Below are 72,089 nucleotides of genomic sequence, written 5' to 3'. Positions count from 1 at the left end.
GCGTAGAAGCTGTCGTGCTGCTGTTGTGTTGCTGTGGTCATCTGGAGGACAGCCAATAAAGAGGACCTGTTGAATGCACATCGGTTTCTGCCTCCAGTCTGTTCACGGCGAAGAAAGGACCATCCCCCCAGTCGGCACACGTACCTATGCCTGCACTTTTTTATGTACTGTAAACATCCTCTCTTTTTGCCCTAAGGTAATTTAATATATTTCTAATAAAATTTGACATATTTTAGACATAGCTTCCTTCTTTTTTTGACGATTTTGATATTTTATACAGTGATTTTCATGCCAGGAGACACATTTTTAGTTAAGAAATGCAAATACTTAACATGTGCACCTACCCTTACTGGGCAACATTTTATTCATTTTCCAATACATTTGTGCTTGGGTTCCACATATCATATTACATAGTAGTGGCCAACTTTTTGTAAGCTTCTCCACATTTCTGCACTTGTTATGTGATAGATAAAAAATACCATTTCATCCTCTAAATGTTTATAAATCCTGTTTTCACTGAGGAAATGATCCAGGAATATTCTCTCTGCTGCTGCCAAAACGTTATCCATTGAAAGACAATTACCAACAAACTCAGGGCTCTGCAGCTTGTGACAGATGGAGTAAAAAAGATGTCATTTTTCTGAAGATCTTCAGGCCTCTACAATTCAGCTGTACAAGATGGATAGTGTAGTGACTTACCATATGGAAGTGCAGATCATCTAGCTGGAAAGGATGTGACATCTAATTTTTTACAACGCAACATTAGAGTTCGAAAAGAAGAAAATGGAGATTTGTTTGTACTCTGTGGTTTATGTACTATGCGGATATCATGCTGCATGAGATGATTTAGTTTTGGGACATTTGGGAATTAATGAGCAGTTGTTTAAAACATAGCATAAAATATTATTATTGGCAAATTTGGAAAGTAAATTAAGGTAATGTTCTTGTGAGGTTCTGTTTCTGTCATGTTTATGGTGCACTTTAATGTAGAAGCGAAGATAGTCACACTGTTATATACAACAACTATATAATGCGAAAAAATTGCTTTATAAAAAACAATAGAAGTCACTGAATGGTTCTCAACATAATAGTAGGTGTAGAAGATGTTGGTCAGCTCCTCTCTCTGATAGATGAAGATATATAATAACACAGGCCTGATTAGGGAACACTATGTCTTCCTTGGTTTTAAAATGTTCGTGAGAAAAACCCAGCCAGACTGAGATTTCCAATTTGAGAGAAAAAGGCCTTTTGAGTACATAGGAAAAGCCTAAGATCTTTGATTTAAGCTTAGGAAAAATGGAAGCAAAAACCAAGAGTGTTCAATTCATATTTTTGTTCAGTATACATTGTTCCTGATATGGACCAAAAGGGTTATCATCGTGGCATGTAGTTAGGTATTATCATCATGGCTGGTGTTGAGCGATACCTTCCGATATCAGGAAATATCGGATCGGGTTGGATCGGACCGATACCCCAAAAATATCGGATATCGCCGATTCCGATACCGGAAACCAATGCAAGTCAATGGGACACAAATATCGGAATGAAAATAAACCCTTACTTTCCTTGTAGGTTAATTCTACAGGAAGGAAAACAACTAAGAATAATGTAGAATGTATTGGGGGAGGTGGAGGAGACATTAAAGGCATAGAGGTTTAGCCCAATCAAATGGAATAGCAGGAATTATTTTTTTTTTAAGACGTTCGGAGTTACAAAGATATTGACTATGTTAAACGGGTTGTCCGGACTTTTCACATAATCTCAGAGCATATCTGGGCTGCAGAATGCTGACAATAAGTAATTTACCTTCTGTGGCTAGTCTGCACGGTTTCCAAGATATCATCTCTTGATTCTAAGATAAACGTCCGGGGGGGGGTGTTCTGGCATTGAAATGAGAACTGGTCGTTTCCTCCTCCCCTTGTTTCACTTTCCATAGATCACTGTTCAGCGTGTGTCTGGGGGAGGAGCAGCTGGGTGGTCTGCTTGCAGCCAATCACAGCCAAGCCATTAGTTAACATGCCTAACATGCATAACAGGATGTGCCCACACTTCTTAGGATTCCTCATTGGCTGAATAAAATCAAACTGGCTCATTGCATTATGGGAACTTACGATTCCGGTATTCGATATTCTAAAAGTATCGGAACTCAGTATCGGAACTCCGATACAGCGAATATCGGCCGATACCCGATATTGCAGTATCGGAATGCTCAACACTAATCATGGCATATAGTTAGAAACTATGTCTTGCTGTTCCTTTTTTCTCCATAATATTGAATATTATAGTCAACTACAGTTTGCAATGCAATAAGTGTCAGGGGGTGATGCATTAGACTGTAGGCTAATGAGGAATTTCACTCTTCCTAAGCTTCTTTACCACTAATCTGTTTTTGGCCCTTATTTGATGAAGAGCTCAAATACATTGAGCGGTGGAAGTGATCTGCCTGGTACCCTCATCCTAAAGACTTTAGCATACAGATATTTCCTTAGTCTCTCTTATTTGAATCCACTGTTCAGCACATCACTAGTGTTGAGCATTCCGAGGTCCTTGACCCATCATGGCGTGAGGAGCAGGAAGGTGGTGGGAGCAGCTCTGAGGAAGAGATTCCCCGAATGGCCAAAACAGGAGGGAGAGGGAGGAGGCAGACTTGGTTGCCTGTATCCTCCTCTTCGGCACCCGTTAGGAGCATTCCTCTTCCAAAACCCAAAACGGGTGCTCCCAGGACTTGCAGTGCATGGTCCTTTTTTGACACAGTTGCAGATGACATTTGCTTTGTCAAATGCAAGCTGCGTAATCATAAAGTCAAAAGAGGGAAAAGTGTCAGCAACCTGAATACCACAAATATGTGGAAACATGTGCGGACCAAGCACTTGGTGGAGTTACAAAGACACACTGAAGACGTAGGACAACCTACAGCACCACCTACCACCTCTTCAGCTCGTGTTGTAGCCTCTTCCTCCAGCTCACACACAGCTGGTTCGGCTACCTCACAGGATAGCCATGGAAGAAACTCTGGCACTGTTGCCCAGAGACGCAGTGACATTCCACCCACAGCACCACGTTCCCTGTCATCCTCACACTCCCAGGCCACTCAACAGCCATTGGTAGCACAGGCATGGGAGAAAAGGCAGCCATACTCGGTAAACCATCCCCGAGCACAGGCTCTGAATGCTGGCATTGCAAAACTACAGGCCCTTGAAATGCTCTCATTCAGGCTGGTGGAGACTGATACCTTCTGTAACTTCATGGCATTGGAAGTCCCACAATACACCGTGCCCAGCCGCTATTATTTCAGCAGGCAAGCCATCCCTGCCCTGCAAAAGCATGTGGAGGGAAAAATTAAACATGCGCTACTAAACACCATCAGTAGCAAGGTCCACCTGACCACCGATGCGTGGACCAGTAACCATGGACAGGGATGATACCTTTCCCTCACTGCCCATTGGGTCAATGTTGTGGAGCCGGTAACAGATCTTGAGAGTGGCACAGTACGTGTTCTGCTAACTCCAAGGATTGCAGGAATCCAGTCTGTACACATTGACACCTCCTCATACTCTAGTTCCTCTGAATCAGCGCTGCAGGAGCCTGTTACGACCGATATGAGCACAGCCATGGCCAAACGTCAACAGGCCGTACTGAAATGAATTTCTTTGGGGAATCAAAGACACACAGCGCAGGAGCTCTGGAATGCCATCAAGCAGGAGAGCTACGTGTGGTTTGTGCCAGCGAATCTCCAGCCAGGCTTGGTAGTGTGTGACAATGGCCGAAATCTGGTGGCAGCTCTGGGCCTAGGCAACCTCACTCACAACCCATGTCTGGCACATGTGCTCAACTTGGTCGTGCAGAGCTTTCTGAGGGACTATCCGGATCTTGATGCACTGCTGCACAAGGTCCGCATAGTGTGCGCTCACTTGCGGCATTCCAGCATGGCAAGATCGGGCATTGCAGCTCTGCAGCGCCGATTCTGCCTTCTGGAACATCGCATCATATGTGACCTACCCACCAGGTGAAATTCAAGATTACATATGTTGGAGCGGTTGTGTGAGCAGCAGGCAGCAGTAATGGAGTACCAGCTGCATCAGGCGCAAACAAGTCGCACTGTGCGCCGGTCACACTTCAGCACCACTGAGTGGGCCTCTATGAAGGACATCTGCCACGTTTTGGTGCCTTCGATGATTCCACGCGGATGGCGAGTGCAGATGATGCACTAGTCAGCATGACTGTCCCCCTTATCTGCCTTCTTCAAAAAACACTGCAAGCACTAAGGGAGGAGGTTTTGGAAGAGGTGGAGGATGAGGAGTCACAAATGCCATCTGCTTCTGGACAGTCTGCGCAACGTGGTTCCTCACAAAGGCCTAGGCAGGGGAGACTTTGTGAGGAGGATGAGGAGGAGTCAATGGAGGAGGAAGACATCTCTCCAGAGGAGGGAGATACACAATGCTCTAGTAGTCAGTATGTACAGGGAGGGTGGGGTGATGCAGAGCAGGCAGAGATGACGCCTCAAGCAGGGGACAGCGTTTCTTGGGCAGTTGGGAGTCTGCAGCACACGGTTGATTTCATGCTGCAGTGCCTGAGAAATGACCGCCGCATCGCCCACATTCTCAACATGGCTGATTATTGGGTGCACACCCTCCTAGATCCTCGCTACCAGGACAACTTACAAAGTCTCATAACACCATTGAACCGGGAGTGTAAAATGCGGGAGTACCAAGACACACTGGTGCATTCCATCATGTTCTCCATTCCATCCGAGAGCAGTGCTGCTAGTGCTTTACAAAGCAGCTCTGTGCGTCGAGGCAGTGGAGGAAGCTCTGCACAAAGAGGGAGCAAAGGCAGCGCCTCAGGACAAGGCAAGACCAGTATGGCTCAAATGTGGCAAAGTTTTGTGTGCCCGCCACAAATGTCTACACCATCTCAGACGGCTCCAGTCAGCAGGAGGCAACTTTTACGTCAGATGGTGACAGACTACATGTCTTGCCCTGTCAGTGTACTCCCAGACGGCTCTTCCTCCTTCAAGTTTTGGGTCTCTAAGCTGGATATATGGCCAGAGCTTAGCCAGTATGCATTGGAGGTGCTGGCTTGCCCTGCTGCTAGTGTATTATCGGAACTCGTCTTTAGCGCCGCAGTTGGTGTACTAACAGACCGTCGCACGTGACTATCCTCCAATAACGTTGACCGGCTTACTTTTCTGAAAATGAACAAGGCCTGGATCTCGCCGGAATTTACCAGTCCTCTTCCAGAATAAATAAATGGTTGGCAACAGTGTCCAGGTCTCCTGTTGTGTTCATGTTTCTACCACCTGAACTGTAATCCCTGGGCTCCAACACCGCCAGTTGTTGCTCAGAAGTGCCGTCTGCACAGAGAAAAACACATTCTCCAGTGTTAGTGGGGTTTAGTAACGCCAGCTGCTCCCCTGCTGTGTGTCCGGCAAAGTCTCCTGCTGCCTCCACATTCAAACTGCATCAGATTTTACACTTGCTCCAAGTAGGCCTCAGCCTAAACCCTGATTGAACCTGGGCTCCAACACCGCCAGTTGTTGCTCAGAAGTTCCGTCTGCACAAAGAAAAACACATTCTCCAGTGTTAGTGGGGTTCAGTAACGCCAGTTGCTCCCATGTTGTGTGTCCAGCAATATCTCCTGCTCCATCCACATTCAAACTACATCAGATTTTACACTTGCTCCAAGTAGGCCTCAGCCTCCTCCATGATTGACCCTGGGCTCCAACACTGCCATTTGCTGCCCAGAAGTGCCGTCTGCACAGAGAAAAACACATGCTACAGTGCTAGTGGGGTTCAGTAACGCCAGCTGCTCCCCTGCTGTGTGTCCGGCAAAGTCTCCTGCTGCATCCACATTCAAACTACATCAGATATAAAACTTGCTCCAATTAGGCCTCAGCCTAAACCCTGATTGAACCTGGGCTCCAACACTGCCAGTTGTTGCTCAGAAATGACGTCTGCAAAGAGAAAAACACTAGCTCCTGTGTTATTGGGGTTCAGTAATGCCAGCTGCTCCCCTGCTGTGTGTCCGGCAAAGTCTCCTGCTGCCTCCACATTCAAACTACATCAGATATAAAACTTTCTCCAAGTAGGCCTCAGCCTACTCCTTGATTGACCCTGGGCTCCAACACTGCCAGTTGCTGCTCAGAAGTGCCATCTGCACAGAGAAAACACATGCTCCTGTGTTAGTGGGGTTCAGTAACGCCAGCTGCTCCCCTACTGTGTGTCCAGCAAAGTCTCCTGCTGCCTCCACATTCACACTACTCCTGATTTCAAACTTGCTCCAATTAGGCCTCTGGCTACACTTTGTCTCTAGTATTTACCCTGGCCTCCAACACTGCCAGTTGCTGCTCAGAAGTGCCGTCTGCACAATCAACACTTCTTCCTAGTAGTGGGAATGTGGACAGAGCAGGAGACATTGCCGGACACACATCAGGGGATCAGCTGACATTATTGAACCACAGTAACACAGGAACAAGTGTTGATTGTGCAGACGGCACTTCTGAGCAGCATCTGGTGGTGTTGGAGGCCAGGGTAAATACAAGAGACAGAGTGGAGCCAGAGGCCTAATTGGAGCACGTTTAAAATTATTAGTAGTTAGCAACAGATATTAAACTTGATGAAATTAGGCCTCAGCCTACACCCTGATTGACCCTGGGATCCAACATCGCCAGTTGCTGCTCAGAAGTGCCATCTGCACAGTCAACATATGCTCCAGTGTTATTGGGGTTCAGAAATGTCATCTGATCCCCAGCTGTGTGTCCAGCAATTTCTCCTGCTCTGTCCACACTCACACAACTACAGATTTTAAACTTGCTCCAATTAGGCCTCTGTCTCCACTCTGTAGTGTTTTCCCTGGGTTCCAGCACCGCCAGCTGTTTCCCGGCATTGTCTTTGGCACAGGTACTCCCTCCTGCCCAGCCTGGTTCCAGCACGCCTGCTGTTTCCGGATAGTGTCAATGTCACTTTTGCCACCAATACATTGTCCTGTCGTGTTGCGGTCGGGTTAGCCGAGTCTATGGTGCCTGCAGTTTATGGGCTTCCTATGTGGGCTGCGGGATCTGGCAACAAAGGCTGGTTCCGTAGTGCAAATCGGACATGCACCCCCTGTAGGACTGTGGGTTTCGGTAACTGCGGCCGGCTCGCGGCCTTGCAACTTTGTTTTTCATGGTTACCTTCTGCTACTCATCCAGGTTCAAGCGCCGTCAGCTGGTCCTCGCTAGTTCCATTGGCTCTTGCAGCTTCTGCTACCCATCCGGGTTCCAGCACCGTCAGCTGGTTCTCGGCAGTGCCTTTGGCTTAGGTGCCTCCTTCTCAGTAACCGAGTTCCAGCAACGTCTGCTGGTCCTTGGTAGTGCTTTCTAGCACAGGTACCTCCTGCTTAGTAACCGGGTTCCAGCACCGTCAGCTGGTCCTCGGTAGTGTCATTGGCTCTTGTTCCTTCTGCTGCCCCTCTGGGTTCCAGCACTATCAGCTGGTTCTCGGCAGTGTTTTTGGTATGGGTACTCACTTCTGCCCAGCCTGGTTCCAGCACGCCTGCTGTTTCTGGGTAGTGTCAACATCATTTTGCCACCAATACGTTGTCCTGTCTTGTTGAGGTCGGGTTAGCCGATTCTATGGTGCCTGCAGTTTATGGGCTTCCTATGTGGGCTGCGGGCTCTGGCAACAAAGGCTGGTTCCGTAGTGCCAATAGGACAAGCACCCCCATTAGGACTGTGGGTTTCGGTAACTGCGGCCGGCTTGTGGCCTTGCAACTTTGTTTTTCATGGGTACCTTCTGCTACTCATCCGGGTTCCAGTGCCATCAGCTGGTTCTCGGCAGTGCCTTTGGCTTAGGTGCCTCCTTCTTGGTATCCGAGTTCCAGCAACGTCTGCTGGTCCTTGGTAGTGCTTTCTAGCACAGGTACCTCCTGCTTAGTAACCAGGTTCCAGCACTGTCAGCTGGTCCTCGGTAGTGCCATTGGCTCTTGTTCCTTCTGCTGCCCCTCCGGGTTCCAGCACCGTCAGCTGGTCCTCGCTAGTTCCATTGGCTCTTGCAGCTTCTGCTAACCATCAGGGTTCCAGCACTGTCAGCTGGTTCTCGGCAGTGCCTTTGGCATAGGTGCCTCCTTCTCAGTATCCGAGTTCCAGCAACATCTGCTGGTCCTTGGTAGTGCTTTCTAGCACAGGTATCTCCTGCTTAGTAACCAGGTTCCAGCACCGTCAGCTTGTTCCTTCTGCTACCCATCCGGGTTCCAGTACCGTCAGCTGGTTCTTGGCAGTTCCTCAGCCTTCTTGTACCCTCTGCTACATTTCCAAGTTCAAGCTTTTGGAAATGGTTTTTGGTTATCACTCTGGATCTCCCTGACGACGACCCTGAAGACGACGACTCTGACGACCATCCCGAAGAAGACGACGACCACGAAAACGATGACCCTGAAGACGACGACCCGGAAGACCACCCTGAAGAAGACCAAAAAGATGACCCTGAAGAAGATGACCAAGAAGACAAAGAACATGAAGACAACCACCAAGATACAGAGCAACAAGAAGCAGAAGACCAAGATGCAGAAGAACAAAAAGCAGAAGAACAAAAAGCAGGAGAACATTTAGCATAAGACTAAAAATCAGAGCAAAAGATATTATCTAAATTATAAGCAGAAGAAGACTAAGCAGTGTATGTGGGTGAGTCCGTTCCTCCTCGTGGTGCCCCTGGAAAATGCCTGCTGCTGCAGGCCAAAATGAACGTGAACAAATCCTGTTGTTAATCTTTTGTGACAGGCAGAACGGAAGGTGTAATCTTCAAAATGTTATAGATAACAACTACAGGAATGACTGTCACAAATAAGAATATGATGAAGAAGAAGAATAGGAAGAAGATGAAGAATTAGAATATGAAGAAGAATAATAGTTGAATAAGAAGAATATGAAGAATGTAAAAAAAAATGAATAATAGGAAGAAGATGAAGAAGAAGAAAACGATGAATAAGGTGAAGAAGAAGTTGATGAAAAAGATGCTGCTGCTGAGGATCATGAAGGAGAAAGTGTGTGTGAAAAGTATGGAAGTAGTGAAACATACATATCTGACAAAATATAAAAAAGGTTATCATAGTCAATATCTTCGCAACTCTGAACGTCTTTAAAAAAAAAAAAATTATTCCTGCTATTCCATTTGATTGGGCTAAACCTCTATGCCTTTAATGTCTCCTCCATCTCCCCCAATACATTCTACATTATTATTAGTTGTTTTTCTTCATGTAGAATTAACCTACAAGGAAAGAAAGGGTTTATTTTAATTCCGATGTTTCTGTCCCATTGACTTGCATTGGTTTCCGGTATCGGAATCGGCGATATCCGATACTTTTTGGGTATCGGTCCGATCCAATTTGATCCGATATTTCACGATATCGGATGGTATCGCTCAACACTACACATCACTGAATTAGTAGCTTTTCATTTCTTTTGTGTAATCTTTTATTTTATTTTAATTGTTCTATCACAGTGGTAAATATGGTAACACTGGGGAAAAATTGTTTTTATTTCTCTTCTTCATTAATGGAACTTTCAGTGACTTCACTTATTTTACATTGGTATGTTGAAAATCACAGAAAAGCATATTCGGCCTAGAGAAGGTACGCAGCCAGTTTCAAAAGAAGAAATTCTTGTAGTGACATATTTTAAAAATAGCCGTGACTAAGTATCAAACCTCATTCGGCATATTCTCTAGCAACAACGTCAACTTCAAATAAACATGTTTAACTTGTTCAAAATGTACAGTGCAGACAAGATTACATACCTCATGTACGGGCAGGCTTAACTTCTGGTCTTTACTAATGAGGAAAGAATGTGTAATGTGTAATGATGTTCAATGTTTATTATCCCTTGTGGGAAGCATGCTTGCTGAAGGAAAATTGTACACATGCTTTTACTGAGCAGGGTAGATTCCATAATTGGCAAATAAAACACCAAATCCAAGCGTTTAAGCCTTGCACCAAAAATACTCTGAAATGACCTCAGAAACCCACTCTTATTGTTGTCTAACTTTTAGGACTGTCTTGGCAAAATTGATAATCTTTCCAAGTATGGGCATATTTCTATTGCATATATGTATTAATTGTTTGGATCTTTTTTGCATTTTTATTTTTGTCACTTTTGTTAAAGTGTGAGAGGGATTAAAGAGGAAAGCTCCAGAGGGTCATACATGCTGTGAGAAGTGGACTTCATTTGGAATGAGCAAACAAGCCTTTTAGGTAGACATGAGCAAATAGATTGAGTTCAAGTTGAATTTCCTGAAATTTGTGGTGGCATGCAAATCTGACGTTTTTGAGATCCGATTCGTGGTTCGAAAAAAAAACAAAAAAAAAACTTTAATCGGCACTATTTCTACGCTGCTGAAGCATCAAAGACCAGGCAAAAGGTAATTTTGCATTGCTGTGCAGGCCTTCCCAAAATGCCTGCATGTATAACATCCAACAAATTATCACATCTTCTACAGTACCTGTGTTATCACAGGTCAGCAGTTCACAGAGAAGCACAGCTTGTACAGTAGAGTCATTTTCCAGCTCCCTGGGTAATTTCTCCTGTAAAGTGTAAGCTCAACAAGTCCTCTCTCTTGTCTGTAACTTGAAAGCACTTATGATTAGCAGGGTCCATTCTCTTTCCTGTAGAGTGTAAGCTCTTATGATCAGCAGGGTCCTCTCTATTTCCTGTAGAATGTAAGCTCTTATGGTCAGCAGGGTTCTCTCTATTTCCTGTAGAGTGTAAGCTCTTATGGTCAGCAGGGTCCTCTCTATTTCCTGTAGAGTGTAAGCTCTTATAGTCAGCAGTAATCTCTCTCCTGAAAATTTTAAGGTGTTAGGGCCCCGTCACACATAGCGATCTCGCTAGCGAGATCGCTGCTGAGTCACAAGTTTTGTGACGTAACAGCGATCTCACCAGCGAGATCGCTGTGTGTGACAGCGATCAGCGACCGGCCCCCCTGCCGGTATCGCTTATCGCTGTAGGAAAGCCCTGGACATATTTTTGGTCGCGGTCTCCCTCTGGCCAGCATGCATTGCTGAGTGTGACAGGCGGGAGACCAGCTGGTAACTAAGGTAAACGCAGGGCTTCTAAGCACAGCGCTGTGCTTAGAAACCCTCTGTGTACCTTAGTTACCAGCGCGCTGATGCAGGGAGCTGGTAACTAAGGTACACATTGGGTTTCTAAGTGACGCACGTCCCTTAGAAACTCGATGTGCACCTTAGTTACCAGCTCCCTGCATCAGCGCACTGGTAACTAAAGTACACAGCGACGCAACGCGCACGGCGTCGCTGGTCCTGATCGCTGGTGAAGCTGTCTGACAGCTCACCAGCAATCATGCAGCGACTCACCAGCGATCCTGACACATTGATATCGTTGTCGGGATCGCTGGTGAGTTGCTATGTGTAACGGGGCCCTTACAGTTAGTGATGTCCTCTCTTTCTCACCTGTAGAGTGTAAACTGTTATGGTCTGCAAGATTCTCTCTCCTCTCTCCATGTGTATTTTACAAGCATATACAAGCATCCCAAAATTGAAATTTGTGCTAATTAATTTTATGAGATTAACTCAGCAAAGTCAGTGAATTTGAATTTCAAAACTTAAGCTCAACTTTACTGTTATGCCTATGTGACACCCCTGAGCGCAGGTCACCCAGTACATCGGTCATGGGTCGGATCCTTTCTTGCTGTCATTAGGTCTGGTGGCTGTGATTGGCGCTCTGATGCACATTGTTAAAATGAGCACATGGCTATGTGTGTGCGGAGGTTAACAATGGTTCTTATACTGTTTCCCCTCTTTTTATGGTGGTAATAATGGCGTTCCCTATGGTGTTGGTGAGGAGGGAGTAAGGAGAATCAGTAAGCAGATGAACTTTACAAACAGATGAAACTTTTACTTATAACACCGCCAGAAAGGATAACAGCCATAGATGGTACAACATAACATGCGCAATTGACAAAGTTCCTCAGACGGGCATTTAGCGACAGATGTATGAAATGGCATATATGAGGTGTGACAAACAGTAAGTATAAACAGAGCCTGTCCTGTTCTGCAAGCTGACACGATAAAGTCTTCTTCTATTCCACTGGAGTAACATTACTCAGCAGACCCCCATATCCCTGCTTCCACAGACTTTCATTATGTTGAAGGATTCCCATTTTTCCATCTCCATTATGGAGAACCACCCTCCAGGCCCGACTCCTCCTACATCCACATTGTAGTATTTTGGTAGAGTAACGGTGCTGTGTAGACAGGTTTTGACTGGCCCACGGAGAACAGGGGAACCCACCTGTGGACCCCTGTGCAGGTGTGTGCCACCACCCTCTTATATGAGCAGTACTTGGAACAATATGCTTGAATCACTAAGTACAGACAAAGGCAGCACAAATTAGAGAAGCATCACATGATTTTTCGAACAGTGCCAATACTTTTGTCCAACCTCTTTTTTATGTTTGATGTGGAATTCTATCCAATTTGGCTTTAGTACAATTATTTCATTTAAGACAAATTAAATCAAGATAATAATACCAAAGAATTTGTGTTTGCAATCATTTTCAGGAAGAAACTGAGTATTATCTGACAAAATTGCAGGGGTGTCAATACTTTTGGCCACAACTGTACATATATATATATATTATGTGAAGCCAATCTTTGTGCAATTGTCTTGGTATTTGCCAAACTAGATACCCTCTCTTATCTATATGTGGATACTAAGTGTCGCTGACTCTCTTATACATTGTAACTCTTGTTTGATTTATTACTTGTATTTTATTATTCATTTTGGAAAATAATAAAATTATATTTGTATTCTATTGCTCCTTATTTCACCCTCTTATATGAGCAGTACTTGGAACAATATACTTGAATCACTATGTACAGACAAAGGAAGCATCTTATTCATTTAAAATCTACCCATTCATTGTTATACACATTTGTGATTGAGGAAAATGTCACATTTGCATGTAGGTGAAAAGTGGGGCCCCAGAGTTGGTTAGTGGTGGAACCCTTCGCACCCCAGTCCAATACCGTGCCCAGCGGAAGTTATCAGCTCCTGCTCCTGCCAATTGGAAAGCACCACACCCTACTGAAGCTTCCAGTATTGATGGAGAATAGGCATGCCATTAAGTAAATAAGGAAATGGAGATGCTTTATGGCATCTCCGTTAAAAATAACAGCTATTATTATGTACAGATTAGCTGCATGTTGCCTATTCATCAACATTGAGATTAACCTCAAACATTTATTTAACTTATATAAAAACTTAAAATAAGAGATGAAACTTTGCACATTGTGTACTTGTAGCATTGTTTGGAATGTTGGCCGTGAACGCTTACTAGCCAGCTTGTAAAATCCAGTAGTGAAGAGCAAATATCTATATATAGTTAGGCATCTAAGGTGTCAATCTGCGTTTCTTTGTAAAGACCTTTTTAATAGTGAAGTCCTTTGGTGACAACACAGTAACTTCTGGGCTTCAGTAAGAAAGGAGTCAAGGATGTCTAATGTGGTGGAGTATTCATGAGATGAGAAGCCTTTGTTTTCACACACACAAGATGGATCGGGAGAATCGCTTATGACCTTTCAGCAATGCTTTGCCATTCATTATGGCAGCTTTAGCAGATAATAGCATGAGAAGATTGATGGTTTATGATATACTAGCTCCTAGGTTGAGTTAATGTTGCAAAAAATCAAGATACAAAAATATATATTTGAATCATTGTTTTTGTGTATACAGCAATTCTCTTTTTACTTCCACTAGAAAAAGTGAGCTTTCAATCCTCAGTACAACACGTCATACATAGCAATACTGCAGGGGTGCAATGCTGTCAATGAACTGACAGAAGCCCCTTCATCTGTGACAGAGGACCATTCATTACATTTTTCATGTTGTGATGGACACACAATGTAATAGAAGCTGCAACGCCGAATTTAAGGGTATTTTTCTTTAAAATTTCGCCTTTTCATTGCGGAGATAATAGCAATCAAAGTATTTCACTCCTAGTTAACTTTTTTAATTCAAGTGGGTGTTATCAGAGATTTCACTGGGGGCATGTGATTCTGCCTGTATGAAGCTGACCTCCCATGGAGACTATTGAAGCATGCCAAAAGTAAAAAAAAAGTTTTTAAAAATATGAAAAAATTTAAAAAGTATAAAAGTTCAAATCATCCCCCTTTCGCCCCATTTAAAATAAAACAATAAACATAAAATTAAACATACACATATTTGGCTTTGCTGTGTTCAGTATCGCCCGATCTATCAGTAAAAAAAGGATTAACTTGATCGCTAAACGGTGTAGCAAGAAAAAAAATCAAAACACCAGAGTTACTTTTTTTGGTCGCCATGATATTGCATTAAAATGCAATAACGGGCGAGCAAAAGATCATATCTGCACCAAAGTGGTATCAGTAAAAATGTCAGCTCGGCATGCAAAAAATTAGCCCTCACCTAACCTGAGATCATGAAAAATGGAGACGCTATGGGTATCGGAAAATGGCGCATTTTTTTAACAAAGTTTGGAATTTTTTTTCACCACTTAGATAAAAAAAGAACCTAGACATGTTTGATGTCTATTACTTCGTAATGACCTAGAGAATCATAATGGCAGGTCAGTTTTAGCATTTAGTGTAACTAGCAAAAAAGCCAAACAAAAAACAAGTGTGAGATTGCACTTTTTTTGCAATTTCACCACAGTTGGAATTTTTTTCATTTACATGGAAGGGCTTCCTAGAAACTTGACAAGCTGGTGACCTCTCAGAACTCTGCTACTGCTTGCAAGCAATACTCTGCGTCATTTCTTTTGTGAGCGGAGCACTCTATATTTATTTATATTTACTGACATTGCTTTAAAATGAAAATGCCGTGACCAAGGTAATAGAGATCAATATATAGAAAGGTTGAGGTCACACTCATTTACAGTTGAGCTCAAAAGTTTACATACCCCAGCATAATTCTTGCTTTCTTGGCCTTTTTTCAGAGACTATGAATGATAACACCATGGTTAGTGGTTTGGTGAAGCCATTTATTGTCAAACTACTGTTTTCTCATTTTAAATCATAATTACAACCCGCAACATCCAAATTATCCTGATCAAAAGTTCACATACTCCATTTCTTAATACTGTGTATTGCCCCCTCTAACATCAATAACAGCTTTAAATCTTTTGTGGTAGTTTTGGATGAGGTTCTTTATTTTTTCAGATGATAAAACTGCCCACTCTTCTTGGCAAAAAGCCTCCAATTCCTGTAAATACCTTGGCTGTCTAGCATAAACTGGGCACTTGAGATTTTCCCAGAGTGGCTCTATGATATTGAAGTCAGGAGACTGAGATGTCACTCAAGAACCTTCACTTTGATCAGCTGTAGCCAAAGACAGGTCTGGCCTTGTGTTTTAGATCATTGTCATGTTGGAACGTACAAGTATGTCTGTATTGTAAGGGTTCCAATGGATTGTAATGAATAAGAAAATGCTCACACAAGAATTGAATTTACTAAATTGATTTACTATATAAAATATAAAACTATAAATACATATGCATTAATCAGAAACAGGCATTATTCATACATTACATTATTCAGATAGTCTCATCTCCATGTCCTCTCTGGTCTGTCACATCTCTTTCCTTGTGTCTCCCCCTCTCTGTTAATCAGTACCCTCCTTCTATATGTAAGAACTTCTCTAAAGCCTTTGATGTCCCAAAATAAGTGTGAGACTTAAACAGTGTCTATCCTTGGATGCCAGTGAGACGACCCCCTGAGGCCAAATAGATGAGATTTTACCAGTTGACAATCCATGGGGAAAGTTAACACACCCAATCTAATTATGGCAATGAAGGTCCTTTGTTAGTAGATAAGTGTAAGCCAGTTATTTGTTCTGCTTGGACAATTTGACCATCTGGTTGAAACACGTTTCAATGACCTTCTAGGAAGGTTCAAAGAGCTGAGTATAACTGATTGAAACTATATCAATAGTTGGTATTAATTAATTGAAGTGTTGAAACCATTAAAAATAAATCATAGTATACATTCCACCCCTTGGTTTCAATCACTTTAATTAATTAACCTGCCACTAAACTATACCATTTATCATTATTTGCATTGCTCATATATATATATATATATATATATATTTAATTATTTGCTACCAATAGAAAACCGCTTGGTAAAAAATAACATCCTGGGCTTAAAACGGAACAAAAACAACATTGGACCAACAGGTAATGAAATATCAAATGTCTGTAGAAATCTTCTTTCGTCGGATCTTCTTGACCGCAATTTTTAAATGGGTCTCTGTTGCAGGGAAGCACGGGGATTATTATGCCCTCATCACTTTGGGGTGACTTCACTACTTTCCCTGGTTAGCAAAAGAACAGACTCTAAAGAGCAATCTGTCCCTGCCCTTCATGACATTAACCCCTCGTTTCTCCAAAGCAATGGGTGAGGGAAGTGCAGGTGTCCATGGCTGAGCATAAGAGTACCTTTCATCTTCTATTGCTGCAGCTGTTCAGGGCCTCACTTTATATGCCATTTGAATCAGCTGGCAGTCATGAGGATTCACCCTGGTTGACGGTTCAGCATCATCTGGGCTCAGTCTCAGCGCTCAATTGGACATCTTCAGTCTACACACAAGACACAGCCTGAACTGAGGGAAAGTGAAGTTCACAATCATACTTGAAAGTTCCAAAGTCTTGGCAGAGCTAACTCAGTCCAAAGCAACAGTCCAAAATAACTCAGTCCATGATATATTCACAGTCCAAGATAGAATAACTTGTTCAATATAACTCAGTCCTGGTGGATTGTTATCCACCCCTTGATCAAATGAATCAAACAAAATTACCATAGGTTTGTTGGTCCAAATTAATTGTGCCCAGAATGACCTTTGAAATTTTCTACTGTAGCAAATATTTCTACTCTAGATAATAATACTACATAAAATATATATCATATTTGTATGGACTTATACACTGATCAAACACATCAAATTAATGTCAATCACATTTGCATAAGAACGATGATCATAATTACCAGTACAATCATGTTCATGGAGATCACAAAATAATGTTACTACTAATCAGAATCAGTAGAATTACATGTTAAGGAAAACCGAACCCAAAACAATTTGCTATTAACCCAATTCTAGCAAATTATTATTTTTACATAATATACACATTACATCAACACACACTCTGGCTAAACCTAATGCACTCATTCAGTAAGCAGGAGAGATTCTCATTTATATATAGACAAACACACTTTGGGTACCCACACATTTGCATTGCATGACTCAGGTGTAGGTGAACAAAGCTATATCAAGACATTAACAAACTAGCATTCATTGAAATCATTTAACATATATATTCTTCAAAACCCAATTTGCACGGGAGTTCCCAAAAAATAAAAAATGTTAAAACTCAAAAATAAGTCAGAAAATATAATGTTATATTGGGTAGATGGACTCCTTTTTCACTACTGCACGAATGAACTATTTACTGTGCACTGTATTTACATGTTAATTAAATGGCCAAGGTTTCTTCTTTCACTCCTACAAACAAACAAAAGGTTAATTACACGCCCCACCCCCCAATCCAACATGTAGTGGACTGAAAAGAGAAAAAAAAATTCCTTTAAAAACCAAGAATGCTAAACACAGTACAATTAAAATTCAGAAAATGAGCTCATAAAAATATACCAAATAAAAATAAAAATACCACGTGGATTTTTTTCTTTGGCTGTGAACCAATTTTAATTAAGTGATATCCATGACAAATACACAAAGCACATAAAGTAACAAAGACAAACACTTAGTACAAATAAGTCATCTATTTATCTTGTCAACACCCCAGTATATTATCAGTCATCTAACTTTAGGTCAGTGTTAAATTTACTGTCTGTACTGTCACTCCCTCTTTGCCTTGTATGTTTCTCTCACAATGGCTCCCACATACAGAATCATAGAATCATAGAATCATAGAATCGTAGAGTTGGAAGGGACCTCCTGGGCCATCTGGTCCAACCCCCTGCTCAAAGCAGGATTCGCTAAATCATCCCAGTCAGATGTCTGTCCAGCCTCTGTTTGAAGACTTCCATTGAAGGAGAACTCACCACTTCTCGTGGCAGCCTGTTCCACTCATTGATCACTCTAACTGTCAAAAAGTTTTTTCTAATATCTAATCTGTGTCTCCTCCCATTCAGTTTCATCCCATTGCTTCTAGTCTTTCCTTGTGCAAATGAGAATAAAGTTGATCCTTCTACAATGTGACAGCCTATCATCTTATATCTGCTGTGGTCTTTTGCCTTTTAAAACATCAAGGTCTATTACAAACCCTCAGGTGAGGAATGCACATTTATGCATCACCAAGACCAAACCCAATTCATCATACATCAGCCAGCGCATACGTCACAGTATGCTCACAGGAGTATTTCTCTAAGAAACTCTAGAATGAAAACAAACATCATTAGACATCAAAAAATGGCAAAACTGTTCAAACAACAATTTTCAGGGATATTCAAGAACTTTTATCTAAAATCTGCATTTAAAATTAGTCCATGAGGGAATCTTGGCAGGGGGTGTAGTATGCCATGGTATTGGAAGAGTGCAAGGGGTGGTTACAGTGGGGGCTTTGCATGCCTCCATCAGGTGTCCCACCTCTATCTTTCCAACCCCCTATCTCATTTGTCGCCACCCTCTTGGGTCTGGCGAGTTGCAATTTACCTTTTCTCCTCAGATCTTGCCATCTTCTCAACAGGTCACTTGTAGAGATCCCATCTATATCCTGGAATGGAACTCCACTAGCTATCAGGTCACAAAACAACTCCGTCCTGCTCTTTCTAATTTGGGTATCATCCTCTTTTCTCCTTTCTTGATCTACTCTCTTTACTGTACTATTTTTTGATACTTTTGCTCTCTCTAGAGCAGATAGCTGGGAGATTAAGTTGCATGCTGTGTAGACAGTAGTGGAATTTCCCATAAGTGCACTGAACATAGTGAACAATGGGGCTTTGTAAGCAGCTGGGGCACCTTCTATGAGCTTATTCTTCATCAATACTGTCAATATTGCAGCATCTGGTCCCTTCCAATCCTCTACAACAGCAAAATGATCATTCAGATCAGGCAAAGGATTGCGAGTTATACCATCTATGCATGCCTTTTCTCTCAATCTCTGAACTCCATCTGCAAGAGACTCCCATCGTGTCTGTGATATTACTTCCATGGGAGAGTCATACACTTGTGCCACAGAATCCCTCACCAAATACAACAAAGAGAAATTCTCTGCAGTGTCCCTTGCACGCCTCATTTTTAGATGCACCATAGGATCAATACAAATACTACAAAGTCCTATTGCCTCAAGACGGTTCAAAATTATAGTATTGGCTCCCTGATCCCATAATCTGAGAATCCATGCTAACAAAGGTTCTCCTGCTTGCTGCCTGTACCTGCTAGCTAATTCTGTTAATTCTCCAGCTGTATAATTCCTAGTTACTTCGGTCATTGAAGCTTCTGCTCCTGTAGCTGCGTTTCCTGCATCCATCCTATCTCCACTACGCTGTGTGACTTCTCTCCTAGTTTCAGTAGTCACAATCGGTCTGGCTTGCTTTTCTTCCTCATCTGTCTCACATTCATCCCATTCTAACAAATCTGACCATTTCTCACGTGCAATCATGGTTCTAATCTGTGCAGTACAAATATCTGACACTGGCCGCTGTCTCCTCCTGCGCCTATTCTTATTCACATTTTTCATTACATAAGCTTCAAAATTCCTTTGCATATTGTGATGCTGTTTCATTTGGTCTCTCAAGGCTGATTGCAAGCTAATCCTTTGCTCTAAAACTGTATGCAGCTCTAAACGCAAATTGTCTATCTCCTCCTGTAATCTTTAGGACACTTGCACACAGATCCATCCAACGGCTGCTACAACTTTCAGCTCTTTTGCATCATACCTTGAGAGATCAAATTTGCCAGCCACATCCTGAGGATTTGATAACCGATGTCCCTCCATATACTTGTTACATTCCTGTGCCATTTCAGTCCACTTTCCTGGTAACACCCATTCTGGCAAAGATCTGACACTACTCTCAACTGCTTTCCTACTCTTAATAAACTTATTCAATTTTGCAAACATTTTTATTCAAAACAATCCCACTTCTGACACCAATTTGTATTGTAAGGGTTCCAATAGATTGTAATGAATAAGAAAATGCTCACACAAGAATTGAATTTACTAAATTGATTTACTATATAAATTATAAGATTAAAATATAAAACTATAAATACATATGCATTAATCAGAAACAGGCATTATTTATACATTACATTATTCAGATAGTCTCAGTTCCATGTCCTCTCTGGTCTGTCACATCTCTTTCCCTGTGTCTCCCCCTCTCTGCTAATCAGTACCCTCCTTTTATATGTAAGAACTTCTCTAAAGCCATTGATGTCCCAAAGTAAGTGTGAGACTTAAACAGTATCTATCCTTGGATGCCAGTGAGACGACCCCCTGAGGCCAAATAGATGAGATTTGACCAGTTGAGAATCCATGGGGAAAGTTAACACACCCAATCTAATTATGACAATGAAGGTCCTTTGTTGGTAGATAAGTGTTAGCCAGTTATTTGTTCTGCTTGGACAATTTGACCATCTGCTTGAAACAAGTTTCAATGACCTTCTAGGAAGGTTCAAAGAGCTGAGTATAACTGATTGAAACTATATCAATAGTTGGTATTAATTAATTGGAGTGCTGAAACCATTAAAAGTAAATCATAGTATACAATGTCTCATGCACAGCTTCCGGGCTGATGATTGCAAATTTGCCTCCAGTATTTGCTGATAACATGCTGCATTCATGTTTCCTTCAATTTTGACAAAATTTCCTGTGGATTTATAGCTCACTGTTAGCGCTAGCAGAATGCACCAACTAATAAGAGATGGTATCAAGGTGCGTTCGCAGCCCAGGGTCCACCGTGAAAAGATGTTACCTGTTGCTCGGTAATGGCAGAGGCTATATAGCAATATACTAACTGAACACAGGCGGGTTATCTTCACCTGATGTGTACAGAGGCGGACCCTGTTACTGCACAGAGCCACGGAAATTAAAGCTAGTGTATAGTCACAGAACTCTTACCCAAGGACACAGGGTTAGAGTCTCTCTAGACCACTAGCGCTCGGCGTCGCAACTGCAGGGACAACTTGAGGAAAACTGAAATATAGTGCACCGAGTGTACACTGCACCGCTCTGACGGACACCACTAACCACCCGGACTAGGGAGGAAAGCGCTAGACTTGCGCACAGCGCCGCACTGAAATGTGGTACTTTGGTGCCTAGAGCTGAACGGCAAAGTATGGAGCTGAGTAAGGTGCTGTGACTTGGTAGCACAGTGGTGCAAGACAAAGCCACTAGTAGGCACTGACTCTAAACCCTATCCCTACAAACAAGCACAACCAGAAGGAGTGAGTCTTAATGAGTCAGTTACCAGTTTCAAGCATCCATCATCACTCACACAACTAGCAATAAGAGTCTATACTAGTGTATGACTGAGTGACCATGCGACTCTTTTATAGCGGTGTCCTTCCGGGACCTTCCCAGTGGTCCAATCGGAGCAGCAACAGGACCTGCACATGTGACCTCCGACCTTCAATGAGAGATCATCCCACGGGCATGCTCAGTAGGAGAAAGACAGGACTTAGTCCCAGGAGCATCTGCTTGCCACTGACTCAAGCATGGTGTTATAGCTGAGCCTGGAGGAGCAGCCAGACACCTAGCGCTAGCCTGGGCAAGACGCTGGAACCGACACCTCTGCTGAGCAGGAATATCTGTAGTTGCAGAAGAATGGGAGACCGCAGAGGACATGGCTTGAGATTCGCCCTGTGCAGTGGGGGAAACCCGATGCCTAATATTGCCCCCCTCCTTGGGCATCGCTTTGATCAAAGGCTGCAATGAATAGTGGAGCATGGATGTTCTTCCCAGGTCCGGTCCTCTGGGCCTTGACCCTTTCAGTCCACCAGATAATATTTTTTGGCACCCCACAATGGCCTCTACCTCATACTCGTCTGAGGAGGAAAACCAAAGGAAAAAAACAATGTATGCATATACCCTAATAAAAATAAATAAGTAAAAAAGCAAGTGCATTAAATAACATAGGGTACTTAGTAAACACTATTTTGATCAAAAAAGTATAAAGCTGTCCCACCACGACAAGGTGTACCCATTTGAGACAGTAACTACACTAACGGTTAAAACCTACCTAGTGTGAATAGTAGCAGAGTCTCTGGGTCCCAAACGGACACCCAGCTTCAGAGGGACTAAATAAACTACACAGCTCAGTAGAATGGAGGCCACACCCTATTTGTACTGAATACAAAAATGCTGAAGAAAAAACAAAAAAACTGAACTGAAGTAGAATTGAATGACATGCATGATGTAAAAGCATGTTCACATTGGCCATGAAAGCAAGCAAAACCAAAGGAAAAAAAACAATGTATGCATATACCCTAATAAAAATAAATAAGTAAAAAAGCAAGTGCATTAAATAACATAGGGTACTTAGTAAACACTATTTTGATCAAAAAAGTATAAAGCTGTCCCACCACGACAAGGTGTACCCATTTGAGACAGCAACTACACTAACGGTTAAAACCTACCTAGTGTGAATAGTAGCAGAGTCTCTGGGTCCCAAACGGACACCCAGCTTCAGAGGGACTAAATAAACTACACAGCTCAGTAGAATGGAGGCCACACCCTATTTGTACTGAATACAAAAATGCTGAAGAAAAAACAAAAAAACTGAACTGAAGTAGAATTGAATGACATGCATGATGTAAAAGCATGTTCACATTGGCCATGAAAGCAAGCAAAACCAAAGGAAAAAAACAATGTATGCATATACCCTAATAAAAATAAATAAGTAAAAAAGCAAGTGCATTAAATAACATAGGGTACTTAGTAAACACTATTTTGATCAAAAAAGTATAAAGCTGTCCCACCACGACAAGGTGTACCCATTTGAGACAGTAACTACACTAACGGTTAAAACCTACCTAGTGTGAATAGTAGCAGAGTCTCTGGGTCCCAAACGGACACCCAGCTTCAGAGGGACTAAATAATGCATACATTGTTTTTTTCCTTTGGTTTTGCTTGCTTTCATGGCCAATGTGAACATGCTTTTACATCATGCATGTCATTCAATTCTACTTCAGTTCAGTTTTTTTGTTTTTTCTTCAGCATTTTTGTATTCAGTACAAATAGGGTGTGGCCTCCATTCTACTGAGCTGTGTAGTTTATTTAGTCCCTCTGAAGCTGGGTGTCCGTTTGGGACCCAGAGACTCTGCTACTATTCACACTAGGTAGGTTTTAACCGTTAGTGTAGTTACTGTCTCAAATGGGTACACCTTGTCGTGGTGGGACAGCTTTATACTTTTTTGATCAAAATAGTGTTTACTAAGTACCCTATGTTATTTAATGCACTTGCTTTTTTACTTATTTATTTTTATTAGGGTATATGCATACATTGTTTTTTTCCTTTGGTTTTGCTTGCTTTCATGGCCAATGTGAACATGCTTTTACATCATGCATGTCATTCAATTCTACTTCAGTTCAGTTTTTTTGTTTTTTCTTCAGCATTTTTGTATTCAGTACAAATAGGGTGTGGCCTCCATTCTACTGAGCTGTGTAGTTTATTTAGTCCCTCTGAAGCTGGGTGTCCGTTTGGGACCCAGAGACTCTGCTACTATTCACACTAGGTAGGTTTTAACCGTTAGTGTAGTTACTGTCTCAAATGGGTACACCTTGTCGTGGTGGGACAGCTTTATACTTTTTTGATCAAAATAGTGTTTACTAAGTACCCTATGTTATTTAATGCACTTGCTTTTTTACTTATTTATTTTTATTAGGGTATATGCATACATTGTTTTTTTCCTTTGGTTTTGCTTGCTTTCATGGCCAATGTGAACATGCTTTTACATCATGCATGTCATTCAATTCTACTTCAGTTCAGTTTTTTTGTTTTTTCTTCAGCATTTTTGTATTCAGTACAAATAGGGTGTGGCCTCCATTCTACTGAGCTGTGTAGTTTATTTAGTCCCTCTGAAGCTGGGTGTCCGTTTGGGACCCAGAGACTCTGCTACTATTCACACTAGGTAGGTTTTAACCGTTAGTGTAGTTACTGTCTCAAATGGGTACACCTTGTCGTGGTGGGACAGCTTTATACTTTTTTGATCAAAATAGTGTTTACTAAGTACCCTATGTTATTTAATGCACTTGCTTTTTTACTTATTTATTTTTATTAGGGTATATGCATACATTGTTTTTTTCCTTTGGTTTTGCTTGCTTTCATGGCCAATGTGAACATGCTTTTACATCATGCATGTCATTCAATTCTACTTCAGTTCAGTTTTTTTGTTTTTTCTTCAGCATTTTTGTATTCAGTACAAATAGGGTGTGGCCTCCATTCTACTGAGCTGTGTAGTTTATTTAGTCCCTCCGAAGCTGGGTGTCCGTTTGGGACCCAGAGACTCTGCTACTATTCACACTAGGTAGGTTTTAACCGTTAGTGTAGTTACTGTCTCAAATGGGTACACCTTGTCGTGGTGGGACAGCTTTATACTTTTTTGATCAAAATAGTGTTTACTAAGTACCCTATGTTATTTAATGCACTTGCTTTTTTACTTATTTATTTTTATTAGGGTATATGCATACATTGTTTTTTTCCTTTGGTTTTGCTTGCTTTCATGGCCAATGTGAACATGATTTTACATCATGCATGTCATTCAATTCTACTTCAGTTCAGTTTTTTTGTTTTTTCTTCAGCATTTTTGTATTCAGTACAAATAGGGTGTGGCCTCCATTCTACTGAGCTGTGTAGTTTATTTAGTCCCTCTGAAGCTGGGTGTCCGTTTGGGACCCAGAGACTCTGCTACTATTCACACTAGGTAGGTTTTAACCGTTAGTGTAGTTACTGTCTCAAATGGGTACACCTTGTCGTGGTGGGACAGCTTTATACTTTTTTGATCAAAATAGTGTTTACTAAGTACCCTATGTTATTTAATGCACTTGCTTTTTTACTTATTTATTTTTATTAGGGTATATGCATACATTGTTTTTTTCCTTTGGTTTTGCTTGCTTTCATGGCCAATGTGAACATGCTTTTACATCATGCATGTCATTCAATTTTTTTGTTTTTTCGTCTGAGGAGGAGCCTGATGTCCCGGAAGATGATTCCGAAAACCAGGACATGTGAATGGGTTTAAGGAGGGAATCATGGAAGGTGTCAGTGATACCCAGGCGTGGAGGAAGGGCCAGTCAGTAGACAACAGAGTTGACCTGTTCGAGGACCTTGAAGGGGCCTATGTTGTGAGGCACGAACTTAGTGGGCAAGTGGGCAACCTGCTGCCTGATGTTACAGGCGGAGAGCCACACTAAGACACCCAGAGCGAAGGTTGGAGCCAGGCACCGGTGTGCGTCCCCGGAGATCCTCATTCTCTCCTCGGATGGCCTCCTGGGTGCGATCCCAAATATCACATGCCTCCACAGCCCAGTCTGCCACCCTGGAGTCAGTGGATGACACAGGCATGGGCACAGGGACGCACGGATGCTGGCCGTAGTTAAGGAGGAATGGGATCTGACCGGTGGAGTCGGTCACAGCCTTGTTCAAGGCGAACTCCGCCCATGGCAGTAAGGATGCCCAGTCATCCTGCCTGGCCGAGACAAAATGTCGTAGGTATGTGACCAGGGTCTGGTTGGCCCTCTCTACCGACCCATTTGTCTCGGGATGATAGGCAGAGGAGAGATTCAGCTCAATGCTGAGCAAGCGACAGAGCTCTCTCCAGAACCGAGATGCAAACTGGGGTCCCCGGTCACTGACAATCTTGTCTGGTATGCCGTGTAGGCGAAAGATATGCTTTATAATTAACGCTGCAAGGCCCCGTGCAGAAAGTAGCTGAGTGAGAGGCACCAAGTGCACTATTTTAGAGAACACATCGGTGATAATCCAGATCACCATGCTGCTACTGGACTTGGGTAGGTCCACCAAAAAGTCCATGCCCACCATTTCCCAGGGCCTGTCCACCACCAGCAGGGGGTAAAGTAGCCCAGCAGGCTGTTGCCGAGGAGACCTATTCTTGGCGCAGAAGACGCCTCCCCGAATGTAGTCTCCGACGTCATGGGCCTTATGCAGCCACCAGTACGCCCTCACCAGAAGCTCAGATGTCCGCTTTGTCCCAAAGTGTCCACCCACCCTGGATGCGTGAGCCCAAGAGAGAACCTCCTGTCGCAGACGTGCAAGGAAAAAAGTCTTGCCCTGGGTACTGACTCGAGGGCGACTGGAGCCAAGGTCCTCAGGCTCAGATTGAATAATCTGCCAAGGTTCCTCCCCCTCCTCCTCCGCAGACACCACGGAGTGAGAGAGAGCATCGGCCCAGACGTTCTTCTCACCAGACAGAAAATGAAGGGTGAAATGGAATCGGGAGAAGAATAAGGACCATCTGACCTGGCGAGAATTTAGCCGCCGGGCTGTCTGCAGGTACACCAAGTTTTTGTGGTCAGTGAATACCTGGAAGGGGAACTGAGCCCCCTCCAGGAGATGTCTCCACTCTGAGAAGCCAACTTTATTGCTAGCAACTCCCTGTCCCCGATGGAATAGTTCATCTCCACCGGCAAAAAGGTCTTGGGGAAGAAGCAAGGCTGCTTCTGACCTTGAGCGTCCTTCTGGAAGACGACAGCTCCAGCACCGATGGAAGAGGCATCCATCTCAAGGATGAATGGCTTATCTACATTGGGGCGATGAAGAATGGGAGGGCTAGCAAAGTGGGTCTTGATGGAGGAGAAGGCCTTGGAGACCTGTTCTGACCACAACTTGGGGTTTGCTCCCTTCTTGGTGAGGGCCACCAAGGGAGCTATCAAGGTGGAGAAGTGGGTAATGAACTGGCGATAGTAATTAATGAACCCCGAAAAGCGCTGCATCGCTTTGAGAGAGTGAGGCTCCTGCCAGTCCATTACCGCCTGCAGCTTTGCAGGATTCATAGCCAAACCCTGGGCAGAGATGATATAACCCAGGAAAGGCAAGGACTCCTGCTCAAACAGGCACTTCTCCAACTTGGCAAAGAGGGAGTTAGCTCCTAAGTAGTCGATGGGAGTCCATATCTGGAGAGAAGATGAGAATATCATCCAGATAGACAACCACCGAGGAGGAGAGCATATCCCGAAAAATATCATTTACAAAGTCCTGGAAGATGGCCAGAACATTACAGAGCCCAAAGGGCATGACCTGATACTCATAATGGCCATCCCTGGTGTTAAATTCCTTTTTTCCATTCGTCCCCTCACGGATGCGAATCAGGTTATAAGTCCCCGGCAGATCTAATTTGGTGAAAAATCTCTCTCCCCGTAATCTATCAAACAGTTCTGATATCAGGGGCAGAGGATAAATGTTCTTAACGGTGATAGAGTTAAGACCCCTGTAATCGATGCAGTGACCTAGCTCTCCATTCTTCTTTTGGATGAAGAAGAATCCTGCCCCTGCTGGTGTCACCGACTTCCTAATGAATCCTCTTGCCAGATTCTCCCTGATATATTGAGACAAGGCCTCAGTCTCTGGTAGAGATAGGGGATAGACTCAACCCTGGGGATGCTCAGTACCTGGCAAGAGGTCAATAGGACAGTCATAGGGGCGATGAGGCAGAAGCGTCTCCGCCACCTTCTTGAAGAACATGCCTGCAAACTGTCGATAGTGTTTGGGGAGAGAGGAAAGATCTGCAGGGACCTCAGTGGAGGCAACCTAAACACATTCCCTCAGACATCTTCCCTCACCGGATTTACTCCAACTGAGAATTCTCCCCAAGGTCCACTCTATATGGGGAGAATGATACCGCAACCAGGGGACTCCTAGAAGGACCTGATCGATACCCTCGGGCATGACGAGGAGGGATATCATCTCCTGATGAGATGGAGACACTGAGAGTATCAACGGGACGGTCTGGTGGGTAATCTGTGAGGGTAGAGTTGCGCCATTCACCACTCTGACGGTGACTGGCTTAGAAATCATAACCAGGGGTATTGCGAGCCGTTGAGCGAAGGCAGATGACATAAAATTGCCCTCTGCTCCGGAGTCCATGCAAACCTCCACCGCAAGAGTGGATGAACCAAACTCAAGCATCCCCTTAAAGGACAGCTTGGAGGAAAACGCTGCTGATTCTAGTGAGCCTCCTCCTACGACCACTAGACACAAGTGTTTTCCTGACCGCTGAGGGCACCGGTTGGCAAGGTGACCAGCCTACCGGCAAACATGACAGACCACAGTTGCTCTAGGGGACCAGGACCTGGATCCTGTGCGAGAAGCCCCCATGGCCCCCTGAGGCTCGGACGCCCGATCGGGAGATTCCAGTGGTTTAGCAAAACTAGGTGCCAACCTAAACCTCTGCCTTCACTGGGACCACTCAAACCTTCATTCGGTGAAGCGAAGGTCTATACGGGTGGCGACCGTGATAAGCTCCTCCAGTGTGATGGGAACCTCCCTGGTGGCCAGGGCATCCTTCACATGGTCAGCCAGACCTCTCCAGAAAGCCAGAACGAGGACCTTATCTTGCCACTCCAACTCTGAGGCCAGAGTCCGGAACTGGATGGTGAAATGGCTGACCAAGGAAGAGCCCTGTGACAATGCCAGCAGCTGCAGCGCGGTGTCATGGGTGGCTCACCATCCCAAGAAGACCTGCTTCAGAGTGCATAAGAACTGTGAGGCACTCAGCACCACATATTCACCATGCTCCCACAGCATTGTGGCCCACTCCAAAGCCCTGCCCGACAACAGGGAAATGACAAATACCTCTCGGAGGGGAATCGCGCAGCCAGAAGCTCTAGCTGTATAGCACACTGGCTCATGAAACTCCTACATGAAGCACTATCGCCCGAGAACTTCTCGGGCAGCGGGAGGAGGGACAAAGTCGGGGCAGGGATGGCAGTGTTCACACGGGAGACAGCCTCTATGGCTGCCTGAACAGTGACCACGGTAGCATCTGCAACTGAGGCTGAACACTCGAGAGCCGCCAACCTGCCCTCCAGCTGCTGGATGTACCGCAGCAGTCGCTGTTCGTCCTCCATTACTAGCCAGACCCTGGCGTTAGTATACTATAAGGGCTATCGGAATGGACCAAATAATAAAAGATGGTATTAAGGTGCGTTTGCAGCCTGGGGTCCACAGTGCAGAGATGTTACCTGCTGCTCCATAATAGCAGAGGCTATATAGCAATATACTAACTGAACACAGGCGGGTTAGCTTCACCCGATGTGTACAGAGGCAGACCCTGTTACTGCACAGAGCTGCGAAAAATAACTGTCGGAGCCTTTTAACGCTCACAGAGTTCGGCAAGGTGACAAAATTACAGTCCCTCTAGACCAATAGCGCTCGGCGCTGCAACTGCAGGGTCAACTAGAGGATAACTGAAATGTAGTGCACTGAGTGCACACTGCACCGCTCTGATGGATGCCACTAACCACCCGGACTAGGGAGGAAAGCGCTAGACTTGCGCACGGTGCCGCACTGGCAGATGCAGCCGCTAAATGCGGTAAGGAGGTGCCTAGAGCTGAACGGCACAGTATGGCTCTGAGTAAGGAACTGTGATTTGGTAGCAAAGTGGCGCAAGACAAAGCCACTAGTAGACGCTGACTCTAAACCCTAACCCTACAAACAAGCACAACCAGAGGGAGTCTTAATGAGTCAGTCACCAGTTTCAAGCATCCATCATCACACACACACAACTAGCAATACGAGTCTATACTAGCACATGGCCGAGCGGCGTCCTTCCGGGACCTTCCCAGTGGTCCAATCGAAGCAACAACAGGACCTGTACATGTGACCTCTGACCTCCAATGAGAGGTCATCCCACGGGCATGCTCAGTAGGAGAAAGACGACATAGTCCCAGGAGTGTCTGCTTGCCACTGACTCAAGCATGGTGTTATAGCTGAGACTGGAGGTGCAACCAGACGCCTAGCACTAGCCTGGGCAAGATGCTAGGGCCGACGCCTCTGCTGAGCAGTAATCTCTGCGGCCGCAGAAGAATGGGAGACCGCAGAGGACATGGCTTGAGATTCCCCCTGCGCAGTGGGGGAAACTTGATGCCTAACACTCACACATCCCCAAAACATCAGAGATCCACCTCCATGCTTTACAGTAGGAATGGTGTTTCTTTCATGATAGGCCTTGTTGACCTCTCTCCAAATGTAACATTTATGGTTGTGGCCAAAAAGTTCATTTTTGGTCTCACCACTTCAAATTACCTTGTTCCAGAAGTTTTGAGACTTCTCTCTGTGCTGTTTTGCATATTGCAGGCAAGATCCTTTGTGGCATTTGCACAGTAATGATTTTTTTCTAGCGACTCGACCATGCTGCCCATTTTTCTTCAAGTGTCTCCTTTTTGCACATCTTGAAACTGCCACACCTCTAGTTTGCAGAGAGTCCAGTATTTCAGCTGATGTTATTTGTGGGTTTTTCTTTGCTTCCCGAACAATTTTCTTGGCAGTTATGGATGAAAATTTTGTTGGTCTATCTGACCAAGGTTTTGTTTTTACAGAATCCATGTTTTTACAGAACCTCTGATTTTCCATTAGTTAATCACAGCATGAACGCTGTTGACTGGCATTATCAATTGCTTGGATATCTTTTTCTATCCCTTTCCTGTTTAATACAGTTCAATTACCTTTTCCTGTAGATCCATTGACAATTCTTTTGCTTTCCCCATGACTCACAATCCAGTCATGGCTGGATGAAAGATGCAATAGTCTGTCTGGATGCCAGAAACTCACTCAGCTTTTTGTAAGGATTCCAGACTTTCCTTGTGCCTGTTCGCCCTGATCCAAAATGGAGTCTTGGATATCTCCATGTCATGGAACGTCCTGTCTGTCTTGATTTTTTTAAGTCGGGGTCATGTGTTCTCCTGTGCCTTTGTTACTGTCTTGTTCTTGCCCATCTGCTAGTGGACTCCCTGCTGCTCATTACTTGGTGCTCTTCCTCTCTACATTCTGCTGCCTACTGCCCTGCTGTTCTCAACTACTGTCTGGACTTCAGGTGTGGAGCTGATCACCCTTAGGCCGGAGTCACACTGGCGATTTAAACGGCCGAGTTTCGCATGGTAATACACGGCGCTGCCGCCGGGACTCAGGAGCGGGGCGTGCAGCCGCATAGCAATACATGGAGCTGCACGCCCCACTCCTGAGTCCCGGCAGCAGCGCCGTGTATTACCATGCGAAACTCGGCCGTTTAAATCGCCAGTGTGATCCCGGCCTTATAGCTGCTGTAGCCAGTAAGGAATTCTGACTTTTGCCATTTCATTTGGGGCTGTGTCTGTTTGGGCTGCATTGCTAGACTTGTGCAGGACTTTCAGCCCTATAGGTACATATAGTGACTTTCTCCTGTTTTGCCTCTCCCGTGTCACGCTGGACTTCTACATTTGGATACCATGTGCATTTCACTATTATGTTTGCTGGACTTATACACCATAGGGCTGTGTGCATGCTGATTTACTCCACCGTGGGACTGCCTCATTAATACGGTGTACGTGCTTACATATCTGCTGCTGGATTCCTACGTTCTGTGCCCTGTGCGCACTTGAGTATTATTACTGTTGGACTGGTTATTATTAGCGGTCTTACCCTGCTCTTCAGTCACTTAGGACATATCCATATTGTGCTGAGTTTTCGTTACAATTGCAGAAAGTGTACAGACAGTTATGCTTTTACCTACATTGTTCCATATTGTGCTGTATTTCTGTTAATGTTGCAGGAAGTACTCTGTTTAGTTTTGTCACTCTTGTGAAATATACTTATTTACATCAACTTTGGTCTCAGTCTCATATTGTCTATCGCAATCAGATTCCATAGTACCCATATAATTATTACACTTTTATGCACACACACTGATTACAAGCAAATAGGTACAGGGCAGGTATAGTAGCCATTCAAAACCATTTGTGTCAACTTCTGTGCATGTTATCAGGCCAAAATCACCAGGGTATGTGAACTTTTGATCAGGGTCATTTGGATGTTTTGGGTTGTGATTATGATTTAAAAAGAGAAAACACAGTAGTGTGACAGTAAATGGCTTCACCTAACCCCTAACAATGAGTGGAGTTTTGGTGTTATGATTCATATTCACTGAAAAAAGGCCAAGAAAGCAAAAATTCTGCCGGAGTATGTAAACTATTGAGCACAACTGTACCATTTCTTTCTGCCCTGGTAGAATGTCATGAGCAAAAGGGTAACAATATTTTGAACTTGTGTCTTTCAGGCTCCATATCTCACCATCCATTATTGTCATCATAGGGTCTATTATTTCTGGTGCAACAAACATGGCAGTGATGGTGGCTCGTATGCTTCGTAATAGTGAGAACACAGATGTCCATGCAAGTACAGAGCAACATATGTTACACTATTATGGAATGGTGGCTTGAAAAGAGGTGAAGAAGCTTTGACTTTAATATCATCATTAGAGTTGAGCGACTTTTGGTTTTTTAGGGTCGCGTTTCGTTTCGTGAAACCCGACTTTTCCAAAAGTCGGGTCGAGCAAGATCGTCCGATTATAGGGAAAAGTCGGGGTCGTCCCGAAACACGAAACCCAATGTAATTCAATGGGGAATAAAAGTCGGCAGTGAGAGGAGGACAGGAAACACATCTACAGTGCCCATTTGAATGCCAAAAGCATCAATTCTTCTTACTTAAGCTTGTCAACCTTAATTAACTTCATAATACAAGTTACGCACTGAAAAATGGGGGTTATTTGGCTAAAGTTGTGGGGGGGTAGGGCTGGCTGCAGGTTTTCATGTGCCCTGGGCGAAAGAGCGCCCCTTTAACACATACCACAACTCATCATGCTCCGATACGGCAGAGAAATAGCGGTATAGTACAATGAAAAATACCTCATTTTTTACATCTCATGACGAGGCCCATCTATTTCTCCATACAGAATCATTGGTCCCATATAATGTTTGAAACAGTATATGATGAGCTCCACATAATGCTACAGTATATGTTGGTCCCCATGGATGAAGCTCCACTGTCTTATGGGCCCAAATAATGCTCCAAACATAATGGGCCCCATTTCTAATGCTCTAGTGTATAATGGGCCCTGTAAATGCTGCTCCAGTGTCTGATGTCCACCTTTGGAATGTTCCAGTGTATGGTGGGCCCCATCTATCATTCTCCAGAGTATAGTGCTCCCCAAAAATTGCTGTCCCAACATTGAAAACAATCAAATAAGTCTCCTCGCTAGGGAATCCCTGTACTTGTCTGGATTCCTCGTCGTCCCCATCTTCCATCTCACTGCACAGTATTTCAACTTTGCAAGTGCTGTGATCCTGGGCAAGCAGGGGGGGCCCACTCGTTGGCGACGGCACTGGCACAGGGCCCCTGATAGTACGGTGGTGTGTCTGATGGCGGGTGGGCCGAACCTGCACTTTCATCTGCAGCTTCCTCTTTGTCACCGTGTAAGATGGAACTGTATATGGGAAGGGTAACCTGAGTTTCATCAGGGTCAGATTCAGGTCGTGTAGCGTGCGAGGGGAATGTAGTGGTCTGGGTCAATGTACCAGCAGATTCATCGAGCAGTGGCTGGGCATCAGTGCACTTGTGTCGCCCCCAGGAGTACGGTCGCCACAGTGGCATTACCTTCTTCCTAGGGAGTGTGATGTCATGCTTGGGAGCAACGAAGGATCTCTCTAGCAGGTTAACTGATTGGGCGGCATTATTCCCACAAGTCATGACCCTCCAAACAGCGTTCATGAAGGCAAAGTGTTTGTTTTACGTGGGCAGTATGGTTGCAAAGCTGAACCTTAAAGGAATGTCCAGAAGGGCACCACCAGGAGTGGAGCCTACGGTTAAATTCGACTCCACCTGGGAAACCTCAACCATGCCAGCTACAGAACAGATGCACACATTCCAAGCTTAATTCCATTAACGAACGAGACTCCGTCATGCCCCGCGGTCCGAGTCCGGCTTACTACAGGGACACGTGAGTCTCTGGCACATGAGATTGGCCAATAACTGGTGTGTCATGCCCTTACATGTCCGTGGCTGCATGTGCGCTACACTGAAAAGGCCAGCATTTGTCGCTTACAGGTGCAGATAACCCGCTGAAAATATATGTCTCAGGAGGCAGGCTCAGACAGTGTAAGGCCCAGTATGGATTGCACGTGATTGCACAAAGGTTAGAAAGGGTACCGTATCCCCGGATAACATGTATGGATAGCGTACACATTCAAAATATATGTCTCAGGAGGCAGGCTCAGACGGTGTTAGGCCCAGTATGGATTGCACGTGATTGCACAAAGGTTAGAAAGGGTACCGTTTCCCCGGATAACATGTAAGGATAGCGTACACATTCAAAATATATGTCTCAGGAGGCAGGCTCAGACGGTGTTAGGCCCAGTATTGATTGCACGTGATTGCACAAAGGTTAGAAAGGGTACCGTATCCCCGGATAACATGTATGGATAGCGTACACATTCAAAATATATGTCTCAGGAGGCAGGCTCAGACCGTGTTAGGCCCAGTATGGATTGCACGTGATTGCACAAAGGTTACAAAGGGTACCGTATCCCCGGATAACATGTATGGATAGCGTACACATTCAAAATATATGTCTCAGGAGGCAGGCTCAGACGGTGTTAGGCCCAGTATGGATTGCACGTGATTGCACAAAGGTTAGAAAGGGTACCGTTTCCCCGGATAACATGTATGGATAGCGTACACATTCAAAATATATGTCTCAGGAGGCAGGCTCAGACGGTGTTAGGCCCAGTATGGATTGCACGTGATTGCACAAAGGTTAGAAAGGGTACCGTTTCCCCGGATAACATGTATGGATAGCGTACACATTCAAAATATATGTCTATACATCAGGAGGCAGGCTCAGACGGTGTCAGGCACAGTATGGATTTGACGGCCCAGACTACACAGCGGAGGAGCAGGGAGAGGTGAAGATTGCAAATGATGGGGCCCTGCCCAAGCAAGGGGGGCCCACTCGTGGGCGTCGGTACTGGCACTGGGCCCCTCATAGTACGGCGGTGTGTCTGACGGCGGGTGTGCACCACCACCGTCAGAGACACTTGATTGCACTATGAAGGACCCTGTACCAATGCCCGCGCCCAAGAGTCGGCCTACCCACCTGTCCAGGGCAACGGCACTCGCACGGTGTCGTGCGCTAGGTGGTGACCCCGGCCATGGGGGGTAGGCAGCACAGTTAGGGAGTTTTAGAAAGTGGCATATGTTGATGTTGGACATTCAGCTGATGCAAAAGGTGAAATAGGTCAAGTCCCAGGAAGAGGTGGACCAAAGCAAGCCATTTTTCTGTCACCCTATGTGTCATCAGAGGAAGGTGGGACAAAATCCTTGGAAACCCATGCGTGGTTCATTTTAATGAAGGTTAGATCATCCACATTTTGGGTTGACAGACGGGTCCTTTCTTCTGTCAGGATTGATCCAGCTGCACTGAAGACTCTCTCCGATAGCACACTTGCAGCTGGGCAAGCGAGCTCCTGTAAGGCATATTGGGCCAATTCAGGCCAGGTGTCCAGTTTAGTGGCCCAATAGTCAAAGGGGAATGACCTGTGTGGGAGAACATCGATATGGGAGGAAAAGTAGTTTGTAACCATAGTTGACAACTGCTGTCTCCTGTCACTTTCCATCGATGCAGTATTACCAGTTGTGTGAGCGGTACTTGAAAAATCAGTCCACAACATTGTCATAAAACCCCTGTCTCCAACACCACTTCTGCTGTGTGCACCACGAACACCTCTGCCAAGCTGCCCCCGGCCCGTACGGCTCGTGTGAGAACCATCACCGCTGCTGTGTGCTGGGAATGCCTCAAGCAACCGATTTACCAGAGTTGCTTGTTTATTAGCCAATATTAGGTCAAGGTTCTCCTGTGGCATGATGTTTTGTAATTTGCCTTTATAGCGTGGATCCAGGATGCTGGCCAACCAGTAGTCGTCATCGTTCATCATTTTGGCAATGCGTGGGTCCCTTTTTAGGATCGGCAAGGCATAATCTGACATGTGGGCCAATGTTCCCGGTGTCAATGATGCACTGCGAGTGCTGGTTGGAGGAGCACTTTCTGGCAAATCCACATCCCTCCAGTCACGCACAAACCCTGTACCAGACCTTGCCACGCCAACATTTTCACTTGCCCCACGAGATGCATCCTCCTCCCCTAAGTAATCATCCCCATCATCCTCCTCCTCCTCCTCTTCTTCCTCCACCTCGTCCAGGAGAGGTCCCTGAGCAGACAATGGCTGAATGTCAAGGATTCCCTCCTCCTCTTCCTCCTCATCAACATTGGCTGCAGACGCCTGCTCCTTAAGGTGCGTCAAAGTTTGCATGAGCAGACGCATAAGTGGGATGCTCATGCTTAGGATGGCGTCGTCTGCGCTTACCAGCCGTGTGCATTCCTCAAAACACTGAAGGACTTTACAGAGGTCTTTCAGCTTCGACCACTGCACACCTGTCAACTCCATGTCTGCTCTCAAAGTGCCTGGCCGTGTATCCTCCCACAAATGCATTATGGCCTGCCTCTGCTCGCACAGCCGCTCCACCATGTGCAGGGTGGAGTTCCACCTTGTTGCAATGTCGATAATGAGGCGGTGGTTGGGAAGGTGGAGCAATCGCTGCAGCTTCTGCATACGAACGGAGTGTACAGGCGACCGGCGGATGTGCGCGCACAGTCTTCGCACCTTCTGGAGCAGGGCTGTTAACTCCGGATAATTTTTGAGGAAGCACTGCACCTCCAGGTTCAAGGTGTGAGCCAAGCAAGGTATATGGCTGAGTTTTGAAAGGGCTATGGCTGCCACAGAATTACGGCCGTTATCACTAACTACCTTGCCTGCCTCAAGATGTACACTGCCCAGCCATGACTCAGTTTGTCGCTTCAAGTACTCGGCCAGCACCTCGGCGGTGTGTCTGTTGCCCAAACACATCATCTGCAACACAGCCTGCTGACGCTTTCCACTAGCTGCTCGATAGGGGGACACATCGTGTGCAACAGTGGCAGCTGCAGATGGAGTGCTCGTACGACTGCGCTCTGTGGACGAGCTTTCGCTTCTGGAGGAGGAGGAGGAGGGTCGAACGCCTACAGCCAACTGTTTCCTATACCGTGGGCTAGGCAGCACTGTCCCACCACCGCTGTCCCCTGTGGACCCTGCATCCACCACATTAACCCAGTGCGCAGTGATGGACACGTAACGGCCCTGGCCATGCCGACTGGACCATGCATCAGTTGTGAGGTGCACCTTTCCGCTCACTGACTGCTTGAGTGCATGGACAATGCGGTCTTTCACAAGATGGTGGAGGGCAGGGATGGCTTTGCGAGAGAAGAAGTGGCGACTGGGTAGGTCATAGCGTGGTACTGCATAGGCCATGAGTTCGCGGAAAGCTGTGCTTTCCACCAACCGAAAGGGCATCATCTCAAACGAGATTAGTTTGGCAATGTGGGCGTTCAAACCCAGTGTACGCGGATGAGAGACTGAGTACTTTCTTGACCTACTCATAGTGTCTGGGAGGGTGAGCTGGACTTGAGAGCTGCATATGGTGGAAGTAGCGGTGGACAGGGCGGACTGAGAGAGGGTTGATGATGGTGATGGAGTTGGTGTTCTTTCTGATGGCCTAGAATCAGTCTTTCGTTGATATAACAGTGGGATTCCCTGACTGCTGTGGCCTTGCAACGACACCTCAACATTTGCTGCTGTGCTAACCGGTGGGCTTACAGTGCGGGAAAAAATGTAGCGTTGCTGACTACCTTCGTTGTGATCATTTGCACATGTGGCACTTGAGGTTTGGTGTTGTGTCCACGCTTGCAAGTGCATGCTGGTTAAATGTCTAAGCATGCAACTGGTATTCAAATTTTTCAGATTTTTCCCTCGGCTAAAGGTCTTTGCGCACTTCTTACAGATAACCTTGGCCTGATCATGAGGATTTTGGTCAATAAAGTGCCACACTGCACTCTTCCTACCTTGGCAGACATTTTGCGGCCTAGCACGCTGTGATGTTTTGACCCTCTGGACAAGCTGTCCAGCAACTCTTTTGATGTTTGGAACCTGTCTTTGGAGTGCTCCGGGCCTGCCAGATAACAGCTGTTGCGATGTCTGCTGTGGATGATCCTCATCTGAGCTATTGGAAGCAGCACCCTCTTCCCCCAATGGTTGCCAATCTGGGTCAATAACTGGGTCATCCATCACCTCCTCTTCTATGTCATGTGCACCTTCCTCAGTGTCACCGTGTATGGTGGTATAGTGTGCGGGAAGGGGCACCTGAGTCTCATCAGGGTCAGAATCTGGCTCTGTACACTGCGAGGACAATGTAGTGCTCTGAGTGAATGTACCAGCAGAATCATCCATCAGCGGCTGTGCATCAGTGCACTCCATGTCAGATTCATCTTGGCCTGGGTAATTCACCATTTCACTTGATAATCCAGGCATGGTATGTGAAAACAGCTCCATGGAGTAATCAGTAGTATGGCCTGCGTCATCCTTCAATCTTGGTTGGGGTGAAGGACACAAGGAAAGGTGTGGTTCATGAACATGAGTCTCCAATGGCGACTCAGTGCTTTTACTTTTTACAACTGAAGAAGAGGAGGCGATAGAGCTGGAGGCTGAGTCAGCAATGTAAGACAAAACTTTTTCCTGATGCTCTGGCTTTAAAAGCGGTTTGCCAACTCCTAGAAAACTAAGCGTTTGAGGCCTTATGTAGCCAGACGATGACGCAGGCTCAACACCTCCTGCATTCGGTCCTATTTTGCTCTTGCCACTACCATCAGATCCACCACCAACACCATCATTACCAGCTGCCAACCCCCGCCCAATTCCACGGCCTCTTCCACCAGCCTTCCTCATTTTTGGTAGAAATGTAGACAAAATCCAACAAACTATATAGTAATGTAAAACAAGGTACAAGGTGTCTATAGGACAGGGGAGATTTTGAATTTCTGCAGACACTTGTGGACACTGGACACTTTTGGATTGTGTGAGGCCCACTGATATCTGAGCGCTATGTGACAGGCTCGATGGCACAGCTGTGACCAAAGTGACTAGAGGATAAGGGAGATTTTGAATTTCTGCAGACACTTGTGGACACTGGACACTTTTGGATTGTGTGAGGCCCACTGATATCTGAGCGCTATGTGACAGGCTCGATGGCACAGCTGTGACCAAAGTGACTAGAGGATAAGGGAGATTTTGAATCTCTGCACACACTTTTGGACACTGGACACTTTTGGATTGTGTGAGGCCCAATGAATATCTGAGCGCTATGTGACAGGCTCGATGGCACAGCTGTGACCAAAGTGACTAGAGGATAAGGGAGATTTTGAATTTCTGCAGACACTTGTGGACACTGGACACTTTTGGATTGTGTGAGGCCCACTGATATCTGAGCGCTATGTGACAGGCTCGATGGCACAGCTGTGACCAAAGTGACTAGAGGATAAGGGAGATTTTGAACTTCTGCAGACACTTGTGGACACTGGACACTTTTGGATTGTGTGAGGCCCAATGAATATCTGAGCGCTATGTGACAGGCTCGATGGCACAGCTGTGACCAAAGTGACTAGAGGATAAGGGAGATTTTGAATCTCTGCACACACTTTTGGACACTGGACACTTTTGGATTGTGTGAGGCCCAATGAATATCTGAGCGCTATGTGACAGGCTTGATGGCACAGCTGTGACCAAAGTGACTAGAGGATAAGGGAGATTTTGAATCTCTGCACACACTTTTGGACACTGGACACTTTTGGATTGTGTGAGGCCCAATGAATATCTGAGCGCTATGTGACAGGCTTGATGGCACAGCTGTGACCAAAGTGACTAGAGGATAAGGGAGATTTTGAATCTCTGCACACACTTTTGGACACTGGACACTTTTGGATTGTGTGAGGCCCAATGAATATCTGAGCGCTATGTGACAGGCTCGATGGCACAGCTGTGACCAAAGTGACTAGAGGATAAGGGAGATTTTGAATCTCTGCACACACTTTTGGACACTGGACACTTTTGGATTGTGTGAGGCCCAATGAATATCTGAGCGCTATGTGACAGGCTCGATGGCACAGCTGTGACCAAAGTGACTAGAGGATAAGGGAGATTTTGAATCTCTGCACACACTTTTGGATACTGGACACTTTTGGATTGTGTGAGGCCCAATGAATATCTGAGCGCTATGTGACAGGCTCGATGGCACAGCTGTGACCAAAGTGACTAGAGGATAAGGGAGATTTTGAATCTCTGCACACACTTTTGGACACTGGACACTTTTGGATTGTGTGAGGCCCAATGAATATCTGAGCGCTATGTGACAGGCTCGATGGCACAGCTGTGACCAAAGTGACTAGAGGATAAGGGAGATTTTGAATCTCTGCACACACTTTTGGACACTGGACACTTTTGGATTGTGTGAGGCCCAATGAATATCTGAGCGCTATGTGACAGGCTCGATGGCACAGCTGTGACCAAAGTGACTAGAGGATAAGGGAGATTTTGAATCTCTGCACACACTTTTGGACACTGGACACTTTTGGATTGTGTGAGGCCCAATGAATATCTGAGCGCTATGTGACAGGCTCGATGGCACAGCTGTGACCAAAGTGACTAGAGGATAAGGGAGATTTTGAATCTCTGCACACACTTTTGGACACTGGACACTTTTGGATTGTGTGAGGCCCAATGAATATCTGAGCGCTATGTGACAGGCTCAATGGCACAGCTGTGACCAAAGTGACTAGAGGATAAGGGAGATTTTGAATCTCTGCACACACTTTTGGACTCTGGACACTTTTGGATTGTGTGAGGCCCAATGAATATCTGAGCGCTATGTGACAGGCTCGATGGCACAGCTGTGACGAAAGTGACTAGAGGATAAGGGAGATTTTGAATCTCTGCACACACTTTTGGACACTGGACACTTTTGGATTGTGTGAGGCCCAATGAATATCTGAGCGCTATGTGACAGGCTCGATGGCACAGCTGTGACCAAAGTGACTAGAGGATAAGGGAGATTTTGAATCTCTGCACACACTTTTGGACACTGGACACTTTTGGATTGTGTGAGGCCCAATGAATATCTGAGCGCTATGTGACAGGCTCGATGGCACAGCTGTGACCAAAGTGACTAGAGGATAAGGGAGATGTTGAATCTCTGCACACACTTTTGGACACTGGACACTTTTGGATTGTGTGAGGCCCAATGAATATCTGAGCGCTATGTGACAGGCTCGATGGCACAGCTGTGACCAAAGTGACTAGAGGATAAGGGAGATTTTGAATCTCTGCACACACTTTTGGACACTGGACACTTTTGGATTGTGTGAGGCCCAATGAATATCTGAGCGCTATGTGACAGGCTCGATGGCACAGCTGTGACCAAGTGACTAGAGGATAAGGGAGATTTTGAATCTCTGCACACACTTTTGGACACTGGACACTTTTGGATTGTGTGAGGCCCAATGAATATCTGAGCGCTATGTGACAGGCTCGATGGCACAGCTGTGACCAAAGTGACTAGAGGATAAGGGAGATTTTGAATCTCTGCACACACTTTTGGACACTGGACACTTTTGGATTGTGTGAGGCCCAATGAATATCTGAGCGCTATGTGACAGGCTCGATGGCACAGCTGTGACCAAAGTGTCTAGAGGATAAGGGAGATTTTGAATCTCTGCACACACTTTTGGACACTGGACACTTTTGGATTGTGTGAGGCCCAATGAATATCTGAGCGCTATGTGACAGGCTCGATGGCACAGCTGTGACCAAAGTGACTAGAGGATAAGGGAGATTTTGAATCTCTGCACACACTTTTGGACACTGGACACTTTTGGATTGTGTGAGGCCCACTGATATCTGAGCGGTATGTCACAGGCTCGATGGCACAGCTGTGACAAAAGTGACTAGAGGATAAGGGAGATTTTGAATCTCTGCACACACTTTTGGACACTGGACACTTTTGGATTGTGTGAGGCCCAATGAATATCTGAGCGCTATGTGACAGGCTCGATGGCACAGCTGTGACCAAAGTGACTAGAGGATAAGGGAGATTTTGAATCTCTGCACACACTTTTGGACACTGGACACTTTTGGATTGTGTGAGGCCCAATGAATATCTGAGCGCTATGTGACAGGCTCGATGGCACAGCTGTGACCAAAGTGACTAGAGGATAAGGGAGATTTTGAATCTCTGCACACACTTTTGGACACTGGACACTTTTGGATTGTGTGAGGCCCACTGATATCTGAGCGGTATGTCACAGGCTCGATGGCACAGCTGTGACAAAAGTGACTAGAGGATAAGGGAGATTGGATTGCTTTTAAAAAAGCAGTTTGCAGAGCAGTGGGTAAACAGCAATGCCAGCCTGTCAGGAAGCCTTAAAAGGCAGCCCAACAACCAACACCACTGATACACCACAATATTGCCTCCCCTTGCACTGCACACACAGTGACTGGTGTGTTGTGCAGGCCAAATTGCTAGCAGCAGAAGCAGTTTTTTTTTCTTCTCAGCAGGACAAAAAAAAAAATTGGGATTGCTTTTAAAAAAGCAGTTTGCAGAGCAGTGGGTAAACAGCAATGCCAGCCTGTCAGGAAGCCTTAAAAGGCAGCCCAACAACCAACACCACTGATACACCACTATATAGCCTCCCCTTGCACTGCACACACAGTGACTGGTGTGTTGTGCAGGCCAAATCGCTAGCAGCAGAAGCAGTTTTTTTGTCTTCTTCCCTGCCTAACGCTCTCCCTACAGAATCAGCAGCAACCTCTCCCTATACTGAGATCGGCAGAAGTAAGATGGCGGTCGGCGTGCACGCCCTTTTATACCCCCTGTGACGCCCACCAAAGCAAGCCAATCACTTGCATGCCCTTCTGAAAGATGGTGGTGACCCCTGCCTATGTCATCACGTTGCCCACAGTGTCCGTGGATCCTGATTGTCTGAAAAAGAGCGCAAAACAAACTTTTGAAACGCGACTTTGGCGCGTAAGTCGCCGACCTCGTGGCCGACCTCATCCTAGGGTCGGGTTTCGTTTCATGAAACCCGACTTTGCCAAAAGTCGGCGACTTTTGAAATTTTTCGACCCGTTTCGCTCAACTCTAATCATCATATGAAGTGTAGTATCAAGTTTACAAAAAAGTACGAAAAGTGGACAGTAGAAGATTGGAAACAAGGAAGGTAATGGTCACAAATGGGCATTCTCTGCGTTTGGAGGAGAGAAGTTTTTTCCACCAACATAGAAGAGGATTCTTTAATGTTAAGGCAGTGAGAATCTTGAATTCCTTGCCAGAGGAGGTTGTGATAGTGTAAGGGAGGGTCAGGATCGTAGTCGTGACCTGTACTCTGGTGGCAGCTGCGCCCAGCCCTTCCCCAAATGAAACAATATGATGCTCCTCGGCATACCTGCATCTCCAGTCCCATCTTCACCCTGGCACTTCCCAGGCCATAACTGACCCTCTTCTAGGTGACTCACATTAAGGGAGACACAGTCAGAGACAACTTTAACATTTTCTTTACTTAGGTTTTCACGCGTTACTTCCACAGTTGGTACATCATCACATTTACTTGCTTACTGATCTTTCCCTTGCTTGTTGTCACTTCTGTGCAGTACACGCCTTGACCGGACCATACTAGACTGCTTCCCAGTTCCTTCCAGGTCTGACCTCACTACAATGACATTTCCTTCAGCCTGTTTCGCCCCAGTACTGAATTCATCAATCTCTATGCTTGGTGACCCCTGGTGAAGCATCCTGCCCGCCTGTAATAATCTCATTGAAGTGCCAACTCCTTTCATCTCTTTAGTCCAGCCAACTTCTGCCCTAAAAGCATTGGCCCAGGGACTAAGATGCCACATTTTCCTTTTCCTGTTCTGACTCACTGCTAAGACCTGCAGTGGCCATGGGTAATGTGGGCGACTTAACGTTATGTGACTGCCAAGCTGTCCGGGCTTATAGCCCATGTGGACTCTTGGGCGCCCTGGCGCGGTCTGACTTTCTACTAGCTTCCCTCTTACCATCCGTCAACCCCTCCTATAATTAACCCTTTATGAACCTCCTACCAGACCCCACTAGTATACCCCCACCTAGCGGCCCACAACATAATTACAACTACCCAGTCTATGGGGAAACTATATACTAAGAGTGCCCTACCTCTAATGTCCCAATAAAGGATGCACTAGCTTTCCCTTGCTATGCATACACAAATGACATACAATATACAAGTTTTATCACACAAGAACATTTGGCAATGTATACACTTGTCATACAATGGCAACACATTCAAGTGGCAGTACCATAAATAATGAGCGGTAATACATAATTATTCATGTAGCAGTACCGCAGGCAATAATCATAAAAACATGTTTGTAAACATTAAAGACAGGCAACAATCAGAGGAAAGGGAGGCATAAGAGACATCATACCCCACTCCCTTACAATGGCGAGTCAAGGGGTTCAAGAGAGGCCTGGATGTCTTCCTGGAGTATATTGTATCTTAGAGTTATTAGATTCTTTAGAAGGGCGTAGATCTGGGGATTTATTCTGACGGAATATAGGCTGAACTGGATGGACAAATGTCTTTTTCTCCTTTGTCTCATTGGGGGACACAGGTACTGTGGGTGTATGCTACTGCCGCCTGGAGGCTGACACTAAGTGAACAAAAAAAGGTTAGCTCCTCCGCTGCATACACCCTCAGTTTTTTGCTTAGTGTCTCTGGAGGCACACGTGTCTGGTTTTCTCCAGACTTCTTTTTTCCATGAAGGTAAGACAGGGGCATCGGATCCTATTGAAAGGGTCCGATCTCCCCAAACCATCAACGGGCGAGCACGTGTTGAGTATCGTCTCCACGTATCCTTTCCTGCATGAGGGACATATCTTGGTTTTTTTCCCCAGACTTCTATTTTTGTGTTTTATTTTTATGAAGATAGGACAGGGGCAAAACAGATCCTATTGAAAGGGTCCGATTTCCCCAAACCAACAACGGGCGAGCACGTGCGAGTGTCCCTCCACGTATCCTCTTCCGCGACGTGGGACACGATGCCGGACTTAGCCCTGTCCACCCCTAAGTATTGAAACCATGGGCTTGCACAGAGGCACAAGACTAGTCGGTGCAGCCCCCACTGCTCCACCAACACTAGACGGTGGTGCTGCAAGGCGGCGGACGGTCCCTCTCCTCACCCCCTGAAGGGGTAAGATGGAGATAGGGTGCCTGCACCATACAGAAATTAACCCCATTCCCTCTACCTGGGTGCTGGATCTGGAGTCAGGTATGGAGGGCTGGGGAAAGTCCTGCGGCAGCGTTCCGGTCCACTGAAGAACCAGGCGTCTTAGGAAGTGTAGGGCAATCCTCCTTCCCTCTCTTTCCTCCGGCCTCTTTTCGCCAGACATGGGTTCTGGCGACAGGGAGAGGCTGTGCGCGCCCCCCCCCACAGCAGGTGGGCATGCATGCAAAATTTAGCCCGCGGCTTTGGCCATGCTACGCCGCGGGTGGAAGTCCCGCCCCCGGCGTGACGTAATTTCCGGGACCGCCCCCGGACTAGGGCGGACACCGAACAAATTGAGGCCCCGGCTTCATTGCAGAGTAGGCCGCGACAGGGAGAGGAACGTCCCGGCCTACCCAGAGGAAAGGAGCGCAGGGAAGCGCAGCGCAGAGGCAGCGGCAGGAGCACGTGGGGACGCAGGACGGGGTAAGTGTGACACCGACCCTGGAAGCGCGCTACGGGGGATTAAAGGTGTTTTTTTCCTCCTCCCTTTCCCTCAACCCTCATATGAATTGGGCCTGGCAGCAATATGTCCGGAAAAGGTAAATCGCACACGCTCCTTTATGCCGCATGCATTTCTTGTGGGGTTAGGTTCGCACGAGCTCAGAGCCAAAACCTATGTGAAGCCTGTGACTTTAAATGCTCCCAGGAGCCCTCCCCTGCGACAAAGCCCAGGGATCCGGATCCCCTGAAATGGGCCTTATCGCTTTCCCGGCCTATGGCTTCTCTGACAAGGGCGATCGAGACCCTTCAGGCTCCAGATAGGGGCAGAGATGGCGGCTCGCCTGTCTGGGAGTGATCATCCGCCTCACAAGAGCCTCCAACCTGCAGGGGCTGCAGTCATTCTAGACAGGCGCATAGGAAGAGAACCCACACGGCGTCTCCGAACCCATCCGGTGCTTCAGCATCCGTGAGTGCGGCGTCTCGTTCACCGTCACCACTATCCGGGAGCGAGCAGAGTTCAGATTATGACGCTGATGAGCCCCTGGACCTAGATACTCCAGGGTGTCGGGAGATGGTTGACAGTCTTATTGAAGCTGTCAATCAGACTTTGGGTATCGTAGATGACGTCTCTCTGGCCTCAGGTCATAAGAGGGCCAAGCGACCGCATAGAGTATTTGGCACTCACTCACCCAGAGTTCGAGGACATAGTACAGCGTCACAGGGAGCCACCGGACAGGCGCTTCTCGGGCCAGAAAACACTGGAAGCAAGGTATCCGTTTGTAACGGAGCTCTGTAAGAAATGGGCGGAATCCCCGGTGGTTGATCCGCCAGTGTCACGCTTGGCTTCGAAATCTTTGTTATCGGTACCTAGTGTTTCTTCCATTAAAGACCCCATGGATCGGCTCATAGAGAGTTTGGCCCGCTCGGTGTATGAGGCATCAGGTTCAGCGCTCTCTCCCTCATTCGCAGCAACATGGGTAGCCAAGGCCATGATGTCATGGTCAGAATCTTTAAATAAAGTCATGCAGGATAGGGACCTGCTGACGGAGGTATCAGAGATAGCGAGTCAGACCACGATGGCAGGTGATTACCTAATCGATGCCTCCTTAGACGCTGCTAATTGCGTGTCACTGGCGGTGGCTAATGCGCTTGCCATTAGGAGTGCTCTATGGTTAAGGATGTGGCGGGCCGATTCGATTTCCAAAAAATCCTTGACTTCCCTGCCTTATCAGGGTAGCCGCCTATTTGGGGAAAAATTAGACCAACTCATCTCTGATGCTACAGGGGGAAAAAGCAGTTTTGCCCACAGCAGAAAATCAAGCCGCCGTTTCGTCAGCCTCAGGCATGGTTTCGGGCATTTCGTAACCCTGGGTGGAAGGCAGCGACCAATTCCGCCGCTCCAGTTCGCTACAATCAAGACAAGGATCGACAGGTCACATATAGAGCCAACCCGCTGAGCAGGATGAGGGCTCGCCAGCCCAAGTCGAGGGGAGCCAGATCCCAAAGACCCTCAGCTAAATGACTCGGGGCAGCCGTTACCCGAAAACGACAGGGTGGGCGGCCGTCTACTCCGGTTCTGCCACGTCTGGGTCTCGGTGGCACGCGACGCATGGGTGGCGGAATTGATGTTGTCCGGGTACAAGATAGAATTTGTCAAGTATCCCCCAAAATGATTTTTTCTTTCCCGGCTTCCCAAGGTGGAGGCCCGGGCAGAGGCATTGCTGGGAGCCATCAAGGTACTCCAGCGCAACAGACTCATTATTCCCGTACCAGAGTGCGAGAGGACTCGGGGTTTTTACTCCAATCTGTTCGCGGTCCCCAAAAAGGACAGTACAGTCAGGCTGGTACTGGACCTAAAGCTCCTGAACAGGTTCATCAGGATCAGGCATTTTCGAATGGAATCCCTCCGTTCGGTTATAGTGGCCATGGAGCAGGGGGAATACTTGGCCTCGATAGATGTCCAGGATGCCTATCTGCACGTCCCTATTTTTCCTTCACATCAGAAGTTCCTACGTTTTGCCATCGATGGCCGGCACTTCCAGTTTGTAGCACTGCCCTTCGGGCTGGCTACCTCCCCCAGGGTGTTCACAAAGGTAATGGCAGTCGTCATGGCCATTCTACACTCTCGGGGCATAGTTGTCTTGCCGTACTTAGACAAACTCTTGGTGAAAGGCCCTTCATTTCGGGCATGCGAAGAGAATGTCAGCATCGCGCTGGATACCGTATCCCGCCTAGGATGGTTGGTCAAGAAGTCATCCCTTGTCCCAGCCCAGAAGATTTCTTTCTTAGGGATGATTTTCGACACCTCCTGAGGGTTGGTAATTCTCCCTCAGGACAATGCTCTAGCACTCCGACAGGAAGTCCGGAAACTGCAGCAACCAGTCCCTCACACCATTCGGCTTGGGATAAGGGTACTAGGGTAGATGGTGGCGGCAATGGAAGCGATTCCGTTTGCCCAATTTCATCTTCACCCCCTGCAGCATGCTCTCTTGACAGTCTGGGACAAGAGCCCATTCACGCTCGATTATCGGTGCCGGTTGTCCTCTCAGGTCAGACAGTCACTACAGTGGTGGACGAGCAGTTCCTCCCTTCTTCAGGTGAAGCCTTTCCCCCCAGAACAATGGTTGGTGGTCACAACCGACGCGAGCCTCCTCAGCTGGGGAGCGGTTTTTCATCACCACACAGTTCAGGGGCAATGGTTACAACAGGAGGCAAGCCTCCAGATCAACTTGCTGGAGATACGAGCAGTGCGGCTGGCGCTGCAACATTTCCAGCACTTTCTAGCAGGAAGGCCTGTCTGGATTCAATCGGACAACGCCACAGCGGTGGCTTACGTAAATCATCAAGGGGGCACCCACAGCAGGACAACCATGCGCGAAGTAGAACACGTACTTCTCTGGGCCGAGAGGAACCACTCGGTAATTTCAGCAGTCCACATACCAGGCGTGGAAAATTGGGCAGTGGACTTCCTCAGCTGGCAAGGTGTCGTGTCCGGGGAATGGGCGCTGCACCCCAAAGGTCTTCAAGAAGATTTGCCAATGGTGGGGAACACCGGATGTGGGTCTGATGGCCTCCGGGGTGAACGCCAAAGTGCCCATGTTCGTCGCTCGGTCTCGGGACCCGCCAGCGATCGCAGTGGATGCGTTGGTTCTACCATAGAACCAGTTTTGCCTTCCATACTTGTTTCCCCCGCTACCACTACTTCCGAGGGTCATCAAGAGAATCAAAACAGAGGGGGTTCCAGCAATTCTGCTGGCCCCAGACTGGACCCGTCGGGCATGGTATGCAGATCTAGTGCAGCTCCTTGCAGACGTTCCATGGCGTCTGACAGAAAGACCAGACTTGCTGTCGCAGGGGCCGATCTGCCACCCGAACTCAGGGGCCCTGTGCTTGATGGCATGGCTGTTGAATCTTGGATTCTGACCAAGGCGGGGTTTGGGCAGTAGGTGGTCGCTACAATGGTTAGCGCCTGGAAGTCTACCTAGGCAAAGATTTACCATCACACTTGGAAGGTCTTCTTTAGTTGGTGTCGAAATCACGGGGTTGCTCCACTAATTTTTTATATTCCCAACATCTTGGCTTTTCTTCAGTCAGGCCTAGACTCAGGGTTGGCCCCGAGTTCCCTTAGGAGACAGATATCGGCCTTGTTGCAGCGAAAGATCGCTACTAATATGCAGGTGAAGACCTTCATCCATGGGGTCTCACATTTGGTACCCCCCTATAGAACACCTCTAGACTCCTGGGACCTTAACCTGGTCCTGAGTGTCCTGCAGGAAGCTCCGTTTGAGCCATTACGAGAAATTTTGTTGTCGTACTTTTCCAGGAAGATGGTATTCTTGGAAGCCATAACTTCCATTAGGCGGGTCTCGGAGTTTGTGGCCCTGTCATACCGAGCTCCGTTTCTCATTTTTTTCAAGGATAAAGTGGTTCTAAGGTCAGCTCCCCCTTTCTGCTGAAGGTCGTGTCCTCTTTTCACATTAATGAGGATATCGTCTTGCCTTCATTTTGTCCAGCGCCAGTACATCATGTGGAAAAAGCGCTTCACACAATAGACCTAGTGAGAGCACTCAGAAGGTACGTCTGTCACCCTTTCGCCAGACAGATACGCTGTTCGTGCTCCCCGAAGTGCGCAGGAAGGCACTCGCAGCCTCAAAGTCGACCATAGCCAGATGGATCCGTCTAACTATTCAGGAGGCCTACTGTATTAGAGGCACTCCGATTCCATAGCAGGGATCGGAGCGCATTCTACTCGGGCAGTGGGTGCCTCTTGGGCGCTTCGGCACCAGGCTTCGGCGGAGCAGGTATGCAAGGCAGCGACCTGGTCCAGACTGCACACATTTTCTAAACATTACAATGTGCATACTCAGGCCTCGGCAGATGCGAGCCTGGGTAGAAGAGTTCTCCAAGCAGCAGTGGCGCACCTTTAGACAAGAGGTGCATGTGGCTTGGATCGGTGAGTCAATCTCCCACCCAGTGACTGCTTTAGGACGTCCCACAGTACCTGTGTCCTCCAATGAGATGAAGGAGAAACATGGATTTTTGTGAGTACTCACAGTAAAATCCTTTTCTCCGAGACGCTCATTGGGGGACACAGCACCCACCCTGTTAGCCAAGTGGGCTCTTGTTTATTTAATCTATTTTTTGTTGAGATTAGGGTGGGCCTTTTCCAGACAGATTGTATTCTGCATTAAGGCTGATTTGTTTGGTATTCTCCTACTGCTGTTGCACTAAACTGAGTTCCGCCCGCAATCGGGGTAAGGGTGTATGCGGCGGAGGAGGAGCTAACCTTTTTTGTTCACTTAGTGTCAGCCTCCAGGTGGCAGTAGCATACACCCACAGTACCTGTGTCCCCACAGTACCTGTGTCCCCCAATGAGTGTCTCGGAGAAAAGGATTTTGCGGTTAGTACTCACAAAAATCCATGTTTTCGGCCTTGCTAACTATGTTACTAAGTTACTGTGTAGATGATTTGGAGCGAGGGGGCAAAAGTCAATAGACTAAGCTCTGATAGCTACAAATGGGTCTAGAAGAAACAAGGGAAAAAGTGGCTAATGGATCAAGAAATTGAAGGAACTTTGAGTTCTGTGGAGGAAATCTGATAATTTGGGGTTGTTTCACAGTCAAAGGCATTGGATACTTTACCTGGATCAATGGTGGTCTCAAGGCTGAGCTATATGTGAATATTCTACAAAATGATTTATTTTGTGCACTCGAGAACTATGGGAATGAAAAGGACAATGACCAGAAGCATACGTTGAAATTTGTGAAGAAATGGCTCCATGACAAAGAAGTAGCGCTGCTGGATTGGCCCCCACAATTCCCAGACCTCAATCAAATTGAACACTTGTGGGTAGAGTTGATGAAAAAGCTGTGAGACAACCTGTATGTACAAAGTTTGGGAACATGTAGAAGAGACCTGGGATTTGAATTTGATTGAGAGTGTGCTAAAAAAGGATTCAGGTAGTGTTGAAAGCCAAAATTGGATTTACAAAATAGTAACAAAAAAACAAATTTAGATTTTTAGGCGCAAAACATTAACAATGCAATGAAATGACAAGAATATGCATAACTAATCATATGCTAAAAAGTTGCAAGTCACGTTTATGTATGAGATAGCCAAAATTATTGCCTATAAAATGATGGTATTCTCACATTCAAAGCAGTAGTGGATCTTTTTCAGAGCTTTTTTCGGTTTTGCCTTTTCGTTTTTCGCTCCTCTTCTTTCCAGAGCAATAACTTTTTTTATTTTTGCGTCAATATAGCCATGTGAGGGCTTATTTTTTGAAGGACGAGTTGTACTTTTCAACAATACTATTGGTTTTACCACTTCATTTCACAGAAAATGGGAAAAAAAAATCCAAGTGTGATGAAATTGCAAAAAAGTGCTAATCCCACACTTGTTTTTTGTTTGGCTTTTTTGCTAGGTTCACCAAACTATGTGGTCAAAATAAAAAAAAACAAAATTTGCTAAAAAAAAAAAAAAAAAAATTGTGCCATTTTCTGATACCTATAGCGCCTCCATTTTTCGTGATCTTGGGTTGGGCGAGGGCTTATTTTTTGCGCACTGAGCTGATGTTTTTAATGATACCACTTTTGTGCAGATACGTTCTTTTGATCGCCCGTTATTGCATTTTAATGCAATGTTGTAGTGACCAAAAAAACGTAATTCTGGCTTTTTGATTTTTCTCTTGCCGTTTAGTGATCAGGTTAATCCTTTTTTTATTGATAGATAGGACGATTCTGAATGCGGTGATACCAAATATGTGTAGTTTTGATTTTGTTTTTATTGTATTATTTTGATTGGGGCGAAAGGGAGGTGATTTGAACTTTTATGTTCTTTTTATTTTTTTATATTTTTGAACACATTTTTTTTTTAACTTTTGGCATGCTTCAATAGCCTCCATGGGAGGCGCAAAGCATCCACTGCAGATCACCTCTATGTAGCTGAATTGCAGGATTGCTATGAGCGCCGACCACAGGGTGACACTCATAGAAATCTATCATCAATAACCATAGAGGTCTTGAGGAGACCTGTGGTTCTGATGGCAACGCATCTCTGACCCCTGATCACATGATGGGGTAGGCGATGCGCGTGTTTCCAGACCGGTGTCCAGAAGCGCCATTTAAATGCTGCTGTCAGCATTTCACAGCGGCATTTAACTACTTAATAGGCGCAGGCAGATCGCAATTCTGCTCGCACCTATTGCAGGCACATGTCAGCTGTTGAAAACAGCTGACATGTCTTGGCTTTGAGGTGGGCTCACTGCCGGAACCCACCTCCAAGCGAGGGATACTGCCAGCTGATGTACTGGCAGAAAGGGGTTAATAAATCTTAGTTAACCCCTTCCTGACATGAGACGTACTATCCCGTCCACGGTACCCGGGCCCGTATGACCGGGGACGGGATAGTACGTCTACCGCGATCAGCGGCGCCCACGTGGTGAGCGCCGCTGATCGCGGCCGGGTGTCAGCTGATTATCACAGCTGACACCCGGCACAATGTGTCAGGGGCGGTCACGGACCGCCCCCGACACATTAACCCCTTGCACACCGCGATCAAACGCGATCGCGGTGTACCGGGAGTTAAAGGGAAGCATCGGCAGGGAGGGGGCTCCCTCCGTGCTTCCCTGAGCCCCCCACGGCAGCGCAATGTGCAGCGCTGCTGCGGGGGGCTCCTATCCTCCAGGCCCCCGAATCCAAGATGGCGACGGGGGCCTTCGGGGGCCTGGGGAAGCTGGCTTCCTCAGTGCCTGCAAAGCGCAGGCATGAGGAAGCCTTGTGCACTGCCTGTGACAGATTGCTGATCTGTCACAGTGATCTGTGATGTGACAGATCAGCGATCTGTCACAGGACAGTGATGTCCCACCTGGGACTATGTAATAAAGTAAAAAAAAATTAAAAAAAAAGTGTAAAAATAAATTAAAAAAAATCGCCAAATAAATTAGTAAAAAAAAAAAAAAATATTCCCCAATAAATTCATTTTTTTAAAATAATAAAAAAAAAAAACAATAAATGTACACATATTAGGTATCGCCGCGTCCGTAACGACCTGCCCTATAAAACTGTCCCATTAGTTAACCCCTTTAGCGAACCCCTTAAAAAATAAAAATAAAAAACGAAGCAAAAAATAATGATTTATTATCATACCGCCAAACAAAAAGTGCAATAACGCGAGATCAAAAAGACGCATATAAATATCCATGGTACCGCTGAAAACGCCATCTTGTCCCGCAAAAAACAAGCCGCCACACAGCATCATCAGCAAAAAAATAAAAAAGTTATAACTCGCAGAATAAAGCGATGCAAAAATAATTATTTTTTATACAAAATAGTTTTCATTGCATAAAACCGACAAAAACATAAAAAAAGACCTAAATGAGGTATCGCTGTAACCGTACTGACCCGAAGAATAAAAGCGCTTTATCAATTTTACCGCACGCGGAACGGTGTAAACGCACCCCCCCAAAAGAAATTCATGAAACGCTGGTTTGTGTTCATTCTGCGTCCCAAAAATCGGAATAAAAAGCGATCAAAAAATTTCACGTGCCCGAAAATGGTACCAATAAAAACGTCAACTCGTCCCGCAAAAAATAAGACCTCACATGACTCGGTGGGTCAAAATACGGAAAAATTATAGCTCTCAATATGTGGTGATGCAAAAACTATTTTTACAATAAAAAGCATCTTTTAGCGTGCGACAGCCGCCAAACATAAAAACCGCCATATATAGTAAATCAAACCCCCCGTTATCACCCCTTTAGTTAGGGAAAAATAATAAAATAAAAAAAATGTATTTATTTCCATTTTTCCATTAGGGTTAGGGCTAGGGTTAGGGCTAGGGGTGTGTTGGGGTAGGGTTAGGTTAGGGTTAGGGCTAGGGTTAGGGTTAGGGCTAGGGTTAGGGTTAGGGCTAGGGTTAGGGCTAGGGTTAGGGCTAGGGTTAGGGGCGTGTTGGGGTTCGGGTTGGAGTTAGAATTGGGGGTTTCCACTGTTTGGGCACATCAGGGGCTCTCCAAATGCAACATGGCGTCTGATCTCAATTCCAGCCAATTCTGAGTTGAAAAAGTCAAATGGTGCTCCTTCCCTTCCAAGCTCTGCTATGCGCCCAAACAGTGTTTTACCCCCTCATGTAGGGTATCAGCCTACTCAGGACAAATTGCAAAACAATTTTTGGGGTCCAATTTCTCCTGTTACCCTTAGGAAAATAAAAAATTGGGGGCAAAAATATCATTTTTGTGGAAAAAAAATGATTTTTTTATTTTCACGTCCGAGTGTTATAAACTTCTGTGAAGCACTTGGGGGTTCAAAGTGCTCACCACACATCTAGATAAGTTCCGTGGGGGGTCTAGTGTCCAAAATGGGGTCACTTGTGGGGAGTTTCAATAGTTTAGGTACATCAGGGGCTCTCCAAACGCACATGACACCCGCAGACCATTCCATCAAAGTCTGCGTTCCAAAACGTCACTGCTTCCCTTCCGAGCCCCGACGTGTGTCCATACAGTAGTTTTCTCCCACATATGGGGTGTCAGCGTACTCAGGACAAATTGGACAACAACTTTTGGGGTCCAATTTCTCCTGGTACCCTTGGGAAAATAAAAAAAATGGTGACTAAAAGATCATGTTTGTGGAAAAAATACGAATTTTTTATTTTCACGCCCGGGCGTTGTAAACTTCTGTGAAGCACTGGGGGGGTCAAAGTGCTCACCACACATCTAGATAAGTTCCTTGGGGGGTCTAGTTTACAAAATGGTGTCATTTGTGGGGGGTTTCCACTGTTTAGGTACATTAGGGGCTCTCCAAAGGCAACATGACACCCGCAGACCATTCCATCAAAGTCTGCATTCCAAAACGTCACTACTTCCCTTCCGAGCCCTGACGTGTGCCCATACAGTAGTTTTCTCCCACATATGGGGTAGCAGCGTACTCAGGACAAATTGGAAAACAACTTTTGGGGTCCAATTTCTCCTGGTACCCTTGGGAAAATAAAAAAATGGTGACTAAAAGATCATGTTTGTGGAAAAAATACGAATTTTTTATTTTCACGCCCGGGCGTTGTAAACTTCTGTGAAGCACTGGGGGGGTCAAAGTGCTCACCACACATCTAGATAAGTTCCTTGGGGGGTCTAGTTTACAAAATGGTGTCATTTGTGGGGGGTTTCCACTGTTTAGGTACATTAGGGGCTCTCCAAAGGCAATATCACACCCGCAGACCATTCCATCAAAGTCTGCATTCCAAAACGTCACTACTTCCCTTCCGAGCCCCGACGTGTGCCCATACAGTAGTTTTCTCCCACATATGGGGTATCAGCATACTCAGGACAAATTGGACAACAACTTTTGGGGTCCAATTTCTCCTGGTACCCTTGGGAAAATAAAAAAATGGTGACTAAAAGATCATGTTTGTGGAAAAAATACGAATTTTTTATTTTCACGCCCGGGCGTTGTAAACTTCTGTGAAGCACTGGGGGGGTCAAAGTGCTCACCACACATCTAGATAAGTTCCTTAGGGGGTCTAGTTTCCAAAATGGTGTCATTTGTGGGGGGTTTCCACTGTTTTGGTACATCAGGGGTTTTCCAAACGCGACATGGTGTCCGATCTCAATTCCAGCCAAAAACGTCAAATGGCGCTGCTTCCCTTCCGAGCTCTGCCATGCGCCCAAATAGTGGTTTACCCCCACATGTGGGGTATGAGCGTACTCAGGACAAATTGCACAATAACTTTTAGGGTCCTGTTACCCTTGGAAAAATAAGAATTGAGGGTGAAAAGATCATTTTTGTGGAAAAAATATGATTTTTTAATTGTATGGCTTTATGTTATAAACTTCTGTGAAGCCCATGGGGGTTCAAAGTTCTCACCACACATTTAGATAAGTTCCTTAGGGTGTCTAGTTTCCAAAATGGTGTCATTTGTGGGGGGTTTCCACTGTTTTGGTACATCAGGGGTTTTCCAAACGCGACATGGTGTCCGATCTCAATTCCAGCCAAAAACGTCAAATGGCGCTGCTTCCCTTCCGAGCTCTGCCATGCGCCCAAATAGTGGTTTACCCCCACATGTGGGGTATCAGCGTACTCAGGACAAATTGCACAATAACTTTTAGGGTCCTGTTACCCTTGGAAAAATAAGAATTGAGGGTGAAAAGATCATTTTTGTGGAAAAAATATGATTTTTTAATTGTATGGCTTTATGTTATAAACTTCTGTGAAGCCCATGGGGGTTCAAAGTTCTCACCACACATCTAGATAAGTTCCTTAGGGGGTCTAGTTTCCAAAATGGTGTCATTTGTGGGGGGTTTCCACTGTTTTGGTACATCAGGGGTTTTCCAAACGCGACATGGTGTCCGATCTCAATTCCAGCCAAAAACGTCAAATGGCGCTGCTTCCCTTCCGAGCTCTGCCATGCGCCCAAATAGTGGTTTACCCCCACATGTGGGGTATCAGCGTACTCAGGACAAATTGCACAATAACTTTTAGGGTCCTGTTACCCTTGGGAAAATAAAAATTGGGGTGAAAAGATCATTTTTGTGGAAAAAATATGATTTTTTAATTGTACCGCTGTACGTTATAAACTTCTGTAAAGCCCTTGTGGGTTCAAAGTTCTCACCACATATCTAGATAAGTTCCTTGGGGGGTCTAGTTTCCAAAATGGGGTCACTTGTAGGGGGTTTCCACTGTTTAGGTACATCAGGGACTCTCCAAACGTGACATGGCGTCCAATCTGAATTCCAGCCAATTTTGCATTGAAAAAGTCAAACGGCGCTCCTTCCATTCTGAGCTCTGCCATGCGCCGAAACAGTCGTTCCCCCCCACATATCAGGTATCTGCGTACTCAGGACAAATTGCACAATAACTTTTGCAGTTCAATTTCTCCTGTTACCCTTGGTAAAATAAAAAAAATTGAACCTGAAGTATTTTTTTTATGAAAAAAAGTTAGATGTTCATTTATTTTTAAATATTCAAAAAAATTCCTGTGACGCACCTAAAGGGTTAATAAACTTCTTGAATGTGGTTTTGAGCACCTTAAGGGGTGCAGTTTTTAGAATGGTGTCACTTTTGTGTATTTTCTATCATATAGACCCCTCAAAGTGGCTTCAAATGTGATGTGGTCCTAAAAATAAAATGGTGTTGTAAAAATGAGAAATCGCTGGTCAACTTTTAACCCTTATAACTTCCTAACAAAAAAAAATTTTGGTTCCAAAATTGTGCTGATGTAAAGTAAACATGTGGGAAATGTTAGTTATCAAGTTTTTTGTGTGCCTTATCTCTGTGATTTAAGGGCATAAAAATTCAAAGTTGGAAAATTGCGAAATTTTCAAAATTTTCGCCAAATTTCCGTTTTTCTCACAAATAAACGCAAGTTATTTGAATGAAATTTTACCACTAACATGAAGTACAATATGTCACGAGAAAACAATGTCAGAATCACCGGGATCCATGGAAGCGTTCCAGAGTTATGACCTCATAAAGGTACAGTGGTCAGAATTGTAAAAATTGGCCCGGTCATGAACGTGCAAACCACCCTTGGGGGTGAAGGGGTTAAACCATACTTACAGCATTGCCCTTTCCAGTGGTGACATTGTCCCCTGCAGGAGAATTAAAATAACAAACAGCAATATTTCTCACCTGTCCACTGAGAAGACAATAATCCATTTGTCCCATGATGAGTCTAGCTCTGATACATGGCAGGTTGCATGATGCATCAATTCATCTTGTCATCCAGCAGAGACACTAAGCAGCATGTGCTACCGCTTCTCAGTGTCTCTCGGTGAACTCCTATAACCTGTCTGATGTCACTGCGAGTGTTAGAAAGCTTACATGTTCGGGGTGCCATCAGGAAGATCCTGAGAGTTCACAGCCAATGAACTCTGTTAACCTAACTGATGTCAGCGCTAGCACCATTAGAAACTTTCCCACCATGCTTACGCTGATGACAGTCAGGTCATGGGAGTTCACCAGAAGACACTGAGCAGTGGTAGCAGATGTTATTACCCTGGGGGGGAGGCAATATCCATGGCCTCTTCCTAGGCTTTTAATATCAGCCCACAGCTGTCGCCATTTTTTTGGGGGTCCTCCATTTTAATAGCCAATAAAGGATAAGCATACAGCTGTGAGCTGAGATTAATAGCCTGGGAAGTTCCATGGGTATTACCCCTTTCCAGGCTATAAATATCTGCCCCCAGTTGTCGGCTTTCCCTCCACTGGGTAAGAAAATTACGCGGGAGCCCACGCCATTTTTTTTTTAGAAAGATAATCTTTTAATAATTAAATACATATACAGAAAGCTGCAAACACACTGTACTAATTGTGTATGTGACTGACATCTATATATCTATCTATTCTATGTGTTAGGCTGGTTTCACATTTGCTTTTTTTTTGCACTGCGTTTTTGCGCATACATGCGCATGCGTTTTTTCCTCTATATTTAACATGTTAACATGGGTGCGCATTAGGGTGACCGGATCTCATATGGGGGGGAAAAAATGTCAGAATCTTGTTCGTCTGGACCCCACAAAACGATTCCCCTTTCCAGATATTGAGAGAGCCAAAATTTGAGCTCGATCAAACGACGTTAACCCGTGCCGCTCGTCGCTCAAAGTTTGAAAAAATCCAAATTGAGGTATTTTAAGATTTAGGTATTTTGCATAGTCTGTTAGACTATAAAGAATGTGACAACAACATTGCAGAAATAGCCCTGACCAAATTTTCGAACCATTTGTGGTATTTGAATGCAGAGTTGGTGGGATTATCGTTTTTTGATCCCACCATTACAGACAATGAAAAGTTGTTAATGGCTAATAAATTGCTCAGTAGCACAGATGAACCATCAGAGCACGCTAACCTACATGAGTTGATAATTTTACATAGTTATCTAATCTATTCTAGAGCTTTTGTTAAAGTAATTTTTGAAACGTCAGAATATAATGCTCGGCATTTGCTTACAACTTGCAGGACATATTGCTTTTGTTCTTCATCTTTTGTCAGAAGGTCGTTAAAGTCGGTTACTTCCTACCTCTTTTAATTTTTCTTTCCTAACTTTTGGATTTACAACCCTAGCGTGCTCTGATGGTTCATCTGTGCTACTGAGCAATTTTTTAGCCATTAACAACTTTTCATTGTCTGTAATGGTGGGATCAAAAAACGATAATCCCACCAACTCTGCATTCAAATACCACAAATGGTTCGAAAATTTGGTCAGGGCTATTTCTGCATTGTTGTTGTCACATTCTTTATAGTCTAACAGACTATGCAAAATACCTAAATCTTAAAATACCTCAATTTGGATTTTTTCAAACTTTGAGCGACGAGCGACACGGGTTAACGTCGTTTGATTGAGCTCAAATTTTGGCTCTCTCAATATCTGGAAAGGGGAATCGTTTTGTGGGGTCCAGACGGACAAAATTCCGACATCGATTTTTTGCGTCACCCTAGTGCGCATACATGCGCGTTGGCATGCGCACATATGCGTTTTTCGTGCGCTGTGTTTTTTTATGGTGTGCGTCCTTAATATCCAGACGCTACATGTTGCATTTTTTGGTCCGGCCAACCGCTTAAAAAAAGCATGCGCACGTATGCGCATGTTTTGCGCAAAAAATTACGATTGTGGTCTATGGGTGCGCATACGTGCGCATTGGCATGCACATGTATGCTTTTTTTTGCGCATGTGTTTTTTTGGTGTCCATTGGTTAGACTAGTTATAAAAATCCCCACCAAAAAAAACTCATGTCTATATAAAAGGAGGTGTTTGCCAGCACTGTACCATAACTATAGAGACAGCCTGGAGAGCAGAAAGACTGCAAAAGAAGACCCCATTTTCAATTCCAGCTTCAGCGGCAAGAATGTGAGTATTATTACATCTAAAAATGTATGCCTGTCCTTTTAAATTGTAAATGTACTAATGCTTTGTATTATTTTTACATGCAGTATGGCTTCGGAATCGGAATATTGACCATCCCGGCAGGAACTGGCGCAAGTAGACCGTGAGGTGATTATTTTCGTTCATTTGATAAGTATATCTGCTGCTTCTTAAAATCTCTAACGTTTGTTGGTTTTTTTTCAGACATCGTCATTTTCAGCGGACGCGACTAGTGAGGGCGAACAACATGGCAGCCAAGCCAGGTACCGGTGATGATACGGAATGTAAGTATCAAAGGATTTGTAATGTTCTTTATTTTTTATCTTTTATATGTCCTCTTTTCTGGATCTTTTTTGTAACTTTTTATTCACACAAAATTTGAATATTCTAATGTATGTGTTTTGTCTAGGTTCCACAATGGGAAGAAGACATCTACCTGGATAATGAGCACCTTATCCACCTGGTCCAAGAGCGTGCCCCGTTGTGGGACAGCCGTGATCGGCTGTACAAGGACAATGTGGTGATCCAGCGGCTATGGAATGAGGTGGCTGCAGCGTTGATGGATGGCTGGGACAGCGCCACTGCATCCTCCAAAAAGGCGTTTAGTAAGTATTTCCCTGCTCTGGAACTGTTGGGTTTCGTGCTAGATACCCAACAGTGTCATCTGGCTCAACAGTGACTGCTTTGGGTATTGTATTGCTGCATTGTGCCGCATTAACTCTTGTTTGTGATGGCACTGTTGGGTTTAGTGACAGCATATGTCGTGCATCATACACAATTGTTAAATGTTGTTTGCTTGTTTTTCCAACAGTGGACAAAGTCCGAACACGTTGGCGCTCGATCAAGGACCTCTTCAACAGTGATGTTCATGCTGAGGGCCAGGTTCTCAGTGATTCTGCATCAAGGACAAGAACATGATACCGGTACTATTCAGTGTTGCAGTTCCTAAGACCGGTCCTTGCCACCAGATCGTAAGTATTATATTTTTTGGTTTTTATTTTTATTAATCTGTGTTCTTCTAATCCACAGCTGATGCTTCTTGTAAAGGCATGATAGTAATGATTTTCCTTTCTTCCACAGCACCTGGAGCAGCACCCTGCAACCTGGCTCTGGAGCGGTCCTTCATCGGACGACCTCGGACCAATCTCAGCCATCCGACAGCCAGGAAGCACCTTGCACGTTAGCAAAGCAAACAGCTGCTGACCAGGAAGCTGGTCAATCAGGTGTTCCCCTGTCCCAGGTCTCTGCCACTGGTTATGCGGGCACTACCCGCCAGCGGCAGAGGGCCTTGGACAGGAATGTCTTGCCCGAGTTTATGCACTTGAGCGAGGCCTTTAATGCCAGCCTCAAGTCGCTGTCAGACAGAGTGGAAAGCAGTTTTTCACTCATGGAACGTGGTTTTAACCACATGGAACACCGCTTCCATTCTGTCGAACAGCGCCTTGACCGTCTGGAGGCCGACCTCAACAGACCAGCGCACCATTTTTTTAGTAAGATTGAAAAGGGCATGGCGGAACACCTTAGTCCTGAGCAACAGCTGAGTGTGCTGCAGGCCTGCAACAATGCTTTCTTGCAGGCTATGCAGCATATTCGGTATGGGCAGCAGTCAGTGGTGTTGTTATCTAACTGTGCCACCATTGACTCGCTTCACCTCTCTACCGACTTGTGCTGCATACCACTGCACGGACACCTCTATTCAAAGCCAGGACACCCACCATTACACCACCACAAGTCTGAGTGCTGCTGGTCACTTCACCGACACCACCATGGCAAGCGCTGCTCCTGTCTGGAGCACCACCGCCACCCCCATGCATGCTTGGAGCACAGCCACAGTAACCACTCCTCAAATGTGGAACAGCCCTGCCGCAAACACTACAACATGTACTAGCCCTGCCTCCACCACTCCGCAAACCTGGACCATCACTGCCACCACCAGTCCTTCTGCAAGGACGAGCACTGCCATCGCCACCACAGAGTATCTGCAGCAGCCACAACAGCAGCAGCAGCCACAGCAGCACGCACAGCAGCAGCCACAGCAGCAGACGGGGGACCCACATTCCTTATTTGCCCCAAGTTCCAGGAGGTGCCAACAATCAAGGCGGGCATTGGGCCCAAGTAGGTCCAGGCAGGCCAGTTTAAGGAGACAGTTAGGACCACTGTAGCTGAACCTCTGTCCTCTCCTCCTAGTGAGCCCCTTCCCCTAGAACACCTTCATCGACTATAAGCTGTTCATCTTCACTGCACACCCCCAACTTGCAACCATTTGCCCCCAAAAGCAGAAAAAAATAAAGTTTTATTTTTTTTTGGTTAAAAATAAATTTAAATTTCTGGTTCACCATAACAAAGTTTGATTAATGTTTTTGGCGCCGCCTACACACACTGCGCCTTACACACAATGCGCCTTAAACTTTACAAGGTGTCATAAAAAGCGTTTTGAGGATTGGCTGTTTTTACCATCCTCATTTCACTTATTGTGATACTAGGCAAGGGGGATTATAGATATACCTTGTAATTAACAACATACTCTTATTACGTGTGTGTTGAAACCGCTGATGGGCAAAATACAAGTCATATATTCAATACCAAGGCCTAGTATAATAATTAAAGTTGACCGACTAGGATCTGGTTTCATGAAACATAAACTGGTCAAACTAGGGAAAAAAAAAGTCGAAGTTTCGTTCGAAACCCTACCACAATGTTAGTTAATGGGAAATAAAAGTCGGCATTGAGCGGATTACATCCATCCCCTCAATGCAGACTTTTATTCCCCATTGACTTGCATTGGGGTCGGGTTTTGAACGAAACTCTGACTTTTTTCCACTAGTCAGACCAGTTTCATTTGAAACGAATTTGGTTTCATGAAACCCGATCCTACCAAAGTCGCTCAACTCTAATCATAGATATTTATCAATCATGGCCTGGTTAATACACATATCATATAAAAACTTCAGCGTTGCTTACGTACCAATATATTTCACGCAGACTAGCGATGCTGCAGTTTAACTCATATGTGTATTTACCTGCCCAGGTGTGAGAACATCATGAATTCACAGGTATACACGGGAAGTTTTTTATTTTATTGGACTGTAAAAAACATAGTGCACTCGGTACTGGTATCAAAACAGGTTTTTTATTAACATACACACACGAAAACATTTTTACACCATTTCATCTTGCCAGTGCACCCATCCTACATCAGAGATAAAGTAGGCCGCAAATTGGTCCCTCATTTGGCCAACTTCAACGGATGACCTGAGAGGGTGCTGAGTGAATTCAGGCAATGGGTTAGGAGCAGCATCATCGAGTTCAAAGGTCGGGTGCTCTTTAGCCATCACAAAATTATGTAGAACCACACACGCCTTCACCACCTCATCCACTGTTTCAAGTTTAAGATTAATGGCTGTGCCGAGAATTTGCCATCTGGAGACAAGAATCCCAAAAGCACACTCTACAGTTCTTCTGACCCTGGTCAGCCTGTAATTAAAGATTTTTTTGGTGTGGTCCAAGTCACGGCTGGAGTAGGGTTTCAGTAGGTTTGCACACATTTGAAAAGCCTCATCCCCAACCATTACAAAGGGCAGTGGCGGAGCTTCGGTGTGGGGAAGAGGCCGTGGCATAGGGAAATTAACTTGGTTGCCATACAACCTCCGGCCCATGTCTGAGTTTTTAAAAGCCTGGGAGTCATTACCACGGCCAAATGCTCCAATGTCCACTGCTACAAACATACATCCGGCATCCGCTATGGCCATGAGTACTTTGAAAAGTACTTTTTGTAATTATAGTACTCAGATCCAGTTCTTTTGGGTTTGATGATCCGTATGTGTTTACCATCAACAGCTCCCAAACAGTTGGGGAAATTGCAGACTGTCCAGAATTTGTCAGCAATTTCCATCCACTTTTCAGCGGTGGGCAGGGGCATAAATTCTGGACAAAGAATGTTCCAGAGAGCCCGGCAGGTGTCCGCAACAATTCCAGACAAGGTAGAGATTCCAATACGGTACTGGAAGTGTAGTGAAGATAGGGTCTCTCCAGTCACCAGGAATCTGCGAAACAGAGAAAGAAGTAAAATTAATATTTCTGTATATGGGTTTTTAAAACTATAAAATAGAAAATTAGTACATTCACGAAAAATAATTAGCCCATGTTTTGAATAGTACATGTAAAAAAAAAAACCATCAGACCCCACCCCTTGGTTTTTAAATATTACGCACCGTAATGTCACTAGGAGCCGTTCCTCAGGAGGAATCGCACAGCGGAGCTGTGTGTCCTGTCTCCGGATGGATTCTTGGACACGGGCAAGCAAATCCCTGAAGCTTTCTTGGGACATCCGGATATAATCTGTAAATTTCTCCAGGTTTGCTTGTAGCTCACTGTAGAGGGTGTGGTACGCCCCACGGCTCTCCCAAAGTTCAACAATCGGATGTATCCACATATGCCGCCGCTGCCGTCTTCGCTGTATCTCTCTCTTCCTTTGTTCATTGCAAGCAACTGCATATGCCCTAGCCATCGCGATGTCCAAATCCAAGTTGAAGTGAGAACTCTTCCAGTGCAGATCCATGTTGACACGAGAAAAATATATATATCTACATATTAGCATACCACACCGCCACTGACGTCACATTGGTCGTGTGTGTTGCAAGATTGTTATCTAGATTTTTTTTGGTGAAGACAATGTGCAAAAAAACGCAAACGCACTAAAACGCATACAAACGCATACAAACGCTGCATTTTTTCCTGCATGCGCATAAAAATGCTTGAAAAAAACGCAGCTTTTGTATGCATTTGTATGTGTTTTTTTCATGTGTTTGTGTGCGCAAGAAACGCACCACAAAAAACACAAGTGTGAAAGTAGCCTAAATATGGTTTGCAATCTGTCTATTCTATCCTGTCTGGTCATGCTCTGATTTTAATGTATGTGCATGGTCCAAGTGCTGTGCGATTTTTTGTTGTTGCACCCAGTAACTTGCATTGGCGAGTATCGTCCGTGATACGCTGCAAATCGCAGCATTCTGCAATTTTTTTTTCAGTATGATTTCAGCTGAGAAAACAAATCGCACATGAGATGTAACCCATTGAATAACATTGGTCAGAGTGCAATCTGAATTTTTATCGAATTGCACTCGTCCGTTTTTCTTACAAATGAGTATGAGCACTAAAAGAAATAGAGTTTGGCAATAGGAGACATAGTCAACCGTCACATCAAATGTCTGCTATAATGAACTGATGTAAATTGTACAGCTCATACATTACACAGGTCACGGTCAGCCCAAAGATAGAACAAATCTATTAATAGTGGGTGACTGGCATAAGAATAGTCTTAATAAGTTTCCCCAAAATTATTTTAGAAAATTGATGAACTTTTCTTTTCTATAATAATTTAGCATTATTTAAGTAGAACTACTATATGGAATGGAGAATCCCCTTTAATGCTGCAGCTAGCCAAAGGACATTTCTTTTTAATATAAAGGGTGCTCAAGTAGACTACGTCTATGTCCTAGCTCATTGAGGAGGGCCATGAATGGAAGTATCTGCCATATGTTGTGCAATGTCTGTTTGCTCTAAGAGGGCATTTGAGTAGGAGTTGTCAGTAAAAATCTTTAGAACACCTTAAATTTCTCTAATAGGTTAATAAAAAATGTTTTTAACCAAAAGAGAAAACCTCTATAACCTCCATATATTTTTGGACTTAAAGAAGACCAGTCAATGTGGAAAATATCTATACTCATTTGGTGTAAACTGGAAATGTAACCAAAATGGATCTTCTGTCTCTATCATAGATAATTGTTGGAAGATCCTGCATGTACAGTTTCGCTAAGAAAGCTGGTAACTTATATCACAGAGCAGGGCCAAAGAGATTAAGATAGTCCGTAGAGAACTGCAACCCTTGTGTTCTAAAAATCAATAGGGCATGAGCTCGCATATTTCAAGACCACGGTCTTTTGTGATATCTATCACATGTCAGCTGCTACTTTTTAGCTGAATTTCCCATCTCTACACATTTTGCTGTTTACTACACATAAAATTTATTCCTTGTGCTTCTCAATGTCCTTGTTATGATTTTATGGCTAGTGTTATATGACTGTGTCTTCGGTTATCTCACTTAACAAAGAGGAAGATTTTCTTTTTGTTTTTGTTTTTTAGACCATGAAGATTAATCGTCAGTATCCGGATTAGCAAGAAAAAGGAAAACAAGTGCAAGAAAACAGAAAAATGATTTATACTTCACTAAAGTTTTAAAGTATAGGTATTTTTTCTTTAATACATTTTATCCTCTGAGTGGCAGAAAAAAAAACCCTCAGATCAAAGGGCATTCAATGGCAAGACGTTATCTGGATGAGATTTAGCATGATTCCTTAGAGGGTTAAAATTAGATCAGAAAGCCTATGGATGAATGACTTAGATATGTTTGTTTGTTTAAGATACATAATGCATTGTGGAAAAAGAGAATGCTTGACTGAAACTTGGACAGAAGGCGTAGCAATTGGCAGAAACTGATTTTTTTTTCTCCTCGACTCTGCAGTCTTCATGAAAATGTGTTTCATTGACCCTTATACATCTAGAAATGCACAGGCTAAAGCAACCAATAAGGAGAAAAGTAACTAGAAAAATAGAGATATGACCTACATGTTTGTGAATATCTATAAAAAGCATGAATTTAATGAGTTAAGAGCAGTCCTTTATGATCGTAAGTCAACATGCAAATGTATATGTAGCTGTTATTTAGAGAAAAAAATGTGTGAAAATTACATAGTATCTTGAGTAGGTACTAAACCATTGATTAAACCGTGAAAATCAAGCAACAAAAGTTTGTTATTAAAGTGAGGATAAAGAAGGCAGAAAGAAGGACTAATTTGCTTTAGGCTATCTTCACATATTGCGATTTGCAGTATTTTTTGTGCCAAAAAGTATGTTTTGCTTAGTTTTTGGTGCATTTTTTGCTTATTTTTTGCTGAGTTTTTGGTGCATTTTTTGCTGAGTTTTTGGTGCTGCGTTTTTACTGCAGTTTTGCCAGGATACATTTGTCTCTTGTACATGTTGATAAGTTTAGTACATCAAAAAAAAAATCTGATTCAACTTCATCAGGTTTTGGCATAAAAAACACAGCAAAACCTGATACCCAAGTTTTTTTGCTTAGTTCTTGCTTAATTTTTGCACTACTCATTGCTTTCAATGGCTGAAAAATGCTGAAGTCTAAGGGGTAAGGTTTCTCCTTGTGGAAAGTGACATGCCAGCTCTGGCTTGTCAAGGTAAAGAGGCTTATTCACCGTGCAATGCTCCTCTGGGAAAATAATATGCAAATTGCCTTTTCAGAGTGGAAGAGGACTTGAACTCTATAGCCCCACCTGTTGGTAGTAGCGATCCTACAAGTCACAATCAACCCTTTAACGAGTCTTGTAATATGACTTAGGATAAAAGCCAAATCAGAATCTCAATTTGCAGACATGGTGTTTCGAGCTATTGGCTCTCGTCAGTGCAAAGTATGAGAACTGATTTGGCTAGGTGAGAGGCTCTGGACTGAGGTCTAAGGGGTAAGGTTTCTCCTTGTGGAGAGTGACATGCCACCTCTGGCTTGTCAAGGTAAGGAGGCTTATTCGCCGTGCAATGCTCCTCTGGGAAAAAACGCTGAAACAAGTGACATGCTGCATTTTCCAAAAAAAACCCATCTCTTATGATAAAACAGTCAGGAAATAAAAACAGGGTGTGTTCATGAGATTTCTGAAATCTTATTGGCTTTGCTTGTCTTGTGAAATGCAGCTGGAAATTTGCATTAAAAAAATGCTGAAAAAAAAAGTTGCAAAAACACAATGTGTGAACATAGCCAGCCTTAAAATATAAATTGTGCTGTGGAAACCCTTCTATAGGCAGAGCTTTATGAGAGACACACATTCCCGATGTTAGTCAAATTGGGGCAACGATCGATCAGAGACAAAAGCATACTCAGGAGTCCTTGTACAAAGCCTGTCTGACCCTACACAAATAGCAGAGGTATTTCTTGAACACACAGAGAAAAGGAATTATAAGTACATTACCAAGAAGGGATATGTAAGCTACAGAAAGAAACTTAGTCTTCTAACTAGCTCCAGATAGCAGCTCTTAACATCTTCAATTGTTCTCATTAAACCAATATCCTGTCTCATTCCTTTTATGAACAAGACTTATCATAGGCAAATAAAGTTTCAATATTATTAAAGCAAGTATACATTGTTAAATGCTAATCAAAGCAAAATAAAAACGTTAACCATAACAATTGTAAGGGTTCATGATATTTTAAATATAGCTCTCAGTTTAAACACTGAAGGCTGGCATCAATGCTTTAGTACTTATTAACAAACATATTCAAAGAGGTTAGGGCTTGGTTTATCTGGAAAGAATGGGACTTTGGATGACAGTGTGGACTGTGGACCATAAAGAATTATGGAATTTGAAATTGTTTTTTATAATCATAAAAATCACATAGCAGGGATAGGCTTTATGGTAGGCCGGGGTCACACTTGCGTGTGCAATGCGAGAAACTCATGTGAGTCTCTATCCGGCAATGCCGCTGGCACACGGGACGGAAGTGCGCAGCTAAACAGAAATACATGCAGCCGCACACTCTGGTCCCGAGTGCTGGCGCCAGTGCTGGGTATTGATGCACGAGTTTCTCGCATTGAACATGCAAGCGTGACCCCGTCCGTATGCTACAAGTTGCAGTTGTCAAAACAGGCGTAACTTAAAGCCGTTTGGCCCTTCAACTACGATGATAATTCACCACCTGCCATGTGCCAAGACTGGTTTATTTTTATTACCTCAACACCCCCATAGCTATGCTTCCAAAAATCAATCATTATAATTATTACCTTGCAATAATGATGCAGAAAAAGAGAGCTTTTAGAAGTTGTCATGGTCATTAGCAGATCATTGGACAAAGCAATATACCAAACTTCATTGTGAGACTAAAGGAGTTCAGTAGATTTTCTGTTAAATACTTTTAGCTGGAATATGCTTTACCAGAAGATAATGTCGACATGTAAGAAACAAGAATGAGGAAAGTAACACATGGGTAAGAACCAGTACATTGTTTAGAGCCAAAGGGAATAGGTTGGTCTATATCAGTCATGTGTCACCAAGGGCTTCTTAAAGAAAGCTTATGACTTCAGCCATGACAGTGATTAAAAAAGAAAGGTGGCACAAACCACCAGCAGAATGTAAAGCCATCGGAATAGCCAAATTCTACTAAAATCAGAGATGTGAGGCAAGCAACCTAAATAGGAATTTTCCATCTTATTAAGCCTTTAAACATTAATGAGTCACATAGTAAGTAGCATCTTCTTGATCATCAAAATTTCAAGTATGCTTATCTCCATGTGTGGCAACTTTCTTTTAGAGAAATATATCTTAAGTTTGAAAAGTTGTGATATATTTTTCAAGCAAATGATTATTGAAATAATAGGTAAATTGTTGAACCAGGAGTGGTCAGGACCACCATCCCTCATGAAATCTGGGCTCTCATCTTCTCATTTCATTCATAGATTGACAATGTTGGCTCACAGAAATCTTTTTTCTGTTTCTTTACCTCCATACCCTTAGGCCTATTTCTTAAATGTGAAATATGGACCACAATGTCTGGACTGGTCTCAGGCACAAACCCAAAAGCCTAATAGGTTAATGTAAGTCTGTAGAGTTTGAATCTGGTGAACTGACCAGACACTCCAGTCCATACTTGGATCTTGGATGTCAGATGTGTGAAATCAGTTTTACTTTTGAAGCCCTTTAAAAGGATAGGTTATATACCCATTTCCCAAACAGAAAGGAGCATGTCTATTTAACATTTAACTTGGATTGTATTTCTCAGCATTCTCTTGCATCTCACTTTGTTATAATAAACTCCAATCTAAACTTTCTCTTGCATATCAAATCAACTTCATCATTGCTTCACTTGTAGTAATACTCAGCAATGTTGAACATCATAGCATAAGCTTTGTCAATTGGGAAAGCAGAGCTACTCACAGCAAAATTGTTCAGCAATCTGTTGCACGCTTTTCCAGCAGCTTTGGGCTTACTTCCTCTCACTTTCTTCACGCATCTTTTCAGGTGTTTTTAACAGCCACACAGCTTAAGTGGAAAGCAAAAATTACCTTTATCATCACATAAAACGTGTGCACATCAAGATGTTTTGGCGGGATTCCCAGTCCTAGAGACACACTGTTGCTATGGTGATATATATCAAAGCTCAGCAAGACATAACGTATGCATTTTTTCCTGTTAAATCTTGTTTCTTTTTCCTACTCCCATTTTTCTAGTAGTGCCTCCTTTTCCATTCCGAGGAAACAAATGCTGACATTTTTCTTATAGTGCCTTTGACATTTAATAAACTTATAAGTTGATTCTACGATTCTACTGATTGTGTGAATTATTTCTCATTATAAGAAAGAACAGGTGTTGATTGCAGACAAGTATTGCCACAATTTACACAAAGCTTTTTTTTGTTTAACCCTTTTAGTAGATTTTCTGTAAGAAACTTGAATCAATATAAAAGAGTTAAAAAATTTCTTTTGGCACTTTCCACGACCCTGTAAACTCATTGTCAAAATTACCACCAGTTGGTTACATTTCAACGTGTTTCTTCAGCTCAGGTTTCTAGAAAATTATCATATGTCTATTTAGGCAACCCAAAATTCAAGATTAAGTGTTTTATATTTACTTATTTTCCCTTTTATAATTTTTCTTATTCCCAGTGAGCTGTATTTGTGTTGGAATATGTTTGGTGCAAATACTCCATTCCTCTCTATAGTGTTTAGTTGATAGATTTGTATACTGTTGTTAACGTAAAAAAAATACCTCCCAGAGGCTCACACAGGAAGGGCATGTGACTGTAGTTTCCGTTTTCCTGTGTCTGTGCATGAGAGAAGCAGCCTGCTGTAGATGCTGCACAGATAGAGACACACAAATGATTTATTCCTAATCTATTAAAGGGAATCTGTCACCTAATTTTTCGTATAAAAGATGCGGCCACCGCCATCAGGGGCTTATCTACAGCATTCTGTAATGTTGTAGATAAGCCCCCGTTGTAACCTGAAAGAGAAGAAAAACAAGTTATATTAAACTCACCGGGGAGCGGTCCTGGTCCGGTCCGGGTCCGATGGGTGTCGCGGTCCTGTCCGGCGCCTCCCATCTTCTAGCGATGACGTCCTCTTCTTTGCTTCTTGTCGTGGCTCCGGCGCAGGCGCACTGTTCTGCCCTGTTGAGGGCAGAGCAGAGGACTGCAGTGCGCAGATGCCGGTAAAGGTCAGAGAGGTCCAGAGCCTGCGCACTGCAGTACTCTGCTCTACCCTCAGTGTGCCTGCACTGGAGCCACAATGGGAAGCAAAGAAGACATCATTGCTAGAAGATGGGAGGCGCCGGACCGGACCGTGACACCCATCGGACCCGGACCGGACCGCGCCCCAGTGAGTATAATACAACTAGTTTTTCTTCTCTTTCAGGTTACATCGGGGGCTTATCTACAGCACTACAGAATGCTGTAGATAAGCCCCTGATGGCGATGGCCGTATCTTATATACGAAAAATTAGGTGACAGATTCCATTTAAGCTTATCATATATTTTTCCAGCTTGTTTCTGAATAAAGAAGCTCTGTTTACACATGTTTGGAGAGGATCCTGAATAATCTGCTGCCAACAGGTTATAGGCCCAGAGTGACACAGAACCCCAGAGTAACACAGTAACAGAAGCCCAGAGCAAAAGCAGCACAGAGCAACAGAGAAGATGTCCACTAGTGGCAATCCTGTCAAGTTCTCAGTGCCAAGCCTCACTAACCAGAACCACTAGTCCAGGAAATTCAAGGTGAAGATGCTGCTCATAAGAGAAGGTATGTGGAAATATACACAGGAACAAGTACCTCATCCATTATCAGATGATTGGCTAGGGAAGGCTCAGAATGCGCAAAGCATGATCTCCCTCAGTGTAGATGATAATCAGATTGTGCATATATACAAGTGTGCAACTGCAAAAGAGATGTGGGATGAGTTACAGAAAGTGCATGAAATATCAAATCTCAGCAATAAGCTTTA

General features: G+C 44.7%; 1 long non-coding RNA gene across 2 annotated transcripts; it reads left to right on the top strand.

Annotated features, from left to right (window-relative positions):
* The first annotated feature begins 24,761 nt into the window (after positions 1–24,761).
* On the top strand, positions 24,762–66,600 carry LOC141088898 (uncharacterized). Of its 2 annotated transcripts, none has more exons than XR_012232098.1 (3): positions 24,762–24,907; positions 32,252–32,420; positions 66,180–66,600. It is a non-coding gene; the product is annotated as an uncharacterized lncRNA (long non-coding RNA). The 2 variants fall into 2 exon arrangements; XR_012232099.1 differs by lacking the exon at positions 24,762–24,907 and adding an exon at positions 30,954–31,033.
* The last annotated feature ends 5,489 nt before the right edge of the window (positions 66,601–72,089 follow it).

Source organism: Dendrobates tinctorius, unplaced genomic scaffold (assembly GCF_039654945.1).
Source record: "Dendrobates tinctorius isolate UK_male_01 unplaced genomic scaffold, ASM3965494v1 ptg000042l, whole genome shotgun sequence".
Classification (NCBI taxonomy): Eukaryota; Metazoa; Chordata; class Amphibia; order Anura; family Dendrobatidae; genus Dendrobates; species Dendrobates tinctorius.
The sequence above is the reverse complement of the archived record's forward strand: the minus strand, read 5'-3'. Positions and strand labels throughout refer to the sequence as shown.